Here is a 72089-nt window from a genome sequence, read left to right as displayed (position 1 = left end):
GGAGGATCTCGGAGGGGCCATCATCTCCATGAAGGCCAAGGACCAGAGGGGGAAAGCCATGGAGGATGAAGCACAATGGGGAGAACCTCTCCTCCTCTCTCTTGGTGGCACCGGAGTGCTATCGGGAGGGGAATCATCACCGCGGTGATCATCTTCATCAACATCACCATCATCATCACCATCCTCATCTCTTTTATGCGGTCCACTCTCCCGCACCCCGCTGTAATCCCTACTTGAACATGGTGCTTTATGCTACATATTATGATCCAATGATGTGTTGCCATCTTATGATGTTTTGAGTAGATATCTTTTGTCCTTGAGTTGATTGATGATCTAGATTGGTACGAGTTGTATGTTTTATTTTGGTGCTGTCCTATGGTGCCCTCCGTGTCGCGCAAGCGTGAGGGATTCCCGCTGTAGGGTGTTGCAATACGTTCATGATTCGCTTATAGTGGGTTGCTAGAGTGACAGAAGCTTAAACCCGAGTAAGGGGGTTGTTGCGTATGGGATAAAAGGGGACTTGATGCTTTAATGCTATGGTTGGGTTTTACCTTAATGATTCTTTTAGTATTTGTGGATGCTTGCTAGAGTTTCCAATCATAAGAGCATATGATCCAAGTAGGAAAAGTGTGCTACTTTATGCCTCTCCCTCATATGAAATTGCAATGACGACTATCGATCTTGTTAACAATTGCTTAGTACAATTCCGCACACTGATCCACCATTATTCCACACTCGCTACTTATATTATTTAGTATTATATTCTAACTTTACGATAACAGCACCTACTTTTATATTTTAGCTCTCCGATATCATACAAAGTTATCCTCTTTATACCCACAACATAGTTTTATTTCTTGTTTCTTGTTGGAAGCAAACATTAGGTGCACGTAGAGTCGTATCAGTGGTAGATAGGGCTTGAGAGAATATTGATCTTACCTTTAGCTCCTTGTGGGTTCGACACTCCATTCTTATCACTTCCACCTTTGGGAATTGCTACGATGATTCCCTGCACTTGGGGATTATCAGATATTCACGTGATCTACTTGATGTACATTTTGGTGATCAACTTGCGGGTTCAGTGACTTTGTGAACTTATGCATAGGGATTGGCACACATTTTCGTCTTGACTCTTCGATAGAAACTTTGGGGCACTCTTTGAAGTACCTTGTGTTGGTTGAATAGATGAATCTGAGATTGTGTGATGCATATCGTATAATCATGCCCATGGATACTTGAGGTGACATTGGAGTATCTAGGTGACATTAGGGTTTTGGTTGATTTGTGCCTCAAGGTGTTATTCTAGTACGAACTCTAGGATAGATCGAACTGAAAGAATAACTTCGTGTTAACGGACTCTTGAATAGATCGATGAGAAAGAATAACTTTGAGGTGGTTTCGTATCCTACAATAATCTCTTCGTTTGTTCTTCGCTATTAGTGACTTTGGAGTGACTCTTTGTTGCATGTTGAGGGATTGTTATATGATCTAATTATGTTATCATTGTTGAGAGAACTTGCACTGGTGAAAGTATGAACCTTAGGCCTTGTTTCCTAGCATTGCAATACTGTTTACGCTCACTTTTATCATTAGTTACCTTGCTGTTTTTATAATTTCGGATTACAAAAACCTATATCTACCATCCATATTGCACTTGTATCATCATCTCTTCGTCGAACTAGTGCACCTATACAATTTACCATTGTATTGGGTATGTTGGGGACACAAGAGACTCTTTGTTATTTGGTTGTGGGGTTGTTTGAGAGAGACCATATTCATCCTACCCCTCCCACGGATTTATAAACCTTAGGTCATCCACTTGAGGGAAATTTGCTACTGTCCTACAAACCTCTGCACTTGGAGGCCCAACAACATCTACAAGAAGAAGGTTGTGTGGTAGACATCACCAATTCCTGCAGATTGGAACCCCATTCCAGTTATTCCCAGTTTAAAAGACAATGCTTTCAATGTTGTTAGGGACTACGTGCATATATTCCCATCATGGGAAGATTATAGTGAAGACAAACACCATTTTCACATCTTCCTGTCCCACTTACGTGTAAGTGCTATTATTCATGCTGATTATTTTCCTGTTTTCTACTGATTGAACACATCAATGATTTACATTACATTGTTGTAAGTAGGCGAGTGTCAATCTGGATAGTCATGACAAGCAAAGCTTGCTTGCGCTTTTCAAGGAAGCATTGCAGCAGTATCGGTGTTACCTGAGGAAATCACAGTTTGATGGCAAGTCTATGAACGAATTTCTGGTGAAGTCTCATGTGCTAAATTTAGAATACATTGAATGGAAAAACCTTGTTATGCACTAGTCTCGTTCCCAGGATGAGGTACTGTCTATGATATCGCATGACAATTTGAACTTCTACTTTTCCGCATGTGCCTTATGGATATTTTTTGCAGGAAATCTGTTCGAAGAAGAATTCTGATTTGAAAAGAACGACAGGATATAGCAACTATGATGCCCGCTGCTTTGCTCTTGTTAGTACCTGTTGTCTTGTATCACTGTACTTGCATACATACTTGGTTCATTATGTGACAGAAGTATGCATGATAGCTTGCTTATCAATTGTTCGCTCCAAATTATCTGATCTGTATGAATGGTTACATTAGTGTAGAATATATCCAATGCCAATGAAAATTTTTAGCTCTGCATTGTTCTTGTAAGTACTTGCTGTCCTTTATCAATGTACTTATATTGACAGGTAGTTGTTCATGTACCATCACTCTGCACCTTATTTTCCTTTGCATTCCATTTTCTACACATCAGATCTATATTTACTCTTACCATAAGGTTGGATAACACCGATGGTACTGAAGAAGTTTAGCTCTGCATTGCTCTTGGCTGTACCTTTTGCCTATATCGTTGTACTTACATTTATAGCTACTTGGTTATGTAGCATCACTCTTCATCTTATCTTAAATATTCTCCATTTTTTCTTATATTATCACATCTATATTTACTCTTAACAAAATGTAGAATAAAGGCAATGCTTATGAAGAAGATTCTGTGGTAAACTTCTTGAATTGCCCCCCCCCATCAGCATGGACAAGGGCTTTATAGAGCTTGTCTTCACCAATAATGTAAGTTTGTCCTTCTCAAGCCTTTAAACATTGTTGTGTATATTTGGTTAGGCATGACTGCAACAACTGTTTTTTTGTGTTTGCATAAAATTGCATGTGTAAAGTTTATTATGTGGTTCATAAAAAAAGTTTGTCCTTCTCAATTTATGTTTTCAGCTGTATAACCAAGTTCCTTCTTCATACCATGTAAATTAAACTATACGGAGCAAGTGATCTTCTTTTGCACTGCATGTATGCTTCTATTCTTGATCTGTAATCCAGTGTTGTGGTGAACCTTCCCACTACATCACAATGTCATGTTTTGCAATGTCTTAACTATGAACAATGTCATATCATTCTACTATTATTTAAACCGTCTCTTTATTTGCCACTCTGAAATGGGATAAATTGACAGCACACTAACCATTGATACTTATGAGTTCTTGATCTGTAATCCAGTGGTGTCGTGAAGCTGCCAACTTCTTCACAATGTTATTTCCTGCCATGTCTTGACCTGAACAATACCATATTGTGTTAATGCAATTTTAAACTGTGTCACTTTATTCATCGGTAAGAAATGTGATGAATTGTCAGCACTGATACTTTTATGTGCAAAACCTGTCATCTGTCTTCTTGTTTATCTTTCAAAGTGAGGAGGATGTAAGTGTTAAACAAGCACAGTCTTATCTGCTTGCTTAGCTGCTTGCACTGTAGCTCCCAAGCAGGGCTAACCTTTCTTGAACTCTATTGAAGTGTTGTCGGTTTTGTATATTATTTTGTCGGCGTGTTTATTTGCATTGTTGGAGATCTTTGATGCCCAATGTATGTAATCTGTTGTCTGCTTGTGCTTTATTATCATAGTGGTGAACTTTGATGCCCAATGAATGTAATATGTCGTAATTTATTTATTGTATAGTCTAGGTTTTTTCTTATTCACGATGCTGCAGTTATTTTACTGTATATATATCATGTCTTCGCAGTAAACCGGCCAAACTGTAAAATTATAGTACATGATCAGGCCGTCATGCAATCATGATGTATGATCTGCATCATGGGCCCCGTCATCTTGGTTCATTAATGGGCCTAAATATAAATCGGCCCACTAGTAGATTCGGGCATTTAATAGGCCGAGTAAACCGTCGTCCCTCTTTTTGCAAGAAAACTCAATGGGCTTTTAGGAGGCTGAAAAGTAGGTTGGGCCTGAAACGTGTCGAACAGCTCACGGGTCGGCAGCGACCCAAAATGGACCCCGGCCCATGATTGTACCAATCAAATCACGGGCTTTTAACAGGCCAAAATTGTCTTGGTCCTTGTTTGGCCCAATCAGATTATCAGCTGTGAGGAGGCCGGATGCAAACCGGACCATAGTTAGGCCCAACTATATGATGGGCTTTTAACAGGCTGAAATAAATAAAGTGCTGAAATGTTAAATGGGCCTTTAACAGGCCAAAATTAATATCAGGCCGAATTACTAAATGGGCCTTTAGCAAGTGGGCCCAAAAGCATAGCGTCCAGTTGACGGGCCGAATCTAATATGGGCCATAATTTAGCCCAAAGCCTCTTAAAGGGCCGGACCTGATCTGGGCCGTAATTTGGCCCAGAACGTGGTAGGCTTTTAACGGGCCGGATCTCATATGGGCCTTTGTTAGGCCCGGAACATGGCAGGCTGTTAATGGATCGGATCAAATATGGGCCAGCATTTGGCCCAAAACATGGCAGCCTGTTAATGGGCCAGCCTACTAGTGTCCTCAAAATCTTGTGGGCCTTCAGCTGGGCCGGCCCATTATGGTCGGTGAAATCTCGTGGGCCTTTAGCTTGGTCGGCCCATTATGGTCGGCAAAATCTTGTGGGCCTTTAGCTGGGCCGACCCATTATTGTCCGCAAAATCTCGTGGGCCTTTAGCTGGGCCGGCCCATTAAGGCCCGCAAAATCTCATGGGCCTTTAGCTGGGCCGGTCCATTATGGACCGCAAAATCTTGTGGGCCTTTAGTTGGTCTGACCCATATAAACTTTATGGGCCAATTTTGGGTCGGTCCACGTGTCAACATATCATAGGCGCATCTCGCCCATTGGATGAGTGACACTTGTGCCAACGTGGAGCTGACACGTGTTTCCTCCAGCCAATGATGATTTTACACGTGGAAAATCCCCATTGGTATGGGCTGTTAACGGGTTATCGGATCCAAAATCGGACCCGATAGCTTAACGGTGTTCCGTTACGGTGGATGCCACGTGTCGGTCACCCTTGATGAAAGCACTTCTGTGACGTGCTATTTATCGTCTTGGTAGTGGACACTTCCATGATGATAATTTTGGTAATGTCATGGAACATTTCTACGACAGCACATGTATGACTATCTTGATTCTGTCATAAAATCGTCATGGATGTACATGCATGATAGAAAACGTGACCTGCTGTGACAAACACGTATCATCACGGAAGTGTATTTTTTAGTAGTGTATTGGAAACAGACACAGAGCAAATACAGAGTGGACGTGGAAACAGAAGTGGGCAATAGTGGATATGAAAAACCCCTTGAATCATAGAGGAATGCACACAAAAACAAAAAATAAATGAATTGGTAACATGGCTAAAATATAATATGATTATGTTAGCAACTTAACATAGTATTGCAGTAGTATTGGACAATTGCATATAGGGTCTAGTTGAGTACGGGTGTGGTAGTAGAAGTTGGGATTCAAATGATCCATTATGCTCACTGTGTCATTGTGTGTTGTTTTGGTGGTTGGGCTACAAAGCAGCCATAAGCCTATAGTAAAAACAGAAATTCCATATTCACGGAAACGGAAAGTTCCGTTTCCATGTCTATCCCACTGGAAAACACCATTCCGTTTTTGTTTCCATTTCCGTATAAAATATTACATTTCCACTTCCATTTTGCAAATTTCCATTTTCGTTTTCATATTTCTTCTCTGTTTTCATTTTTCTTCCGGAAAAGAAAAAAGTTTGCACTCCATTTTCATCCGTAATTCCAACTCCCAAAAATCACAAATATTCCAAAATAATTATCCTTGGAGTTGCATCATGTTTGGACTTTATTTGATATGGATTTTCTACGATACAAAAACAGGCAACAAATAGGAATTGGCACTGGCACTGGATAAGTAAGTTAATCCAAATAAATCATATAAAAAGTTGTCAAAAGTATGTAAGAGTTGAATAATGTTGGCATGAAATAATCAAAAATTATAGATACGATGGAGACGTATCAATGACACCTCGGTCAAATTGCCATGGTCGACCAAGAAGGAGGTGGCAAACGGACATCGGAACGACATCACACTCCAAAGTGTCTTCATATGCTCCTATCTTGAAAGAAACTTGCACCGTATGCTCGACTTGGATAGTGCTGGAGTCGCTTAGCCATTGAACCTTGTAGGAATGCGGGTGCTTCATCTTGGCCAATTGGGGCTTGGAGCATAGTTCTTCACTTGCCAAGTTGTGACAACTCCCTCCATCGATGATGGCCTTGACGGACCTTCCATTGATGCCGACCTTGGTGTGCAAGATGTGGCATCTTTGGTCTTCGTCTTGTTAATGTTTAAGAGTCAAGACTTTGGAGACAACGAGAGGGGGGCTCGAATCCTCATCACAAAAGACTTGATCATCTTCATATTCGTTCATGCGCCGGTGCATGGCCACTTGCTCAAGGGCTTCCGTTTCCTCTTCACTCATGGAGTCATAGGTTCCGTCGTCGTTGAGGATCATGGTGCACTTCTCGGTACACTCAAAGGACTTGTGGCCTCAACCACCGCATGTGAAACACTTGATGGAACTTGTCTTGACAGCCTCATCAGTTGGAGTAGATGATGAAGCTCGCAGCTTAAAGTTGCTTGTTGTTGGAGGATGACTTGAGGTTGTCAAAGTTTTCTTGTAACTCGACTTGTCACCGATAATTTGAAGAGACTTGCAAAGATATCAAATCATGCATATAAGAACTCAGAGAAGAACCAAATAATATTCATAGATAATCTTGATCATAAATCCACAATTCATCGGATCTCGGCAAACACACCACAAAAGAATATTACATCGAATAGATCTCCAAGAACATCGACGAGAACTTTGTATTCAGAATCAAAGAGAGAGAAGAAGCCATCTAGCTAATAACTATGGATCCGAAGGTCTATGGTAAACTACTCGTGCTTCATTGGAGAGGTAATGGTGTTGATGTAGAAGCCCTACATGATCGAATCCCCCTTCGCAGATTGCCGGAAAAGGCCCCAAGATGGGATCTCACGGGTACAAAAGGTTGCGGCGGTGGAAAAGTGGTTTCATGGCTCTCCCTGATGTTTTTAGGGTGTAAGAGTATATATAGGCGAAAGAACTAGGTCAATGGACCTACGAGGGGCCCACGAGGGTGGGGGCGCGCCCTCCTACCTCGTGAACGCCTCGTTGCGTCTCCGACTTCATCTCCAAGTCTTCTGGTTTGCTTTCGATCCAAGAAAGATCATCGCGAAGGTTTCATTCCGTTTGGACTCCGTTTGGTATTCCTTTTCTGCAAAACTCTAAAATAGGCAAAAAAAAACCAGAAACTGGCACTGGGCCTTCGATTAATAGGTTAGTCCCAAAAATAATATAAAAGGGCATATTAAAGCTCATTAAACATCCAGAACAGATAATATAATAGCATGGAACAATCAAAAATTATAGATTCATTGGAGAAGTATCAATGACGCCCTTGACGTGGATGATTGTCAACCTCATATTGCTCTTGGCATGGAGGATTTCCGTAGTCATCATGCTCTTGCTGAACTTGATGTTGTGTAGGAGCTTGTCGAGCTTGTGGAGGATCTTGAGGAACTTGACGATGCGCTCTTGCTTGATAGTTACTCTCTTGGATTTCTTTGCAAAGTGCTTCCTCTTGATTACACGTGTCTCGGTTGCGGTTGGCGACGGCTCGACTTGACTCTTGAAGGGCACGTTGCACCTCAAAGTGCTTGAGCTTCATGTTGTTGTTGTTGAAGACGTTGAGCCTCGGCATCTTGTTTGTCTTGGTGTTGGCGCGCTCGCTCTTCCTCTTGGTGATGTTGGCATTGCCTTTTCTTGTGCTTGTGCAAGAGTATCTTGGTTTTGGCGATGACGATGTGCTTGCTCGTCGAATTGCTCTTGTGGATGATTGTTGTGTAGAGGATTGCAAGTTGCTTGACGGTCTTGGTGCGTGGCTCGACATAGAGTGTTGTCGGTGTACTTGAGCCGGAGAGGGTGTCGTCGAAGCGTCGACTTGAGCGGATCCGTCTTGAGTAGGACGGAGTGGTAGTTTACCAACAAGGCGTGAATCTCGTCCATTCTTGCATCATTCTCTTGTTTGTGTGCATCAATCTTGTTGTCGAAGTAGTCTCTTGTTCGTTGCTCGGAGAGTCACAAGTCGGTGGCGAGATTGTCGATGCGGTCGCTCATTGCTTGTTGTTCTTGATGCAAAGCTCTTTGTACACTGAAGAGGTGGCTCTTGGTGACATAGGATGACATGTTATCGTCTTGCTCAATGAAGAGTGGGTTGGTAGAAGAACTTGGCCTATCCATCATTCCAAGCAAATATGTGAGTGGGAGAAAGAGAACTACTTATACCAAATGTACCTTGACCGATGTTGAAGATGGATCAATGATTACTCAAATGTGGAACAAGGAAATAGCACGATTGGTACCAATTCTTGTCGGTTCTCACACCTACACAAGTAAAAGCTTATGGTGGAGCTCGGTTAGGATGGTGGCACAAAATTTGATGCAATTGTTAGTGAGCCTCAATAATGTTGGAAAAGATTCAAAAATTTGCAAATGCAACAAGTAGACCAATTGCAAGATATGGTACATGGAAACACATACGCAAATAGATAAGTGGGGTCGTGCAACCAAGGAATGAGCCAAAATGTGGAATCCACGAAAATGCTCTTGTTACACAACACTAGAGAGACACTAGAACGATTACATAATAGGCGAATACGAAACTTATGCACAACAAGCAATGCATACACTTCTATCCCAAGTATGCTATATGTATGGTATTCCGGTGATATGATCCAAGATGATCGAGTATGACAATCTTAATGTAGTATGATGCTATGGTTCTTTCTTATAAGCTCTTTGCTTATCTTTCCCTCTGGCTTAAAACCTTGTTTGGCTCTTTCTCTTTTGAGCTCTTTTCTCATGCAAAACTTCACGAACCAAGATAGCAATTATGTATATGCGATGACAACATTTGTGACACAAAAGATGATACCAAGATATGCACCACAATGATATGGTATGTATGCTATGGGAAGTATGATCACTAATATGCACAAGTCATGTTGTCGGCAATACTCAAAGGCTAGTCTCGATGGGAAAGCAACGAAAATTGGTCTATGGTGGTTATCAATGCAATGGCAAGGAATAGACAAATATGGTGTCAAGGTTACCGTCGAGGTAGTCATTTGTAAGCCAGGACGGTTGTTGGCGATGACGAGTCCTTGGTGAAGATGAGCGGTGATGATGTTGACGTCGAACCGTACCTATATAGCCGAAACACAATAGGACACCGGAACCACAACTCAAATTCTCAAAGACCAAAATGTGTCAAAATTGATGGAGGTGCTAGCGGGTAAGAAAGGGTGGAGCTTGCGAAAAGCGGTGGCGGTATGCGGAAGTGATGGTGGTATGCAGAAGAAAATTGGGCGACAGTTAGGCGGGAAACGGGGCGGTGGATGGAGTTGTTGCTGTTAGGGGCCGGATGTCTGGGCTTGGGGGCCGGATGTCCGGTGGTCACGGGCCGGATGTCCGGGCTCGGGATCGTGGATGAACTCGATGAACTCCGCGGGGAAAGGTCAAATCCGAGGCAAAATTCGGAAGATTTGGTGGATGGAAATGGGGGAAAAGATGGGGGAAAGCTAGATCTACCTGCTACACACGAAATCCGCAGATCAAATCCAACAAAACTTCACCACACCAACAAATCACAAAAAAATTGGGGCTATTTTTGGTGGGGATTCTCAAAATTGGGGAAGAACACAACAAAATCAAGCTAGAAAAAGAGGGGTAGGGGCTCCAAATACGTGATCAACGTGGCTCATGATACCAATATGATGTAGGGTAGAACCCTAGATGCCCGATCTTTCACGATTGGAGGGAATCCTACGAAGAACACAAAGAACACGAGGGGAAAAATGAGGGAAACATGAGGGGAAACACGAGAGAAATCACTCAACCAACAAGATCCAGTTACACATATGCTAGATCCTCGAAACACAAAGAGTGATACACAATTCAAAGTCAACAAAGGACGATACAAAAGGTCTTCTTCGTGAGGAGGTCTTGAAGGGTCTTCCCGTGATGGGGTCTTGAATCCACTTGGGGGATCTTCTCCGAAGAGGCCATGAGCTCTGAGGAGAAGTAACCAAGTGGATGAGCAAAGCTCTATCTCAAATATGAGCTATCACAATGCTAACCCTAGAAAGAGGGCGGAGGAGGAGTATATATATTCTAGGTGGGCAAAGGGGTACATGGGCCTCGACCCTTACACTGTACGCAGACAGGGGGGCGGACATCCGGGCGTCGGGCCGGATGTCCGGGTGTTCACGAGACGCCGGATGTCCGGGTGTTCACGAGACGCCGGATGTCCGGGCTGTCGGGACGGATGTTCGGGCTGGCCTGGCGTCATATGATGCTCTCTGGATAGGGCTGGTCCGGATGTCCGGGCGATGGGACGGATGTCCGGGACTTCACGAGGGGCCGGATGTCCGGGGTCGTGGCCGGAGGTCCGGGCTGTTGGGGCTAGTTCAGTAGCCTTCGGGATGCCTTGTCCGGATATCCGAGCTGAGAGCCGGATTTCCGGGGCGTCGGGCCGGATGTCCGGGCGGGCCGCCCGATGTCCGGGCCCTGTAGACTTGGCCGCTGGTCCTTTGCTGCAGGCGTCACCTCCAGGGGCCGGATGTCCGGGGTCATGGTCGGATGTCCGGGTCCTGGGAGCTGTTCTTGACTCCTTCCGTTGGTTCTTTTCATCCATGCACTTGGGGACTTGTCCGTCTTCGCGTGAATTCTTGGGAGGGTCCTCTTGGTACCTAATCATGCATAACATTCTGGACTTAGGTAGTAGCCATGTCTCGAGTGGATCATATGTGATACCACTAAGGAAGGAAGTCACCTCGGTCTCGACAGCTCTAGCTCGTGCTCGTGTCATAGGTCCACATGGCACTTGGTGAGACGATGGTAGGTCCATGGGGATGCCCTCGGGATGCTCCGCATCACCCTAGCTTGGGACTTGCTCGTGGAAGGGAAAGCGGAAAATGACCGAGTCAAGTCTGTGTAATAACTAAGAACATCTCTAGCAGATCCTGTAAAAGGCCCAAAATTGTAAAATAATCATTGTTTTGTGGTTTTGGGCGGAAACAAAGTCCATTCTAGATCCCGCTAAGCGCCCGATACTGGAAAAGAAATACAACCCTTCCGAAAAAATCTCATACCCAAGATATCCCGTTTTGGAGGGAATTTTTCAGCCCCCCTATACCAGAAAAACATTGGCGGAGGGAAGTTTCACGTCAACTGCCGCCGCCAGCTCCTGATTTTTGTCGTCCCCGCCGCCACCGACCAGCAGATCGATGCCCCCCGCCCTTCCTCGCCTCATTCCGGACGACCGTCGTGTCCCTCGAGTTCTCGGGTGGCCTTGGTAGCTCCACCATGGATGCGGGCCCGGGGTCACTGAGGGAGTCCTGGATTAAGGGGTCCTCGGACAGCCAGACTATATGCGTGTGCCGGACTGATGGGCTATGAAGATACAAGATAGAAGACTTTGCCCCGTGTCTGGGTGGGACTCTCCTTTGCGTGGAAGGCAAGCTTGGCGATTTGGATATGTAGATTCCCTTCTCTGTAACCGACTCTGTGTAACCCTAGCCCCCTCTGGTGTCTATATAAACTGGAGGGTTTAGTCCATGGACAACAACAATCATAATCATAGGCTAGCTTCTAGGGTTAGCCTCTACGATCTCGTGGTAGACCGACTCTTGTAATACTCATATCATCAAGATCAATCAAGCAGGAAGTAGGGTAGTACCTCCATAGAGAGGGCCCGAACCTAGGTAAACATCGTGTCCCCCGCCTCTTGTTACCATTAGCCTTAGACACACAGTTCGGGACCCCCTACCAGAGATCCGACACTTTTGACACCGACATTGGTGCTTTCATTGAGAGTTCCACTGCGCTGTCATCATAAGGCTTGATGGCTCCTTCAATCATCTACAACAACTCGGTCTAGGGTGAGATCTTTCTCCCTGGGCAGATCTTCATATTCGGCGGCTTTGCACTGCGGGCCAACTCGCTTAGCCATATGGAGCAGATCGACAGCTACACCCCTGGCCATCAGGTCAGGTTTGGAAGTTTGAACTACACCACTGACATCCGCGAATACTTTGTATTCAATGGATTCGAACCCATGACAGCCGCACCCTGTAGCTACGATGAACATGACTTAAATTTGTCATCGAACCATGCACAGGAGAGAGCGCCTGTAACTATCCTGGCCCTAGATCCAGTGCAGATTGTGCCATCCGAGGACGCGAGGATGGACCCCGCCACGGAAGCCGCAGACTCAATGGTGCTAGAGCCGAACACAAATCCGACCTCCAACGAGGCCTGTGTCATCGGAACCTCACACTCATCTCCGACCATAGGCTCCGAACCGCATATATCCGTGCCCATCGAATCTAACTGGGCCTCGATCTTGGAGTCCAGCTCCGCGGACATCTTCCAACACTTGCCCTTGGGCGATGTGTTAAACTCATTGAAATCCCTCTCCCTGACAGGAGGTCCCTGGCCGAACTATGTCCGGCTTGAGTAGGATGCGGATGACAAAGAACTTCGTTACCCACCCACCACCCACTTGATAGCCACTGTCGACGATTTGACTGACACGCTCGATTTGGACTCCGAAGACATCGACGGTATGGACGAGATGCAGGAGAAGAACAGGAACCACCGCCCACAGGGCGCTGGACAGCCACCTCCTCATACGACATATACATAGTGGATACACCCAAAGACAACAATGGCGATGACAAAAAGGATACAGTTGAGGATAAGCCTCCTAAGAAGTAGCCGAAGCACCGACGTTAGCGGCGCCGCTCTAAACCACGCCATGGTAAAAACAGTGATACCGGCATTAGAGAAAATAACACCCCGGATGACACCAAAGACAATGAGGACCCCGCAGACCCAGCCATGAAGAAGGACGGGCAAGGAAACGACGAACATAGTCCGGGGCCGCTGTCCGATCACAATAATGCCGAAGACACCACTTATCAACCTGTCTCCGAAGAGGAGAATAGTATGGATGACGATGCATTCATCGTACCAGAAAAACACTTGGAACAAGAGCACCTCCAACAGAGACTCATCGCCACCGCGAGGATCTTGAAGAAGCAGAAGCAATGGCTTAAAGCTGCACAGGATACACTCAATGACAGATGGAACAAAGTGTTCGACACTGAGGAAAAATTCGGTGGTAATTGCCAAACAAAGAGCTATCCCAAAGGTAAACTGCTACCCGAATTCGACGATGAGGCTATCGCGCCCATACCACCGAAAAACAATATAGCCGACTAGCCAGACCGACCACCTCATGGCCGAGACAGAGCGGCTAATAACGCCGCACACAAACCCGCACTCCCTCCCCATAAAGGAAGGGAGGTCGCAGCCAAGTACCAGAAACACGATTTACGTGAGCACCTAGACAAAAGAGCTGGCATAACCAGGTCCATCTACGGATCTAGGGAACGTGCTCCTACACAGGATCATGGCCATCAAACCGACTATGTCGGTCGCTTACGAGTTCGGAACCAACACCGAACACTACAACTGTCGGACCCACGCCACGACATAGCCAAATACAGGGGCACTGCGCACCCCCTATGCTTCACTGATGAGGTGTTGGATCATGAATTTCTAGAAGGGTTTAAACCCATAAACATCGAGGCATACGATGGAATGACAGACCCTCGGTCTGGATAGAAGACTTTATTCTTCACATCCACATGGCTCGCGGAGATGATCTCCATGCCATCAAATACCTACCCCTCAAGTTGAAAGGACCAGCTCGTCACTGGCTGAAAAGCCTCCCCGAAAACTCCATTGGAAGCTGGGAAGAACTCAAGGACGCTTTCAGGGCCAATTTTCAAGGGACCTATGTCCGACCTCCAGATGCAGACGATCTAAGTCACATAACCCAACAACCCGAAGAGTCAGCCCGTAAGCTTTGGGACAGATTTCTCACCATGAAGAATCAAATCGTCGACTGTCCAGACGTTGAAGCCTTAACAGCTTTCAAACATAGTGTCTGGGACAAATGGCTGGCCAAACACCTCGGCCAGGAAAATCCAAGGACAATGGCAGCCCTAACTACTCTCATGACCCGCTTTTACGCAGGTGAGGACAGCTGGTTGGCCCGTAGCAACACCAGCGATCCCGGCACATCCGAAATTAGGGATGGCCATGGAAAACCACGACGCAATAAAAACAAACATCGAAACAATGAAGATAGCCCAGACAATACAACAGTAAACGCCGGATTCAGGGGCTCTAAACCCGGTCAACGAAAAAAGTCATTTAAAGGCAACAGAGATGGTCCATCCAGCCTAGATAAAATTCTAGACAGGTCTTGCCAGATTCATGGCACCCCCGATAAACCAGCTAATCACACCAACAGAGAATGTTGGGTCTTCAAGCAGGCCGGCAAGCTCAACGCCGAACACAAAGGGAAGGGACCGCAAAGCGAAGACGAGGACGAATCTCACCAGCCGAATACAAGGGGACAAAAGAAATTTCCGCCGGAGGTTAAAACAGTGAACATGATTTATGTCACTCATATCCCAAAGAGGGAGCGCAAACGCGCACTCCGAGACGTATATGCTGTAGAGCCCGCTGCCCCCAAATTTAACCCATGGTCGGCCTGCCCGATCACCTTTGATCGCAGGGATCATCCGACTAGTATCCGTCACAGGGGTTCGGCTGCCTTAGTGCTCGACCTAATAATCAACGGATACCACCTCACCCGAGTCCTCATGGATGGCGGCAGTAGTCTCAATCTGATATATCAGGACACTGTCCGCAAGATGGGGATAGACACGTCAAGAATCAACCAAAGCAACACTACCTTTAAAGGAGTAATACCAGGCGTAGAAGCCCGCTGCACGGGCTCTCTAGCATTGGATGTTGTGTTTGGTTCTCCCGATAACTTTCAAAGTGAAGAACTAATCTTCGACATTGCTCTGTTCCGAAGTGGCTATCATGCACTACTCGGAAGAACGGCCTTCGCCCATTTCAATGCAGTCCCGCATTACGCTTATCTCAAACTAAAGATGCCCGGTCCATGTGGCATTATCACGGTCAGCGGAAACACGGAGTGTTCTCTTCGTACAGAAGAATATGTGGCGGCTCTAGCAGCCGAATCACGAAGCGGCCTTTTCAAGCCGAACAGCTCACCGGTATTCAAGACCGCGGACACAACTAAACATGTTTGACGCATACGTATGTGCAGCAGCTCAGATAAACCTGAGCTCGTCTAGCAGCCATACCCCCATAAGATCAGCCCATAAGAAGATTGTACATGTTTCCCCGTATACATAAATATACACTCGAAATCCCCGGGGTGGCATTGGGGGCTCCCTACACGTAAGAAGTCTATAGTTCGGCTCGACCCTATTTGGACTCAGTAAACTACATTTCACGGTTCATTAAAAACAAACCAACTTTACTCACAGCCACACCAGATTCTTCCGCCTGGTTTTTCTTTTTTTTACAGATGGCCACCATGCTCTACCCTTCAAGGATACTGCACAACGGAGATAAAGGCACAGACGTGCAGCAGGGCCCCGTTTTAAGGTTTCTTTTTAGATTAAGACCCTATGTAAACCTTTTTATTATCTCTTGTTGCTTCATACTTTCATGGCACTTAAAATGACCAAGTTGCAGAAGCAGCCACCAGTGTGTCTTGAGATCTATGCTCTCATCACAGGCGCTCTTTCGTCATGCCGGATTGCCGCACGTGCCTTAAATCCAGGTTTCATTACCAGGGGCTGTATTCAGCCCGGTATATGTTGTAAAGTCTGAATACCTTCAGGAGTGTTCGGCGTTGCGAGTTTGGCCTTATATGCATCAACTCTGAATCATGTCTTTGGTCAAATGTTGGGTTTGCCTGGCTCCCGTGTTTTGCTACCTTACGTTTCCACTCTATCGGCCAAAGTGGTATAGGCAGAACTACTGCGACTGTTCCCTGGTTCATCCGGATGAGCACCTCAGTAGAGAAAGCCAAAAACTAACTGTCATGATAAGGCGAGAGATGGTCAACCACTCGATGACTCAGCAGAATCTTCGCGATTCCTCTGCATTAACGAAGGACCGGTTTCCCAGTCACGTATGTAAATGCACCATATTCGGATAAACACGGACATACCAGGGGCTATATAGTAGCCCCACCATCAAACTCCTATGGCTAAGTGAAAGTGTTAAAGCTCTATATTCTGATTGCCTAGTTCGCCGCACTACCACCTCCTTAACGGACCAAGATGTTGGGTTAAGTGTGACTACGTTCTTTGCCGAACACCCCCGCATTATACGCGAGGGGGCTGAAGTCGGCGACTGCAAACTTTCAGGTTATATACATATATACATAAACGGCCACACAGGAGGCACTAAAATACTTAACGGGCAAAAGTATAAATATGGACTTTATTATCATAAGCATTGTTTTTACAATTCGAATATATGTTACTCAAACATGATATTTTTTGAGCACTGAGCCTCTATTAAGCGGGCACCCTCTAAGACTTCTTTGAAATAGTGCTCTGGCAGGTCCTGACCCCCGGACGGACCCCTTGTTGCAATATCAGTGGCCTTCATCTTCGCCCAGTATGTCTTCACACGGGCAAGGGCCATCCGCGCGAGCGCACCTTCTATGCATGCCGACTGCTTGACAACGTCGATATGCATCACCGCACGAAAAAGTCATTGCACCAAACCGAAATAACTATCCGGACTTGGTTCCTCAGGCCACAGTCAGTCCACGACAGCCTTCATGGCAAGTCTGGATACCCTGTGGAGCTCTGCCCACTCGGCCATCTGTTCGTTTAATAGTAGTGGACGCCTTGGCATGCTAAACTGCGACCAGAACAATCTTCCCGCTTCATGGGCCTCTTAGCCTTGGAAAAACTATGTCGCATCAGCATCACTCCTTGACAAATCCAAATATGGGTCCGGAGAACTCCATATTTAATCAAGCGGGGCATACTTCGGATCGCCGAATTTAATTTGCAACAAAAAGGGCTTCCCACCCGCGATCTCCCCGGCTTGCCAGAGCTCCTCCCGAGCCGCTCTGACCTCAGACCGGATTTCCTTCGCCGCTTGTAAGGCCTTCTCCAGGTCATCCGTTTTCGCTTGGTTCTCTCTCTCGAGAAGCTCATATCGGCCAGCGACATCCTTTAGCTCAAGCACCATGTTGTCTATTCTCTCCTCACTCTGGCGATGAGCAGCCTGTTCGGCTTTTAATTCGCTAGCTACCTTATTGGCAACTGTGTTGCTTATCCTGGCTTGCTCCTTGGCCCGGGCAAGCTCAGCCCGAAGGGTCTCCACAGCGGCAGCACCATCTGCAGTTCAGCATGTTATAAATTCCAGCATCATGCTCCTATTTGTACTTACTGACCGCCCGAGTGACATATGTTGCGCCTCGTCAAGCCGCTTGTTAGCAAGTGTGATGTCATCATCCGCCACATCAAGCTGCCACTTCAGTTCGGCAAACTCAGCAGCCCGGGCAGTTGCCAGGGCTGCAGCCGCCTGTGTACAAAAATTGGCAAAATCATTCCATGAGCTTGTTTATCTTTTTTGATCCTCTGATTGCTCCGTTAGGATGGCAACCAGAGTCTCAGGGGCTACTATCTATACATGGTGCACCTTGTGTTTACGGTACAATTTAAAAAGTTACGTACCTCAAAGCCTCTTAGATGGCTCATGAAAGCTTCATTCAGTCCACTTTTTGCGGACGCAATCCTCTTAATCACCGTACCCATTAAGGTACGATGTTCCTCTGAGACAGGCGCTTGCCGCAGAAGGCCCGTCAGCATATCCGACTATATGACGGATAGTCAGGGGCTTTTGTTTTCGGTCTCTCTAGGAGCCGAACACCCCGGACCTCGGGCAGCCGAAGAACCGCCTTCTGGCCTTGTCCTCCTTTGCAGATTGAGAGAGATCCTCCATGACGACAACTCAGGGCCGTCCGCCTTATAGGGCAGGGAAGTATGAGGAGGCGTTTCGCTCTCCATCATCTCCAGAAGAAGATCCACTGAGGTTTTGACCACCATATCACGCAAGTATCTGCTATTTTTGTTTCGAGCTGCTGCTGCTGCAGATTAAAGCAAGATGTCATCTCAAGATTCGCAGGGAGAAAGCTATGTGGCTGATTTCCTTGCAGACCCTAAGGTCTACGGAGACTTGGACCATAGTGGTTGGACCACAGAAGAAGAAGAAGACTATGAGCCTAAGGAGAAGGAGGAAACAAGCTCAAACGAAGATGAAGTTCCGCTACCTCAACCAGGGGATATGCATGTCGAGTTTAAAAAGTCAAGTCTACCTGATAGATCAAAGAAGCCAAAGATCGAGTTTATCCCTTTTTGTCTCTTGCAGGAAAATAAGCAAGAACTATGCAAAAGAGTATTAAGTCTTGAGCGGGAGATCGAAGACCTAAAAGAACAGAACATTATACTCAAGCGTAAATTGAGGAAGAAGCCATCAACAATACCTCCACCGCCAACAACAAAGAAGGAGAAATAACCACATGGGTATGGGCACTCCCCTTGGCAACTGCCAAGCTTGGGGGAGGTGCCCTGGTATCATATCACCATCACAACTCCTATCTTTACAATTTTTCTTAGTTCAATCCTATTAGTACTATCTTGATTTAGTAGAATAAAGTCATGGCATGATCTAGTTTTGAGTTTTGCTTTATGATCCTTCTTTGTAATCGAGTCTATGAGCTATATAATAAATATTAGTGTTGAGTCAAGGGCTTGATTGTTTTGCCATGATCTTGGGTAAGTAGAAGAAAAGAATAAAAAGAATCAAGGAGCTCATATTGATCTTAGTGAAAGTAATGACTGCACATAGAAATAGTATGATGATTAAAAGTTGTTGGGAGTTGGCAAATATAGCTTTGGTCATCGTTGCAATTAATAGGAAGTAATAAGGAAAGAGAGGTTTCACATATAGATATATTATCATTGACATCTTTTATGATTGGGAGCACTCACTAAAATATGACATGCTAAAGAGTTGAGGTTGGACAACGAAGACAACATAATGAGTTATGTTTTCTTACATTCGAGATAAAGTATGATGTCATGGATCCTCTACCGTGTTGAGCTTGCCTTTCCCCCTCATGCTAGCCAAATTCTTAGCACCAAGTAGAAATACTACTTGTGCTTCCAAATATCCTTAAACCAGTTTTGCCATGAGAGTCCACCATATCTACCTATGGATTGAGTAAGATCCTTCAAGTAAGTTGTCATCGGTGCAAGCAATAAAAATTGCTCTCTAAATATGCATGACTTATTAATGTAGAGAAATAAGCTTTGTACGAACTTGTTGTGAACGCAATAAAAGCGACGGACTGCATAATAAAGGTTCACATGCAAGGGGCAATATAAAGTGACGTTCTTTTGCATTAAGATTTTGTGCATCAAACCTAAACGTGCATGACAACCTCTGCTTCCCTCTGCGAAGGGCTTATCTTTTATTATTATCCTCTACCTTACAAGAGTCATGGAGATCTTCACCTTTCCTTTTTCATTTTATCCTTTGGCAAGCTCAGCATGTTGGAAACAGTATGATATAAATATCTAATTGGATGTGGGGGAGCATGAATTATTATTGTTGACATTACCCTTTAGGTAAAAGGTTATGGGGCAAAACTATAAGCCCCTATCTTTCTCTCTGTCCGATTAAAACTCCGTAACCACAAGTATCGCGTGAGTGCTAGCAATTATGAAGGACTAAATGATAGTTGAGTATGTGGACTTGCTTTTGAGCTCTGACATAGACTCTTTCCGATGTTATGATAAATTGCAATTGCTTCAATGACAGAGATTATAATTGTTAGTGCCCAATAAGTTTTTGATTCATGCTTTGGCTTTGTGAAAAGATCATCACTTGAACATAAGTAATCATATGACAAAATCTAATTATGTTGTTGTTATGAAATAATCATGATGCCTTCATGTCCGTATTTTATTTTTATCGATGCCTCTACCTCTAAACATGAGGACATATTTATTGTTATCGGCTTTTCGCTTGAGGACAAGCGAGGTCTAAGCTTGGGGGAGTTGATACGTCCATTTTGCATCATGGTTTTATGATAATATTAATTGCATTATGGGTTGTTATTTCACGTTATGTCACGATACTTATGGCTATTCTCTCTTATTTTACAAGGTTTACATGAAGAGGGAGAATGCCGGCAGCTGGAATTCTGGGCTGGAAAAGGAGCAAATATTAGAGGCCTATTCTACGCAACTCCAAAAGTCTTGAAACTCCACGGAATACCTTGAAATAAATAAAGAAAAACCATCACCAAAGATGAATGCCAGGGGGCCCACACCTTGCTCACGAGGGTGGGGGGCGCCCCCCCTGGGCGTGCCCCCTACCTCGTGGGCCCCCTGGTGGCTCTCCGACGCCCATCTTCTCCTATATGAAGTCTTTCGATGAGAAAAAATTAGAGAGAACCTTTCGGGACGTGACTCCGCCGCCACGAGGCGAAACCTTGGCGGAACCAAATCTAGGGCTCTGGCAGAGCTGTTCTACCGGGGACACTTCCCTCCGGGAGGGGGAAATCATCATCATCGTCATCACTAACGCTCCTCTCATCGGGAGAGGGCAATCTCCATCAACATCTTCACCAGCACCATCTCATCTCCAAACCCTAGTTCATCTCTTGTATCCAATTCTTGTCTCCAAGTCCGGGATTGGTGCTAGTAGGTTGCTAGTAGTGTTGATTACTCCTTGTAGTTGATGCTAGTTGGTTTATTTGGTGGAAGACCATATGTTCAGATCCTTTATGCATATTATTACCCCTCTGATTATGAACATGAACATGCTTTGTGAGTAATTACGTTTGTTCCTGAGGACAAGGGAGAAGTCTTGCTATTAGTAGTCATGTGAATTTGGTATTCGTTCAATATTTTGATGAGATGTATGTTGTCTAACCTCTAGTGGTGTTATGTGAACGTCGACTACATAGCACTTCACCATTATTTGGGCCTAGAGGAAGGCATTGGGAAGTAATAAGTAGATGATGGGTTGCTAGAGTGATAGAAGCTTAAACCCTAGTTTATGCGTTGCTTCGTAAGGGGCTGATTTGGATCCATATGTTTCATGCTATAGTTAGGTTTACCTTAATACTTTTGTTGTAGTTGCGGATGCTTGCAATAGAGGTTAATCATAAGTGGGATGCTTGTCCAAGTAAGGCCAGTACCCAAGCACCGGTCCACCCACATATCAAGTTATCAAAGTACCGAACGCGAATCATATGAGCGTGATGAAAACTAGCTTGACGATATTCCCATGTGTCCTCGGGAGCGCTTTTCCTATTATAAGAGTTTGTCCAGGCTTTTCCTTTGCTACAAAAAGGATTGGGCCACCTTGCTGCACCTTATTTACTTTTATTACTTGTTGCTCGTTACAATTTATCTTATCACAGAACTATATGTTACCACTTATTTCAGTACTTGCAGAGAATACCTTGCTGAAACCCGCTTATCATTTCCTTCTGCTCCTCGTTGGGTTCGACACTCTTACTTATCAAAAGGACTATGATAGATCCCATATACTTGTGGGTCATCAAGACTCTTTTCTGGCGCCGTTGCCGGGGAGTGAAGTGCCTTTGGTAGGTGGAATTTGGTAAGGAAAAATTTATTTAGTGTGTTGAAATTTTCTGTCACTTGTTACTATGGAAAGTAATTGTCTGAGGGGCTTGTTCGGGATATCTTCACCCCGTCCAGCAGAGCAAAGAGTTGCTCCTCAACCTACTCAACCTACTCAACCTACTGAACCTATTGAAAATGAAACTCCTTTTGAGATTCCTTCGGGTTTGATTAAAAAACTGCTAGCTAACACTTTTACAGGAGATGGAACAAAGCATCCTGATGAACATCTACGTTATGTGGATGATGTTTGTGGACTATTTAAGCTTGCAGGTATACCCGATGATGCTGTTAAGAAGAAGGCTTTCCCTTTATCTTTGAAGGGAGACGCATTGACATGGTACAGGCTATGTGATGATATGAGATCATGGAACTATAAACGATTGAAATTGGAATTTCATCAAAAGTATTACCCTATGCATCTTGTTCATCGTGATCGCAATTATATATATAATTTTTGGCCTCGCGAAGGAGAAAGCATCGCTCAAGCTTGGGGGAGGCTTAAATCAATTTTATATTCATGCCCCAATCATGAGCTCACAAGAGAAGTAATTATGCAAAGTTTTTATGCTCGGCTTTCTGATAACAATCGCTCCATGCTTGATACTTCTTGTGCTGGCTCTTTTATGATGAAGAATATTGAATTCAGATGGAATTTACTGGATAGAATTAAACGCAACTCTGAAGATTGGGACCTCGACGAAGGTAAGGAGTCAGGTATGACACCCAAGTTTGATTGTGTTAAATCTTTTATGGATACCGATATTTTCCGCAAGTTTAGCACTAAATATGGACGTGACTCTAAGATAGTAGCTTCTTTCTGTGAATCTTTTGCTACCTATGTTGATCTTCCAAGGAGAAGTGGTTTAAATATCATCCTCCCATAGAAGTGAAAGTAGTTGCACCTATTAAAGTTGAAGAAAAGATTGTCACTTATAATGATCCTATTGTTCCCACTTCTTATGCTGAGAAACCACCTTTCCCTGTTAGAATGAAGGATCACGCCAAAGCTTCAACTATTGTTCGTAAAAGCAATATTAGAACTTATACACCCTCTGAACAAGTCAGAGTAGAACCTAATATTGCTATTGTCAAAGATCTCTTGTCTGATAATATCGATGGGCATGTTATTCAATTCCAGGGTGAGACTACTAGAATTGCTAAACCTTGTGATAAAGATAAACATAGACATGTGGTGGGCGTGCCTGTTATTTCTGTTAAAATAGGAGATCATTGTTATCATGGCCTATGTGATATGGGTGCTAGTGCTAGTGTTATACCTTATGAATTATATAAAGAAATTAAGCATGAAATTGCACCTGCTGAGTCAGAAGAAATTGATGTCACAATTAAACTCGCCAATAGAGATACTATTTCACCAGTGGGAATTGTTAGAGATGTTGAAGTCTTGTGTGGGAAAACTAAATATCCTGCTGATTTTCTTGTTCTCAGTTCCCCACAAGATAGCTTTTGTCCCATTATATTTGGTAGACCCTTCTTGAGTATTGTTAATGCTAAGATAGACTGTGAAAAGAATGTTGTTACTATTGGCTTGGATAATATGGTTCATGAGTTTAATTTCTCTAAATTTAGTAAACAACATCGTGAAGAAGAATCGCCTAGTAAGGATGAAATTATTGGTCTTGCTTCTATTGTTGTACCTCCTAGTGATCCTTTAGAACAGTATTTGCTAGACCATGAAAATGATATGTTCATGAATGAAAGAAGGGAAATAGATGAAGTTTTCTTTAAACAGGAACCTATTCTGCAACACAATTTGCCTGTTGAAATCCTAGGGGATCCCCCTCCACCCAAGGGTGATCCCGTATTTGAGCTTAAACCGTTGCCTGATAATCTTAAATATGCTTATCTTGATGAAAAGAAAATATATCCTGTCATTATTAGTGCTAACCTTCAGAGCATGAAGAGGAAAGATTATTGAAAACTCTGAAGAAGCACCGTACCACTATTGGATATACACTTGATGATCTTAAGGGCATCAGTCCCACTCTATGCCAACATAAAAAAAATTTGGAAGCTGATGCCAAACCAGTTTGTGATCCTCAATGACGTTTGAATCCTAAAATGAAAGAAGTGGTAAGAAAAGAAATACTTAAGCTTCTGGAGGCAGGTATAATTTATCCCGTTGCTGATAGTCAGTGGGTAAGTCCTATCCATTGTGCCCCTAAGAAGGGAGGTATTATAGTTGTCCCTAATGATAAAGATGAATTGATCCCTCAAAGAATTATCACAGGTTATAGGATGGTAATTGATTTCTGTAAATTAAATAAAGCTACTAAGAAAGATCATTACCCCTTACCTTTTATTGATCAAATGCTAGAAAGATTATGTAAACATACACATTATTGCTTTCTAGATGGTTATTCTGGTTTCTCTCAAATACCTGTGTCAGCTAAGGATCAATCAAAGACTACTTTTACATGCCCTTTTGGTAGTTTTGCTTATAGATGTATGCCTTTTGGTTTATGTAATGCACCTGCTACCTTTCAAAGATGCATGATGGCTATATTCTCTGACTTTTGTGAAAAGATTTATGAGGTTTTCATGGACGACTTTTCCGTCTATGGTTCCTCTTTTGATGATTGCTTAAGCAATCTTGATCGAGTTTTGAAGAGATGTGAAGATACTAATCTTGTCTTGAATTGGGAAAAGTGCCACTTTATGGTTAATGAAGGTAGTGTCTTGGGGCACAAGGTCTTTGAAAGAGGTATTGAAGTTGATCAAGCCAAGGTTGATGCTATTGAAAAGATGCCATATCCCAAGGACATCAAAGGTATAAGAAGTTTCCTTGGTCACGCCGGATTTTATAGGAGGTTCATTAAGGACTTCTCAAAAATCTCTCGGCCTCTGACTAATTTATTACAAAAATATGTACCATTTTTTTTATGATGATTGTGTAGAAGCATTTGAAATACTTAAGAAAGCATTAGTCTCTGCACCTGTTGTTCAGCCACCTGATTGGAATTTACCCTTTGAAATTATGTGTGATGCTAGTGATTATGTTGTAGGTGCTGTTCTAGGGCAGAGAGTTGATAAGAAATTAAATGTTATCCATTATGCCAGTAAGACTCTAGACAGTGCTCAAAGGAATTATGCCACTACCGAAAAGGAACTTTTAGCAATGGTGTTTGCTTGTGATAAGTTTAGACCTTATATTGTTGATTCCAAAGTTACTATTCACACTGATCATGCTGCTATTAAATATCTTATGGAAAAGAAGGATGCAAAACCTAGACTTATTAGATGGGTTCTCCTGCTTCAAGAATTTGATTTGCATATTGTTGATAGAAAAGGAGCTGAGAACCCCGTTGCAGATAACTTGTCTAGGTTAGAGAATGTTCTTAATGACCCACTACCTATTGATGATAGCTTTCCTGATGAACAATTAAATGTCATAAGCGCTTCTCATAGCACTCCTTGGTATGCTGATTATGCTAATTATATTGTTGCTAAATTTATACCACCTAGCTTCACATACCAGCAAAAGAAAAAAGTTTTTCTATGACTTGCGACATTACTTTTGGGATGATCCACATCTTTATAAAGAAGGAGTAGATGGTGTCATTAGACGTTGTGTACCTGAGCATGAACAGGAACAGATCCTATGCAAGTGTCACTCCGAAGCTTATGGAGGACACCATGCTAGAGACAGGACTGCACATAAGGTATTGCAATCCGGTTTTTATTGGCCTACTCTCTTCAAGAATGCTCGTAAGTTTGTTTTGTCTTGTGATGAATGTCAAAGGATTGGTAATATTAGTAGACGCCAAGAAATGCCTATGAATTATTCGCTTGTTATTGAGCCATTTGATGTTTGGAGCTTTGATTATATGGGACCTTTTCCTGCCTCTAATGGATACACACATATTTTAGTTGATGTTGATTAAGTTACTAAGTGGGTGGAAGCTATTCCAACTAGTAGTGCTGATCATAACACATCTATTAAAATGCTTAAGGAAGTTATTTTTCTGAGGTTTGGAGTCCCTAGATATTTAATGACTGATGGTGGTTCACACTTTATTCATGGTGCTTTTTGTAAGATGCTTGCTAAATATGACGTTAATCATAGGATTGCATCTCCTTATCACCCTCAGTCTAGTGGTCAAGTAGAGTTGAGCAATAGGGAGCTCAAATTAATTTTGCAAAAGACTGTTAATAGGTCTAGAAAGAATTGGTCCAAGAAACTTGATGATGCATTATGGGCCTATAGAACTGCTTATAAAAATCCTATGGGTATGTCTCCATACAAAATGGTCTATGGAAAAGCTTGTCACTTACCTCTCGAACTAGAACATAAGGCATATTGGGCTATTAAAGAGCTCAACTATGATTTCAAACTTGCCGGTGAGAAGAGGTTATTTGATATTAGCTCACTTGATGAATGGAGAGCCCAAGCTTATGAAAATGCCAAGTTGTTTAAAGAAAAAGTTAAAAGATGGCATGACAAAAGGATACAAAAGCGTGAGTTTCATGTAGGTGATTATGTATTGCTATACAACTCTCGTTTAAGATTTTTTGCAGGAAAACTTCTCTCTAAATTGGAAGGTCCCTACGTTATCGAAGAGGTCTATCGTTCCGGTGCCATAAAAATCAACAACTTCGCAGGCACAAATCCGAAGGTGGTAAACGGTCAAAGGATCAAACACTATATCTCAGGTAATCCTATAAATGTTGAAACTAATATTATTGAAATCGTGACCCCGGAGGAGTACATAAAGGACACTTTCCAGAACGTTCCAGGCGCCGAAAAGGAATAGTGTGGTACGGTAAGTAAACCGACTCCAAAACAATTTTTAAGGCAATATTTCTTCGTTTTGGAATTTTTAGAAAAATAGAAAAATAAGCAGCAGTCCGGGGAGGACACGAGGCCTCCACGAGGGTGGAGGGCGCGCCCTACCCCCTGGGCGCGACCCCTACCTCGTGAGCACCTCGTGTGCCCTCTGGACTCCGTTTCCTTGCACGATACGTATTTTGGTCGGTAAAAATTCATTATATATACTCCCGAAGGTTTTGACCACCGTATCATGCAAGTATCTTCTGTTTTCGTTTCGAGCTGCTACTGCTGCAGATTAAAGCAAGATGTCATCTCAAGATTCGCAGGGAGAAAGCTATGTGGCTGATTTCCTTGCAGACCCTAAGGTCTACGGAGACTTAGACCATAGTGGTTGGACCACAGAAGAAGAAGAAGACTATGAGCCTAAGGAGAAGGAGGAAACACGCTCAGACGAAGATGAAGTTCCGCTACCTCAACCAGGGGATATGCATGTGGAGTTTAAAAAGTCAAGTCTACCTGATAGAGCAAAGAAGCCAAAGATCGAGTTTATCCCTTTTTGTCTCTTGCAGGAAAATAAGCAAGAACTATGCAAAAGAGTATTAAGTCTTGAGCGGGAGATCGAAGATCTAAAAGAACAGAACATTATACTCAAGCGTAAATTGAGGAAGAAGCCATCAACAATACCTCCACCGCCAACAACAAAGAAGGAGAAATAATCACATCGGTATGGCCACTCCCCTTGGCAACTGCCAAGCTTGGGGGAGGTGCCCTGGTATCGTATCACCATCACAACTCCTATCTTTACAATTTTTCTTAGTTCAATCCTATTAGTAGTATCTTGATTTAGTAGAATAAAGTCATGGCATGATCTAGTTTTGAGTTTTGCTTTATGATCCTTCTTTGTAATCGAGACCGTGAGCTATATAATAAATATTAGTGTTGAGTCAAGGGCTTGATTGTTTCGCCATGATCTTGGGTAAGTAGAAGAAAAGAATAAAAAGAATTAAGGAGCTCATATTGATCTTAGTGAAAGTAATGGTTGCACATAGAAAGAGTATGATGATTAAAAGTTGTTGGGAGTTGGCAAATATAGCTTTGGTCATCGCTGCAATTAATAGGAAGTAATAAGGAAAGAGAGGTTTCACATATAGATATATTATCATTGACATCTTTTATGATTGGGAGCACTCATTAAAATATGACATGCTAAAGAGTTGAGGTTGGACAAGGAAGACAACATAATGAGTTATGTTTTCTTACATTCGAGATAAAGTATGATGTCATGGATCCTCTACCGTGTTGAGCTTGCCTTTCCCCCTCATGCTAGCCAAATTCTTAGCACCAAGTAGAAATACTACTTGTGCTTCCAAATATCCTTAAACTAGTTTTGCCATGAGAGTCCACCATATCTACCTATGGATTGAGTAAGATCCTTCAAGTAAGTTGTCATCGGTGCAAGCAATAAAAATTGCTCTCTAAATATGCATGACTTATTAATGTAGAGAAATAAGCTTTGTACAAACTTGTTGTTAACGCAATAAAAGCGACGGACTGCATAATAAAGGTACACATGCAAGGGGCAATATAAAGTGACGTTCTTTTGCATTAAGATTTTGTGCATCAACCCTAAACGCGCATGACAACCTTTGCTTCCCTCTGCGAAGGGCTTATCTTTTATTATTATCCTCTACCTTACAAGAGTCACGGTGATCTTAACCTTTCCTTTTTCATTTTATCCTTTGGCAAGCTTAGCATGTTGGAAAGAGTATGATATACATATCTAATTGGATGTGGGGAGCATGAATTGTTATTGTTGATATTACCCTTTAGGTAAAAGGTTGTGGGGCAAAACTATAAGCCCCTATCTTTCTCTGTGTCCGAGTAAAACTCCGTAACCACAAGTATCGCGTGAGTGCTAGCAATTATGAAGGACTAAATGATAGTTGAGTATGTGGACTTGCTTTTGAGCTCTGACATAGACTCTTTCCGATGTTATGATAAATTGCAATTGCTTCAATGACTGAGATTATAATTGTTAGTGCCCAATAAGTTTTTGATTCATGCTTTGGCTTTGTGAAAAGATCATCACTTGAACATAAGTAATCATATGACAAAATCTAATTATGTTGCTGTTATGAAATAATCATGATGCCTTCATGTCCGTATTTTATTTTTATCGACGCCTCTACCTCTAAACATGAGGACATATTTATTGTTATCGGCTTTTCTCTTGAGGACAAGCGAGGTCTAAGCTTGGGGGAGTTGATACCTCCATTTTGGATCATGCTTTTATGATAATATTTATTGCATTATGAGCTGTTATTTCACGTTATGTCACGATACTTATGGCTATTCTCTCTTATTTTACAAGGTTTACATGAAGAGGGAGAATGCCGGCAGTTGGAATTCTGGGCTGGAAAAGGAGCAAATATTGGAGGCCTATTCTACGCAACTCCAAAAGTCCTGAAACTCCACGGAATACCTTGAAATAAATAAAGAAAAATCGTCGCCAAAGATGAAGGCCAGGGGGGCCACACCCTGCTCACGAGGGTGGAGGGCGCCCCCCCTGGGCGCCCCCCCCTACCTCGTGGGACCCCTGGTGGCTCTCCGACGCCCATCTTCTCCTATATGAAGTCTTTCAATGAGAAAAAATCAGAGAGAACCTTTCGGGACGAGACTCCGCCGCCACGAGGCGGAACCTTGGCGGAACCAATCTAGGGCTCTGGCATAGCTGTTCTACCGGGGATACTTCCCTCCGGGAGGGGGAAATCATCACAATCGTCATCACCAACGCTCCTCTCATTGGGAAAGGGCAATCTCCATCAACATCTTCACCAGCACCATCTCATCTCCAAACCCTAGTTCATCTCTTGTATCCAATTCTAGTCTCTAAGTCCGGGATTGGTGCTAGTAGGTTGCTAGTAGTGTTGATTACTCCTTGTAGTTGATGCTAGTTGGTTTATTTGGTGGAAGACCATATGTTCAGATCCTTTATACATATTATTACCCCTCTGATTATGAACATGAACATGCTTTGTGAGTAATTACGTTTGTTCCTGAGGACAAGGGAGAAGTCTTGCTATTAGTAGTCATGTGAATTTGGTATTCGTTCGATATTTTGATGAGATGTATATTGTCTAACCTCTAGTGGTGTTATGTGAACGTCGACTACATAGCACTTCACCATTATTTGGTCCTAGAGGAAGGCATTTGGAAGTAATAAGTAGATGATGGGTTGCTAGAGTGATAGAAGCTTAAACCCTAGTTTATGCGTTGCTTCGTAAGGGGCTGATTTGGATCCATATGTTTCATGCTATAGTTAGGTTTACCTTAATACTTTTGTTGTAGTTGCGGATGCTTGCAATAGAGGTTAATCATAAGTGGGATGCTTGTCCAAGTAAGGGCAGTACCCAAGCACCAGTCCACCCACATATCAAATTATCAAAGTACCGAACGCGAATCATATGAGCGTGATGAAAACTAGTTTGACGATATTCCCATGTGTCCTCGGGAGCACTTTTCCTATTATAAGAGTTTGTCCAGGATTTTCCTTTGCTACAAAAAGGATTGGGCCACCTTGCTGCACCTTATTTACTTTTATTACTTGTTGCTTGTTACAATTTATCTTATCACAGAACTATCTGTTACCACTTATTTCAGTACTTGCAGAGAATACCTTGCTGAAAACCGCTTATCATTTCCTTCTGCTCCTCGTTGGGTTCGACACTCTTACTTATCGAAAGGACTACGATAGATCCCCTATACTTGTGGGTCATCACTGGCCGAGGATGGTTTTTCAGAATAATGTTATGATAAACATAACGGTAATATGTTTGGTTGTTGAGTACTTACCAGGGTATCTGGATGGCTGCAATCAAGGCCTGCTTCCTCTGTAGTGTCCGGACATTTTTTTCGTGATTCGAAGAATAGCTTATACATACCTTCGAGCGTCATGCCGAAGAAGTGCTGAACGGTTCGCGGTCCTTCCGGGTTGAACTCCCACATATGGAGAGATCGTCGCTGGCATGGTAGGACCCGACGGACTAGCATTACTTGGATTACTTTGACAAGACTGATGTCCTTCTCGATGAGATCCTGAATGCGGCTTTGCAATGTCCGCACATCATCAAGCGATCCCCAGTCCAGCCCCTTGTTGACCCATGATGCAAGCTGCGGCGAAGGACCAGATCGGAAGGCGGGGGCAGCCGCCCACTTTCTACCTCGCAGCGCTGTAGTATAAAACCACTCCCGTTGCCATAGGTCGGAAACTTTCGGGAAGGACCCTTTGGCCATAAAACATTGGTACATTTGCTTATTATAGCACCTCCGCACTCCGCGTGTCGCCCATTGATTATCTTCGTCTTCACATTGAAGGTCTTAATGAAGGAAATATGCCCTAGAGGCAATAATAAAGTTATTATTTATTTCCTTATTTCATGATAAATGTTTATTATTCATGCTAGAATTGTATTAACCGGAAACATAATACATGTGTGAATACATAGACAAACAAAGTGTCACTAGTATGCCTCTACTTGACTAGCTCGTGAATCAAAGATGGTTAAGTTTCCTAACCATAGACATGAGTTGTCATTTGATTAACGGGATCACATCATTAGGAGAATGATGTGATTGACTTGACCCATTCCGTTAGCTTAGCACTTGATCGTTTAGTATGTTGTTATTGCTTTCTTCATGACTTATACATGTTCCTATGACTATGAGATTATGCAACTCCCGTTCACCGGAGGAACACTTTTTGTGCTACCAAACGTCACAACGTAACCGGGTGATTATAAAGGAGCTCTATAGGTGTCTCCGAAGGTACATGTTGGGTTGGCGTATTTCGAGATTAGGATTTGTCACTCCAATTGTCGGAGAGGTATCTCTGGGCCCACTCGGTAATGCACATCACTATAAGCCTTGCAAGCATTGTAACTAATGAGTTAGTTGCAGGATGATGTATTACGGAATGAGTAAAGAGACTTGCCGGTAACGAGATTGAACTAGGTAATGAGATACCGATGATCGAATCTCGGGCAAGTAACATACCGATGACAAAGGGAACAACGTATGTTGTTATGCGGTCTGACCGATAAAGATCTTCGTAGAATATCTGGGAGCCAATATGAGCATCCAGGTTCCGCTATTGGTTACTGCCCGGAGACGTGTCTCGGTCATGTCTACATTGTTCTCGAACCCGTAGGGTCCGCACGCTTAAGGTTTCGATGACAGTTATATTATGAGTTTATGTGTTTTGATGTACCGAAGGAGTTCGGAGTCCCGGATGAGACCGGGGACATGACGAGGAGTCTCGAAATGGTCAAAACGTAAAGATCGATATATTGGACGACTATATTCGGACTTCGGAAAGGTTCCGAGTTATTCGGGTATTTTTTTTCGGAGTACCGGAGAGTTACGGGAATTCGCCGGGGAGTATATGGGCCTTATTGGGCCATACGGGAATAGAGGAGAGAGGCCGAAAGGAAGGAGGCGCGCAACCCCCCTCTAGTCCGAATTGGACAAGGGGTGCAGCCCCTTTTCCTTCCTCCTCTCCCCCTCTTTCCTTCTCTCCTACTCCAACAAGGAAGGGGGGGAGTCCTACTCCCGGTGGGAGGAGGACTCCTCCTGGCGCTCCCCTCCTGGCCGGCCGACCCCCTCCCCCTGGCTCATTTATATACGTGGGCAGGGGCACCTCTAGGCACAACAACAATTGATCATTGATCTCTTAGCCGTGTGCGGTGCTTAGGCGAAGCCCTGCGAGGGTAGAACATCAAGATCGTCACCACGCCATCGTGCTGACGGGACTCTCCCTCAACACTCGGCTGGATCGGAGTTCGAGGGATGTCATCGAGCTGAACGTGTGCTAGAACTCGGAGGTGCCGTAGTTTCGATGCTTGATCGGTCGGGCCGTGAATACGTACGACTACATCAACCGCGTTGTGCTAACGCTTCCGCTTTGGGTCTACGAGGGTACGTGGACACACTCTCCCCTCTCGTTGCTATGCATCACCATGATCTTGCATGTGCGTAGGATTTTTTTTGAAATTACTACGTTCCCCAATAGTGGCATCTGAGCCTAGGTTTTATGCGTTGATGTTATATGCACGAGTAGAACACAAGTGAGTTGTGGGCGATATAAGTCATACTGCTTACCAGCATGTCATACTTTGGTTCGGCGGTATTGTTGGATGAAGCGGCCCGGACCGACATTACGCGTACGCTTACGCGAGACTGGTTCTACCGACGTGCTTTGCACATAGGTGGCTGGCGGGTGTCAGTTTCTCCAACTTTAGTTGAACCGAGTGTGGCTACACCCGGTCCTTGCGAAGGTTAAAACAACACCAACTTGACAAACTATCATTGTGGTTTTGATGCGTAGGTAAGAACGGTTCTTGCTCAGCCCGTAGCAGCCACATAAAGCTTGCAACTACAAAGTAGAGGACGTCTAACTTGTTTTTGCAGGGCATGTTGTGATGTGATATGGTTAAGACGTGATGAGATATAAGTTGTTGTATGAGATGATCATGTTTTGTTGAAGTTATCGGCAACTGGCAGAAGCCTTATGATTGTCTCTTTATTGCATAAGATTCAAGCGCCAAATAATTGCTTTACTTTATCGCTATGCGATAGCAATAGTTGCAAGAGCAATAGTTGGCGAGACGACCATGTGATGACACATTGATATAGATCAAGATGATAGAGATCATGGTGTCATGCCGGTGACGATGGAAATCATGATGATGCTTTGGAGATGGAGATCAAAGGCGCAAGATGATGATGGCCATATCATGTCACATATTTTTGATTGCATATGATGTTTATCTTTTATACATCTTATTTTGTTTTGATTGATGGTAGCATTATAAGATGAACTCTCACTAAATTTCAAGATAAAAAGTGTTCTCCCTGAGTATTCACTGTTGCCAAAGTTCGTCGTGCCCAGACACCACGTGATGATCGGGTGTGATAAGCTCTACGTCCATCTACAACGGGTGCAAGCCAGTTTTGCACACGCAGAATACTCAGATTAAACTTGACGAGCCTAGCATATGCAGATATGGCCTCGGAACACTGAGACCGAAAGGTCGAGCGCGAATCATATAGTAGATATGATCAACATAGTGATGTTCACCATTGAAAACTACTCCATTTCACGTGATGATCGGTTATGGTTTAGTTGATTTGGATCACGTGATCACTTAGATGATTAGAGGGATGTCTATCTAAGTGGGAGTTCTTAAGTAATATGATTAATTGAACTTTAATTTATCATGAACTTAGTCCTGGTAGTATTTTGCAAATTATGTTGTAGATCAATAGCTCGCGTTGTTGCTTTCATATGTTTATTTTGATATGATTCCTAGAGAAAAACTATGTTGAAAGATGATAGTAGCAATAATGCGGACTTGGTCCGTGATATGAGGTTTATCCTCATTGCTGCACAGAAGAATTATGTCCTTGATGCACCGCTAGGTGACGGACCTATTGCAGGAGCAGATGCAGACGTTATGAACGTTTGGCTAGCTCAATATGATGACTATTTGATAGTTTAGTGCACCATGCTTAACGGCTTAGAATCGGGACTTCAAAGACGTTTTGAACGACATGGACCATATGAGATGTTCCAGGAGTTGAAGTTAATATTTCAAGCAAATACCGGAGTTGAGAGATATGAAGTCTCCAACAAGTTCTATAGCTAAAAGATGGAGGAGAATTGCTCAACTAGTGAGCAAGTACTTAGATTGTCTGAGTACTACAATCGCTTGAATCAAGTGGGAGTTAATCTTCCAGATAAGATAGTGATTGGCAGAGTTCTCTAGTCACCATCACCAAGTTATTGGAACTTCGTGATGAACTATAATGCAAGGGATGACAAAAACGATTCCCAAGCTCTTCGTGATGCTGAAATCAACGAAGGTAGAAATCAAGAAAAGAGCATCAAGTGTTGATGATTGACAAGGCCACTAGTTTCAAGAAAAGGGCAAAGGGAAAGAAAGGGAACTTCAAGCAGAATGGCAAGCAAGTTGTCACTCCCGCGAAGAAGCCCAAAGCTGGACCAAAGCCTGAAACTGAATGATTATACTGCAAAGGAAATGGTCACTAGAAGCGGAAATGCCCTGAATATTTGGTGGATAAGAAGGATGGCAAAGTGAACAAGGGTATATTTGATATACAGGTTATTTATGTGTACCTTACTAGTGTTTATAGTAGCCCCTGAGTATTTGATACTTGTTCGGTTGCTAAATATTAGTAACTCGAAACAGGAGTTACAGAATAAACACAGACTAGTTGAGGGTGAAGTGACGATGTGTGTTGGAAGTAGTTCCAAGATTGATATGATCATCATCACACTCTCCCTACACTTTCGAGATTAGCGTAGAACCTAAATAAATGTTATTTGGCGTTTGCATTCAGCATATATATGATTTGATCATGTTTATTGCAATACGGTTATTCATTTGAAGTCAGAGAATAATTGTTGTTCTATTTACATGAATAAAACCTTCGATGGTCATACACCCAATGAAAATAGTTTATTGGATCTCGATCGTAGTGATGCACATATTCATAATATTGATGCCAAAAAGATGCAAAGTTTATAATGATAGTGCAACTTATTGGTGGCACTGCCGTTTGGGTCATATCGCTATAAAGCGCATGAAGAAACTCCATGCTGATGGGTTTTTGGAATCACTTGATTATGAATCATTTGATGCTTGCAAACCGTGCCTTTTGGGCAAGATGACTAAAACTCCGTTCTTCAGAACAATGGAACGAGATACTGACTTGCTGGAAATAATACATACTGATGTATGCAGACCAATGAGTATTAAGGCTCGTGGCGAGTATCGTTATTTTCTGACCTTCACAGATGATTTGAGCAGATATGGGTATATCTACTTGATGAAACATAAGTCTGAAATAGTTGAAAGGTTCAAAGGATTTCAGAGTGAAGTGGAAAATCATCGTAACAAGAAAATAAAGTTTCTACGATCTGATCGTGGAGATGAATATTTGAGTTACGAGTTTGGCCTTCAGTTAAAATAATGTGGAATAGTTTCACAAACTCATGCCACCTGGAACACCACAGCGTAACGGTGTGTCCGAGCGTCATAACCACACTTTATTGGATATGATGCGATCTATGATGTATCTTACCGATTTACCACTATCGTTTTGGGGTTATGCATTAGAGACAGTTGCATTCACTTTAAATAGGGCACCATCGAAATCCGTTGAGACGACGGCTTATGAATTGTGGTTTGGCAAGAAACCAAAGTTGTCGTTTGTTAAAGTTTGGGGCTGCGATGCTTATGTGAAAAAGTTTCAACCTGATAAGCTCAAACCTAAATCAGAGAAGTGCGTCTTCATAGAATACCCAAAGGAAACTGTTGGGTACACCTTCTATCACAGATCCGAAGGCAAGATATTCGTTGCTAAGATGGATCCTTTCTAGAGAAGGAGTTTCTCTCGAAAGAAGTGACTGGGAGAAAAGTAGAACTTGATAAGGTAATATTACCTTCTCCTGAATTGAAAAATAGTTTATCACTGAAATTAGTTCCAGTGATTCCTACACCAATTAGTGAGGAAGCTAATGATGATGATCATGAAACTTCAGATCAAGTTACTACAGAACCTCATAGGTCTTCCAGAGTACAGTCCGCACCAGTGTGGTACGGTAATCCTGTTCTGGAAGTCATGTTACTAGATCATGATAAACCTACAAACTATGAGGAAGCGATGATGAGCCCAGATTCCGCGAAATGGTTTGAAGCCATGAAATCTAAGATGGGATCCATGCATGAGAACAAAGTGTAGACTTTGGTGGACTTGCCCGAAGACCGGCAAGACATTGAAAATAAATGGATCTTTAAGAGGAAGACGGACACTGATAGTAGTGTTACTATCTACAAAGCTCGACTTGTTGTGAAAGGTTTTCGACAAGTTCAAGGTGTTGAATATGATGAGATTTTCTCACTCGTAACGATGCTTAGGTTTGTCCGAATCATGTTAGCAATTGCCACATTTTATGAAATCTGGCAGATGGATGTCAAAACTGCATTCCTGAATGGATTTCTGGAAGAAGAGTTGTATGTGATGCAACCAGAAGGTTTTGTCGATCCAAAAGGTGCTAACAAAATGTGCAAGCTCCAGCAATCCATCGATGCACTAGTGCAAGCATCTCAGAGTTGGAATATACGCTTTGATGAGTTGATCAAAGCATATGGTTTTATACAGACTTTTGGAAAGGCCTGTATTTACAAGAAAGTGAGTGGGAGCACTACAGCCTTTCTGACAAGTATATGTGAATGACATATTGTTGATCGGAAATGATGTAGAATTTTCTGGAAAGCATAAAGAAGTATTTGAAAGGAGTTTTTCAAAGAAAGACCTCGGTAAAGCTGCTTACACATTGAGCATCAAGATCTATATAGATAGATCAAGACGCTTGATAAGATTTTTCAATGAGTACATACCTTGATAAGATTTTGAAGTAGTTCAAAATGGAACAGTCAAAGAAGGTGTTCTTGCCTGTGTTGCAAGGTGTGAAGTTGAGTAAGACTCAGAACCCGACCATGGCAGAAAATAGAAAAAGAATGAAAAATCATTCCCTATGCCTCAGTCATAGGTTCTATAAAGTATGCTATGCTGTGTACCAGACCTATTGTATACCTTGCTCTAAGTTTGGCAAAGGAATACAATTTTGATCTAAGAGTAGACACTGGACAGCGGTCAAGAATATCCTTAGTGAGGACTAAGGAGATGTTTCTCGATTATGGAGGTGACAAGAGGTTCGTCGTAAAGGGTTACGTCGATGCAAGTTTTGACACTGATCCAGATGACTCTAAGTCTCAATCTGGATACATATTGAAAGTGGGAGCAATTAGCTAGAGTAGCTCCGTGCAGAGCATTAAAGACATAGAATATTTGCAAAATACATATGGCTCTGTATGTGACAGACCCGTTCACTAAACTTCTCTCGCGAGCAAAACATGATCATACCTAGTACTCTTTGGGTGTTAATCACATAGCGATGTGAAACTAGATTATTGACTCTAGTAAACCCTTTAGGTGTTGGTCACATGATGATGTGAGCTATGGGTGTTAATCACATACATATGTGAATATTTGTGTTAAATCACATGATGATGTGAACTAGATTATTGACTCTAGTGTAAGTGGGAGACTGAAGGAAATATGCCCTAGAGGCAATAATAAAGTTATTATTTATTTCCTTATTTCATGATAAATGTTTATTATTCATGCTAGAATTGTATTAACCGGAAACATAATACATGTGTGAATACATAGACAAACAAAGTGTCACTAGTATGCCTCTACTTGACTAGCTCGTGAATCAAAGATGGTTAAGTTTCCTAACCATAGATATGAGTTGTCATTTGATTAATGGGATCACATCATTAGGAGAATGATGTGATTGACTTGACCCATTCCGTTAGCTTAGCACTTGATCATTTAGTATGTTGTTATTGCTTTCTTCATGACTTATACATGTTCCTATGACTATGAGATTATGCAACTCCCGTTCACCGGAGGAACACTTTGTGTGCTACCAAACGTCACAACGTAACTGGGTGATTATAAAGGAGCTCTATAGGTGTCTCCGAAGGTACATGTTGGGTTGGCGTATTTCAAGATTAGGATTTGTCACTCCAATTGTCGGAGAGGTATCTCTGGGCCCACTCGGTAATGCACATCACTATAAGCCTTGCAAGCATTATAACTAATGAGTTAGTTGCAGGATGATGTATTACGGAACGAGTAAAGAGACTTGCCAGTAACGAGATTGAACTAGGTATTGAGATACCGACGATCGAATCTCGGGCAAGTAACATACCGATGACAAAGGGAACAACGTATGTTGTTATGCGGTCTGACCGATAAAGATCTTCGTAGAATATCTGGGAGCCAATATGAGCATCCAGGTTCCTCTATTGGTTACTGACCGGAGACGTGTCTCGGTCATGTCTACATTGTTCTCAAACCCGTAGGGTCCGCACGCTTAAGGTTTTGATGACAGTTATATTATGAGTTTATGTGTTTTGATGTACCGAAGGAGTTCGGAGTCCCGGATGAGATCGGGGACATGACGAGGAGTCTCGAAATGGTCAAGACGTAAAGATCGATATATTGGACGACTATATTCGGACTTCGGAAAGGTTCCGAGTTATTCGGATATTTTTTTGGAGTACCGGAGAGTTACGGGAATTCGCCGGCGAGTATATGGGCCTTATTGGGCCATACGGGAATAGAGGAGAGAGGACGAAAGGAAGGAGGCGCACAACCCCCCTCTAGTCCGAATTGGACAAGGGGTGCAGCCTCCTTTTCCTTCCTCCTCTCCCCCTCTTTCCTTCTCTCCTACTCCAACAAGGATGGGGGGGGGGAGTCCTACTCCCGGTGGGAGGAGGACTCCTCCTGGCGCGCCCCTCCTGGCCGACCGACCCCCTCCCCCTGGCTCCTTTATATACGGGGGGCAGGGGGGCACCTCTAGGCACAACAACAATTGATCATTGATCTTTTAGCCGTGTGCGGTGCTTAGGCGAAGCCCTGCGACGGTAGAACATCAAGATCGTCACCACGCCGTCGTGCTGACGGAACTCTCCCTCGACACTCGGCTGGATCGGAGTTCGAGGGACGTCATCGAGTTGAACGTGTGCTAGAACTCGGAGGTGCCGTAGTTTCGGTGCTTGATCAGTCGGGCCATGAAGACGTACGACTACATCAACCGCGTTGTGCTAACGCTTCCGCTTTCGGTCTACGAGGGTACGTGGACACACTCTCCCCTCTCGTTGCTATGCATCACCATGATCTTGCGTGTGCGTAGGAACTTTTTTGAAATTACTACGTTCCCCAACACTTAAGCCATAGGTTGAAGTGTGGGGTGATGGGAAGGAAGGCCTCACACACGACAATGAACGACGAGATGTGGAGGAAGGAGTCCGGAGCTAGATCATGGAAATCTAGTCCGTAATAGAACATGAGCCCTCTAACAAAGGGATGAAGACCGAGGCCTAGCCCTCGGAGGAAGTGAGAGATAAATACGACACTCTCATTGGATTTCGGAGTAGGGATAACCTGCCCTTGAGCAGGAAGCCTGTGAAGGATTTCCGCTATCAAGTACCTTGCCTCCCTAAGCTTCGTGATGTCCTCCTCTGTGACATAAGAGGCCGTCCACCAGCCTTGAAGGCTGGATCCGGACATGGTCGGAGGGCCGAAGCGCTTGGACAAAACCTTGGGTGTTGGAACTCGAGGTGGGAGAAGGGAAGGATTAAGCGTGGAAAGAAAAGGACAGGTCTTGGCCTCTTTATAAAGAGGATGAATATCAAACGTACTTCGCGTGGCCTTTGAAACCTGCCTAATCCCAAGGAATCATACCAATGAAACGATCGGGTTATCCACGCCCGTATTGATGAGAATCCCGTAATAAGGGGACACGATCTCTGCTTCGAATATGTAGATTCCCTTCTCTGTAACTGACTCTGTGTAACCCTAGCCCCCTCCAGTGTCTATATAAACCGGAGGGTTTAGTCCGTAGGACAACAACAATCATAATCATTAGGCTATCTTCTAGGGTTAACCTCTATGATCCCGTGGTAGATCAACTCTTGTAATACTCATATCATCAAGATCAATCAAGTAGGAAGTAGGGTATTACCTCCATAGAGAGGGCCCGAACCTGGGTAAACATCGTGTCCCCCGCCTCCTGTTACCATTAGCCTTAGACGCACAGTTCGGGACCCCCTACCCGAGATCCGCCGGTTTTGCCACCGACAGTCGCCCCCAGGGCCCAACGGCCATCGAGCGGCGAAAGCGGTCACGGCTGGGGACGACTGCTTTGTGCGGGTGATTTGGGGAAGAAGATGACCATGAAAAAAAGAGAAAGAGAAATAAATAAATAACACCGATGGATGGAATATTCATTTTTACGGTAGAAGTTTGTGGTATCTGCTCTATCACAACCCGCATGGGTGTTAGTTTTAAGATTTTCCTTATAATGGGTTTATGGTACCACCATATAAGAGATTTGCTAGAGATGCTCTAGAATGTGTTTTGGGCTTGCACAGTTCCACAAAACCTTAAAACCGACATAATTTCACAGTACTGTGACCATTTAATGAAAATCAGAGCTCGTATGGTTGCTAGCAAACCTTTTTATAAACTTAAGAAAAAAGGAAAATTCACATATATAATAACCTGCCGGAGAGAATAAACAAAAAGGGTAGCACCAGGAAAGTAACATTCGACCCCGCAAAAAAGTAACCTTCTCAGCCTGAACTCAAATGAGCTCGGATGGGCGGTAAAAATAAACAAATTAAAAAAACCTGATTTTCTTATGACAAACATTGACAAAAGTTTTAGGAGCTTGCAAAATTTCATCACGAAATCTCCTTTTTGGAAGTTGTGGCAAAAAAACAAATTAAGTGCTCCAAGATACTTTCGAAAGTAGCATTACCGTTTTTTTGTCACGACTTCCACAAATTTGCTTAGATGACGAATCTTTGCAAGCTCTTGGAACTTTTGTCGATGTTTGTCATAAAAAATACATTCAGATTTTGCTGAACTTTTTTTTTCGATTTTACTGAGAGACTCCGCGTCCGTAGCACCATACTCGACTGCGGAAATCATGATATATATTCACGACCACATCACACACACACGTACACACACCGGAGCCCCGGTTCGAACTAAAGTACTGCCTCCACGCAGTTCGCCAAGCGCACCACCGGTCCGCCAAGTGCCGATAAAATCATGGTACAACGGCGTATGTGCGTGCCAAAAAAGCCGCCACCGTTGTGTGCCCTGCCACACCGGCTTTGCCAATCCACGCAAAGGGACGCGTAGTCCATCCCATTCTCATCTTCAGGAAATCCTGCAGCTCCAGGCAAATTGCCGCGTCGGGTCGCAGCCTTGAGGCTCAGGTCCCATGTTACATGGACCTTTGCCCCTCGTCTGCATCCGCGCTACATCCCGGCCCACTTGCTGTTAAAAGAAAACCAAAAACGGCAATGCTGCTGGAACCTCCGGTCGCCCCGGCCCTGACTGACATTCCTTACCACCGAAGCAAGTAGTAGGATCTCGCGAGGAAGATGCTTCCGCTCCACGTGCCATGTTCACACCGCGCGGTAAACGACGACGCGAGCCGAGCAGGAAATTCCACGCAGGCTTGGACCGGAAGGTCAAGCGAGTGTCAGAATACTAATGGATGAATTAACGTGCTAATTAACCGGCAGTTATGTGCAGTAGAGTTGATTACCCGGACGGGGCGCAACCTTTCCATGGGTCCAGCTCGCGCTCGCAGCACGTTCCATGTGAGTGAAGGTCGAGAGAGGTCGGGTGCATGGCGCGCCCGGCGATCACCCACCAAATCCTGCGGCATTTCTCTCGTCTCGTCTCACCCGAACCGACCGACCGGACTGCTTCCTTTTTCCTCGAGGGTCAAGGGAGAAAGCTTGGCAGCGCCAACGCGCGTGACTGCGAAATGCCCCGGATGATGATGGGAAGGCAGACACCTAGTACTTACTACATACATGCCGCTGTACAAAAAGAAGTTATGACGGCGACGTGCCAACCAACCCGGGAGCACGGAGAAAATTCGAATGTTTGTACTACTCCCTCCGTTCCAAAATAAATGACTCAACTTTGTACTGAGTGCAGCTAATTGATAAATTTCGAAGTGCGGCTGATGGATATACTAGATAAGAGAGTCTAGAGTGTAGTTTAATTACCAGCAGTTTAAACGAAAATGCAAAATGCCAATTGATGGAGCGGGGCGTGAACGTGATGGTCGCTTTGGCCACATGCTCCCCTGTGGCTCATCACCCCGTCCCCACCACGTCATAGTCGCCTTAAAAAGGGAAACGCCGAAAGCTCGTAGCGTGTCACCGTGTGCCACTCCATCAGTGGCAATTCCTTCACTGCACCGCAGAAATTTCTCCGCAGGAGCGAGGGCAAACCCGTCCGTCCACCCACGACGTATGCTACCAGGAAATTCCCATGCACCCTCGGACCACGCCGTTCGAAAAAGGGGCCCGGCACGCGGGCCCCGCGCTCATGCGCCCCACCCGACCCCACCCATGCGCCGGCCAAAGCACCCGAAACCAAACCAACGCCCCAGATTCCACTGAGTGGGAACGGACGGCGTAGCAGTCCCCTGGTGGAGCGGTGTGGGCGCTGCGCCGCGTTCACACGCGTCCACTCCACTCCACAGCACAGCAGCAGTACACCCGGTCGTCGTCGCGCTCGCCCACTTCCCACCATCAACACCACGTCGTTCGACCGTTACGAGTGAGGGTGATGGAGCCCCTGACTGACGCCGTCAACGCCGGCCGCCGCGGCGCCCGCGCCCTCCCGTTGGGGCTGACGCACGCGCCCATCCCTCCTACTAGAAGAAACGGAAGGCGAGATGATTTCCTCCTCGTTTTTCCCGATAACCCCCTCCATTCCCTCAAAATCACACACCACACCACGTAGGAAGCTGTACGCATTTCCGTTACCGTAGCGGAAAAGATACCCGCGAGAGATCGGAAGGGGAGATACGATACGAGAGATGTGATAATGTGATCCGTTCCAACCCCGGGAAGTAGATGGTTTCCATGTCTGCGCGGATATCATTTTTTTCAATGAAGTTGCGCGGATATAATTCCGTGCGAGGAGATCAGCTGCCTCTATGACTTTCCAAAAACGGGCGCCCGGGCCAGGGGCCTAGCTGCAAACTCCCGCCGCCGTCGTCTCCGTCACGTTATTAATTCGAAATTAAAAACCACTACGGGAGCAGCAGCAGCAGCAGCAGCAGTGGTTTTTTTCTCCCTCGCCACTAAATAAATAAATAAACTCCTCTTTGTCCCTTTGCTTTGCTCCCCCTTCCCCTCCCAGACGGACCTTTCTTTTCTCCCCCACTCGGCGCTGCTTCTCCACGCTCCCATCGCTGTCGCCCTCCTCTCGCACTCGCACTCTCGCTGCTGCGCCGAATTGGAAGCTGTTGCCTCCCAGCGAATTCAAACCCCGGGGCGGGGCAGGTGGGAGGAGCGGCGGCCGCCGCCGAGCCCGCGCCGACCAGTTGGCGTACCGGGTAAGCTGCGGGCGGTTTTCGTTTCGGCTCCCGGATCCGCGTGCTCGAGGCGGCATTTCGGGGAGGTTTTTTCCCCCTCGTTCGCCGCGATTTACGGGCGCGGCATTTGGGTGGGAGTTTTGCTGATTCGGTGTGCGGATTTGTTGGCGGTGCGTGCGGCAGGGCGGCCGGGGATTTGCATGCCGGCGATGATGTTCACGGAGGGGCTGGATCGGGACGCGCTCAAGTGGGTGCGCGAGGTCAGTGCTCTCCTCCTCCTCGCCGCCGCGGCGGTTTTCCTCGGCTGAACTGAACCCTAGCTGGGGTTGAGTGAGTCCGTTGTCGTTCCGGAGCTGCCGGGGCTCCCGTGTCTGACCAGTGCTGCTTGGTTGGTGCGAATGTGGCAGGGCCAGGGCGCGGGCGCGGGGGCGGGGGCGCTGCACAGCCACGGCCGCATGGACGCGCTCCGGGCCGCGCGCGGCGCGGGCGGCCTCGGCCTCGGCATGCCGCCGCCGGAGAAGTACAGGAGCGGGCACCTGCCGCGCGCGTCCGTGCCGCTGCGCCCCACCGACGGGAGCGCCTCCTCGGCCTCCGACATGGACGAGTCCTCCGACGCCGAGGAGGTCGAGGTCTGCAGCGGCGGCAGGTACTCCGTCGACTCCTCGCCCCGTCACCGCGACGACGTCCCCCGCCGCACCGCCGTGCCCCTGTACCGGTACGCCAACGTGCCCGGGCAGCAGAACTACTACTCCAGCGACGGCTACTCGGATCTGAGCTCCTCGAGGGACACGGCGCTGCCGAGGGGGAAGCCGCAGCAGGCGCGGCGGCCACAGGCGCGCGCTGCTGCGTACGTCGAGGAGGAGGAGTACTCGGACTCTGCGGGCAGCTCCGAGTTCTCAAGTCAGGTGTCGGGGCGGAACAATGGTGTGGCCTCCAAGGGTGGGTATGCATCTGAGTACTCGCATACCGGTCCAGTCCGGAGAGAAGCGAACAATGCGGTTCCTAAGGCAGCTCGTACGGCAGCTCAGCCTTCAAATTCGAGGGCTTACCAGCCGGAGCACTATTCCGCTCATGTCCCTGCTCGGGTCGATGCCAAATCTTCTCCTAAAATGGTTAGCTCTCTGTGCTAATTGATGAACTGTTCTCATTTACTTTGTCCTGCTTCATTTTCTGCCATATCAAATGGGCGAATAGCACTATTTCCACTCCTCGGCTGCATATGAAGGTTCTGACATTTTTCTGATTTCACAATCATTCGTACTTGTTATAATAATATGGCCGAATATATAATCTTTGCACTTGCACTAGGCAATGCATTGCAATTGCTCGACATAGCGATATTGCAACAAATATTCTGCTCATTGTACAAACCTTCTCCAGATACTACTGTTAAGAACTTAAGATACACAAGCTGTTTGTTGGTATCTTCTTAAGGCTGACATGCTTCTCCATTTAGTCTACTTGGATAATGATCTGGCCAATCTTTTTTGTTTCTAATCAATTATTGGGAGAAACTCCATTTTGCTTACCATTATGATCTTCTTTGGAAACTACAAGAATAATTCAATTCCGCAACTGCATCATAATTGTATTTGTTACTGGTTCTAACCCATGATGTACCCTAGAACCCAAAGTTGCTGCCCAAAATTGTTTCTTTTTTCTGGGTCATTTGGGCCTATAAGTTGTAAGGGTCATCTGTTGCCATGCTTTCTAAAATACATGCGAAGTTATGATACCGTTCTTACATAATTGACTAGATTTTGCTGATGAATCGAATGGGTTGTGTGCAGGATGGTTTATCTGATGTGCCCAGTGCACCACCAATCCATGATTATAGTCAGGAAACTAAACCAGCTCCTCACAGCGACACCAGAACTTGTGCAAATGCAAGTGCATCGGATGGTTCAACTGTCAAAAAGGAGGACCATGGTGATGGTATTGTGGGAGCTGATTTGGCTGAAAAAACTGATAGGTTAGCTTTCGTAATACTGGATGCTCGATCAAACCATTATTCAGGAATTAATTGTATTTCTTCTGCTGGCATGTCGTTCTGACTATTTGTTCTACCATGTAGGAGCACTTTGAATGGAAGGCACACCAGCAGACCATCTAGTTCAATCCCTCTTCGAGTCCCCACGTTTCATGCCAGGTATGTAGAGCACACATTTAAATAATAATTTCTTTACTGTTCCATATTTCTCTACTAACCTGTTTAATAAAAAAAACAGTTTGCAAGGCCCCTGGTATTCTGTGCTTGCATATGATGCTTGTGTTCGCCTGTGTCTTCATGCATGGGCTAGAGGCTGTATGGAAGCTCCGGTTTTTCTGGAAAATGAATGCACATTATTGAGAGACACATTTAGGTGAGTTATGGTTGAATTATTTCATGCTCGTAACAATCAACTGTAAAGATGTTATGAAATATTCTAGCTGCACTTTTCTTACCGGTTTTAGTTACCATGAGCAATCATGGAAATGTGTATAGTTATGATGCACAATAACTATTTTAGTTAAGGATAAAGTTGAACTGGATACACAAAGCTAGAAGAAGTTTGCTTCATGGGGGCACCTTCTCTTAGCTTCTGTGCCTCTGGGGATCTTGTCTGATCCTAGCATGTCTCATCAGTCTATTGCAGCTATTGTCACCCGTTCTTCTGATGACAATAGATTCAATCTGTTCTGGAAGCAAAATTCATGCTTGAACTTGAGTCAATTTGTTCCATTGAAAGCTCAGTGCCCCTCTGTTGATGCAAATTGTAAATATTAAGAGACATAGAATCAGCCAAAATAGCTTCTTTCTCTGTAAACACCAATCATTCAACCTTTCATTTGTTCTAATCTACTCCCTCCGTTCCTAAATATTTGTCTTTCTAGAGATTTCAAATGGACTACACATACGGATGTATATAGACATATTTTAGAGTATAGATTCACTCATTTTGTTCCGTATGTAGTCACTTGTTGAAATCTCTAGAAAGACAAGTATTTAGGAACGGAGGGAGTAAGATATTGCAAAATTTCCAAGAATAACATATTTCATCAGTGTCTTGTTGCCGAGTAGCATCACGCAAACAAGAACTGTCGCAAACTCACAATGCCATTAAGTAATACACCAGTATCTCCCCCTTGAACACTTCAAAACCTCTCGACTTATTCTAAGGTGGAGTGAAATACTCCCTCGGTATCAAAATATAAGAAGTTTTTTTATAGTGTCAAAACACGTCTTATATTCTGGTACAGAGGGAGTACCTATCTGTATTGTGTAAGCATATCATTCATTTCTTTGAATTAGTGTACATTGCAAGTTACTTGTTCATGCTGGTCAATGTACAATCTTTTTACATGTTACAGTGAAAACTTATGCACCAAATCTGAACATAATCCGTCAATAATTATAATCCTAGGTAAGTTGATATTTTTGCATGTTTCATTCAGCTTGCAAGATGTGCTGCTGCGATCGGAGGAGGAACTCATGACAAAACAGGCATCAGAACGAGTTACGGAAGGAGCTGCATCAAAACCCAAGAAAACAATTGGAAAAATGAAGGTTCAAGGTATACACTTCCCAAATGCATGCCAAATCTTTCCCTTTTTCAACTTGCTGTTTGCGAGGACTTCTAATAGAGCGGCAGATCATTCTAGCTATTAGGAGTTCTCTTTACATGCTCTGCAAACTACTCTCAGAAATTGCCAAGATGTTAAATGGTAACATAATGTGATTTCAATTGCAGTTCGCAAAGTTCGCATGTCTGTAGACATGCCTTCTGGTTGCAATTTTTCATCATTGCCAGTGGTGAAATTTGATTCAGTTCGGCACCGTTTGTCCAACGTACAATCATCAATCACATCTGGGTGGGAGTCAGTTAGGAGAGTTCAAGTAGCAACACATGTGCCTCCTAACAGTTCCTTCTCGAAGCATAGCCTAGCATACATGCAAGCAAGTGCTCAATATATAAAGCAGGTATCTGGTCTGCTAAAAGTTGGTGTGACTACCTTGCGCAGCAGTTCAGCTGATGAAATACAACAAGGTAAATATGCTTTATTTCTTTCATGACATGCAGCCTCTTGAATTGACCTCACCATATTCTTGCCTCAGAGACATACTCATGCAAACTGAGGCTTAAAAGTTCACCTGAAGACGACGTGGTACCAATGCAGCCAGGATCTGGTGAAACACATGTCTTGTACGTAAAGAGAAATTTCTATATAGCATGTTATTTAATAACATATATGCCACTGTTAACTCTTTGTATCTGATGATGTAGCGACCCAATCAGTGTTATATATATATATATTTTTTTTTTTGTGAGGACATAGTATATAATATATTATGAAATTGGTGTCAAGCTGAATATTTCTGTTTACATTTCAGCTTTCCAGATAGCCTTGGAGATGATTTAATCATTGATGTATCTGATACCAAAGGAAAACCCTGTGGGCGTGTTGTTGCTCAAGTTGCTACAATGGCAGAGGAACCTGTAAGATTTTCCTTACCATGTTGTTACTTGCTTGAAAGTTCTTTAAAGAAAAAGGTTTTTATAGTTTTCCATAGCTTGGTGTTCCTTGATATACCATGTACCAATTGTGTGCCTTTTAGTGCAATTGATGATGTTCCCCAGAAAACTTCTGAATTTTCTTGTGTAGGCTGACAAACTTCGTTGGTGGTCAATATACCGGGAGCCAGAGCATGAACTCGTGGGCCGCATACATCTATATGTTCAATATACAACCGCTGCAGATGAAAACAACACAAAGGTACTGATGCATGGCTATAGTGCTGCTGCCTTTTTTTTGTTAGTTATAGCACTAGTTTTAGTTTTAGCGCATTAAGATTAAGATTATCTTTTCTCAGCGAAGTAAAAGGTTCTCTGGAATGTCCTTGTACTGAGGAATACTATCGATTTCAATACAAGTAACCAGGGAATCCTATTTGTTAGGATGTCAACCAGTAAAGAACTATTGGATGTGTATGTTTCTTGATGATAGAGTGAATGGATGCGTCATGCTTTTGACATGCTGACCAATTTCTTAACATACCTTTCTTTGTTCTTGTAGTATGGCTCTGTCGCAGAGACTGTGGCATACGATATTGTTTTGGAAGTTGCAATGAAGGCACAACACATTCAGCAACAGAATCTTGTCTTGCAAGGTTCTTGGAAATGGTTGCTGACAGAATTTGCGTCATACTATGGGGTTTCAGATGCGTACACTAAGTTGAGGTACTTGGCTACAGTAGTCCCAGCTCTTTCTTGTAGTATTCGGTATTCACTGTTTCAGTCCTTTTGCATGATTTTTCTGTTCTGTGTGATTTAGCTTACCTTAAATACTCATGTCTGTCTGCTACATCATGATAGATAGTTGATTGCAGCCCCTATATTTGGTGTTGCGACTTTGAGTGTGCTAGAAAAGATGCTTTTGTGATACTTGCTTATGATTGTTTGGGTTTGCATCGAATGTTTGTCTCTTCTTTCAAATTAGGGTTTGCATCGAATGTTTGTCTCTTCTTTCAAATTACTTTTGCCCCTCCTCAGTGAGCTGCTATTTATCATTCTTCCTAAAGGTACCTCTCGTATATTGTGGATGTTGCAACCCCTACTGCTGATTGGCTGAATCTGGTTCACGAGCTCTTGCTCCCAGTACTAATGAAGAGCCATGGTACTGCCACATTGAGCCATCAAGAGGTGCTTGCTCCTTTTCCATGAAAAGATGTTTTTTTTGGCTTGAACGGTATTTTTATCTCACAAGATAGGTAACAAATTTCTTAAATTTGGAGTAAATATTCTATTGTTTCTCCAATGTTACAAGAAAATTAATCTAGTTAGCTGAAATCAATAAAATCCATCCCGCTCTTTAGCCTCTTCATTACCTGCTCCTGACATCTCAACATGAACATGTGACTGATTGCTTCATTAGAATCGAATACTGGGGGAAGTGGAGGAGCAAATCGAGCAAACTTTAGCAATGGTATTTGAGAATTACAAGTGTCTTGATGAGTCACTAGTCTCTGGACTGGCGGAAGACTTCAGGCCTCCAACTGGATTGGCCGCGTCAGCCCTGGAGCCGGCTATAAAGCTGTACAGTCTTCTCCATGATGTGCTATCTCCAGAGGCCCAACTGAGACTCTGTGGTTACTTCCAGGTCATTCTTCAACTGTTCTGTATATGTATGTTAACCTTATCTCTAGATGCTGATGCTTATTAAATTTTAATTTATATCCAGACTGCTGCCAGGAAGCGCTCGCGGAGGCACATGCTCGAAACTGATGAATTTGTGGCAGGAAATTCTGAAGGCATAAAGATGGACATTGTGACCTTCACAACTGCTTACCAGAAGATGAAATCATTGTGCCATAATATACGCAATGAAATTTTTACAGACATTGAAATTCATAACCATCACATACTTCCCAGGTACTTTGTTGTTTCCGGGCCTGCTGTTCATCTTTTAGAAACTGTTCATTGTGTATGATCTATGAGAAGCATTCACTACAAAATGATTCTGTTACCTTGCTTTAATCTCTGTTTATTCTTCTGTTTCCACAGTTTTGTCGACCTCCCGAATTTGACAGCCGCCATCTATAGTGTGGAGCTCTCAAATAGACTACGCTCATTCCTTGTTGCGTGCCCTCCTACTGGCCCTTCTTCTCCGGTTGCAGATTTGGTGATCGCCACTGCAGATTTTCAGAAGGATCTTGCCAGCTGGAACATTTGGTAAGTATCCTTGTTAACTGGGCTCTGTTCTTGCACTTGTGTCTTGTATATGCAAGACTAATGTACTTCTTAATCCTCAGTTCTATTAAAGCTGGTGTTGATGCAAAAGAGCTGTTCCATTTGTACATTGTATTATGGATTGAAGATAAACGAAGAGCACTGCTGGAAAATTGCAGACTGGATAAGGTAAATGTTTCTCTTGTGTTTGCTTTTGGTTAAATCATATGATAAATGGTTGGCACATATTTCTATATGATAAATGGTTAATAAGTGATTAATGTCCAATATTATGTTGGTGGTGGCCAACTGTGAGTCCTCCATTTCTTTCTCTTCTATTTCCATTTGTTGGGTCTTAAATGACACTGGCTTGGTTGTTAGTGGAACCACTAAGAATTAATAACTAAAGTAACTCGAGCAATCAGATGAAGGTTATGGGCGTGGACATCTCTCCAGTAGTGAACTGATTCAATACCTAAAACCACTTATAGATGATAACTAGTGATATTGAAAGTTTCGTTAGTACCCATGCACGCACATGCACAAATGCGGGCCTTGTTTGAAGATGAACGCACTTGCCAGGCAGTTAGTTTCGGAGTTTGTAATTTTGACGTCTCATTTAACTTGAGTGACATAATAACTGAGACAGATCTGTTTTCACTTTTTAAATTCTGAAAAATTATTATTTGCTGCACTAATTACTGTACAACAGATCTGTTTTCACTCTTTATATTCTTCAAATTTATTATTTGCTGCACTAATTACTGCACAATATCTATATATGGGTGCACCAGCTTTTCAGTATTTGATATTTTGGGGTCTCATCCTGCAATACCTTTTCCGATTATCAGGTTAAATGGTCAGGAGTTAGGACTCAGCATATGACGACACCTTTTGTGGATGAGATGTATGATTTACTGAAGAACACATTGACGGAGTATGAGGTTATCATTTGCCGATGGCCAGAATACATATTTGTTCTTGAGAATGTATGTGTGGATTCACTTGCAGACCCTTTAATTGACCTGTTTGCATCAGAATGGAAATCTGACTTACCTTGTGCTATTGTGAATTTTTGTCGAAAAAGGCTATTGCAGATATCGAGAAAGCGGTAATCGACTCCCTCGAAAAGCAGTATGTGGATATTTTGGCCCCACTTAAAGATTGTATTGCCCCAAAAAAATTTGGCCTCAAATATGTACAAAAGCTAGCAAAGCGCAATTCAATGTGCCCTTATGTTGTACCTGAAGATGTAAGTTTTCTTGTGCATTCACATTTGTTAGAATTTCAGATTTTGATGTCTGACCCCTATGTGCTCACAGCTAGGGATCCTCTTGAACACAATGAAAAGACTATTGGATGTTCTGCGGCCGCGGATCGAGAGCCATCTGAGGTCCTGGAGTTCCTGTATACCTCATGGAGGAAATTCAGCTGCCATCGGCGAAAGACTTAGTGAGGTTACAGTAACATTGAGGGCGAAATTCAGAAACTACATGCAAGCAGTTGTCGAGAAGTTGTCTGAGAATGTGAGTGTTTTTGCAAAACTTGAAACCATGCTTCCATTATTTACAACTTGATGTTATCATCATGTACTGCAAACGTTAATTGGCATGTCATGCTGGGTTGCTATGTAGATTTGGCAATTGCATTGAGGAATACTTTTGGTGAATTAGGCTTTGATAATAGCAAGTTCCGGTAGCCTTTTTACACTGTTTGCAACTGCAGCAATTTGGTTATATCTATTCCTAGATTCAGCTTTACTGTCAGTTGTTTTGCGGGAACTTTTGCTGTCACTATACTTGGATAATGTGTGGGCCATTTTGGTTACAATATGTTGTTATTTTTATGTGCAGACCCGCATGCAGAACACCACAAAGCTCAAGAAGATCATCCAAGACTCAAAAGGATTGGTCCTGGAGTCAGATATCCGCGGCAGGATGCAGGAGTTGAATGATCAGCTAATCGGGGCAATAAATCATGTGCACAAAGTCTCAGAAGTTCATGTGTTTGTAGCCATATGCCGAGGCTTTTGGGACCGTATGGGGCAGGTAAATGAAAGATCAATAGAACCATTGTTTCTCCTCTTGTCATATGAGTTGCTAACTAACCTTGGTTTAGGATGTCTTGAGTTTCCTGGAAAACCGCAAAGAGAACAAGGCCTGGTACAAAGGCGCGAGAGTTGCAGTGTCGGTAAGTTCATTTTCTTATTTTTTTTCGAAAAGGGGAAGTTCATTTTCTTATAGTTCCTGTTGGTGGTTGCTCCTCTTTGCTGCTATGGTCATATAATAAACTTGTAATACTGCAGGTGCTCGATGATACATTTGCATCCCAGATGCAGCAGTTGCTTGGCAACACACTCCAGCAAAAGGAGCTGGAGCCGCCTAGGTCCATCATGGAAGTGAGGTCAATTCTCTGCAAAGACGCTCCCCGACAGAAGAATTCGGGCTTCTACTATTGATCATTTTGTTCTGTACATATCAATGCGCATTAGAATGTGCAGCTTAGAAATGGTGAAATGGCCGGAGCGATGATGTGGAGATCTTTGTAAAGAAGACAAGACAATGGAATAGTAAGAAATAGAAAATAGGGCTACTGGTGAAATACATGAGCTGAGAAGCCGCAAAATAGCGCTTTGCTGGTTAACCGGGTTAAAATATGTTCCCATTGCCTGTGGGATGGGGCTGAATGCGGAGACTGGTTGTACTTCATAGGGAGTAGTGTAAGTTTCACTGGTAGCACCTAGCTAGCTGAGATTTCACAATTACTAATATTGATTTTTGAACATGTTGACTGGATTATATTGATTTCGTATCTTGCTAAGAGCCTAAGATGCTAAGGGGCAACCTTTTGATGGTCATCGGTTCATCAATGTGTTTGGAGAGGTAAATGAAACATGGTGTGAAGTTCATGTCTTCTACTGTTGAATCTCTTGTTGAAGAGAGAAAGTTACTTATGATAACCCGTGCCTTGTACTGTTCTAGAAATTGCAGCAGCATTTCGGTGTAGAAGGGTAGATAAATCAAATCTCTAAATTGATACTCCCTCCGTTACTAAATATAGATCTTTCTAGAGATTTCAACAAGTGACTACATACGAAGCAAAATGAGTGAATCTACACTCTAAACATGTCCATATATATCCGTATGTGGTAGTTCATTTAAAATCTCTAAAAAGACTTGTATTTAGGAATGGAGGGAGTAGATTTCATGGCTGTCAAATCACTACACTAGCATCATCAAATTATGCAAATGGAAACAGATCATTCATTATATCAGTTGGTACACCGTTGGCACATCAACCAGACGCACTGAACCTCGCTTGACTAAACCTAGAGGCAATTGTGCCCGCGGTGCAACTTGTGTGTGGGTGCATGTACAAACTTCAAAAATAGAGTGCGCACCTGCGTTGATTCTGACCTCCTTGTGTTTGGCTCTCTGGCTGTTTGTTCGGCTGTGACAGAAAGCTCGGGCAAGCGCCTCTCGAACGCATGGCGCAGCACACGCGATACGATGACAATGCCCCACAGGTGAGGTATTGTAATTCAAGTGATGAAGATGATCAGTGTTATGATAAAGTTAATGGTCTTCTTTACGGTAAGGGGGTGGCTAAATATCTTAGAGAGGAAATTGCCTTAGATGATACTATTCGAAATGATGGTACACTTGATGAGAATAGTGCTTTTTGATGACGCTATGTGTATTGGAACTGTTGGTTATGATTTTTTTTTAATGTCTGCTTCTTATTTTGATGATCATGAAAGGCCAAGTCAAAGCTAGGCGTGCGCGATAAAGATCGGCAACTCAGAAGGCTGAGACCTAACTGATTTTTCGGTTGCATTAGACCCATATGTTAGCGGACTCGGCGAAAAGGAACGCGCCTCGATGGACCTGGGTTGGCATTTATGGTCTTTGTTATTTCACGCTGCTTCCCCTCGCCACCGAAACCTACATTAATGCTTGGTCACTCCGGCATCGAGGTCATGCGTAAGGGCCTGTTTGTTTTGAAAGTAAGTTTGTCTAAGGTTGCCTCTCCTAAGGTTAGGCAAGATTGGAAAGTTTAGGTGGGTGTTTGGTTCAAGCCACATTTTCCCATTCTTATTAAATTATAAGCTTAGACAAGTTTGGCAAAAAAAAGAAGTGGCAAATTGTGGCATTGATATGCCTAGAACCAATCAACCCCCTAAGTAAGGTTAGTACGAACGATCTGTTAGCTGTCCATCGTTTCTTAGTGTTCGTTCCTATATTTTGTTTTCATTCATGCTAATGCCCTTTGGATATTATATATTTATTAAACGAATATCTATTAGATATTATATATTTATTAAACGAACAAATGTCTATTAGATCTATTTATCGGCTGAAATGAGAATGCGATGCAATAAGGATATGACCACGACGACCCGATTCCGCGGTGTTGATAGGGGGTAAGACTAAAGATGCATATGCGTCCATCAACGACCACTTTCTCATCCTCAGTGTGTCGTCTCATCGACCGGCGGCCGAGGTCAACATGCTTTTGAACGATGTTGTCCAATGTTACCCTGTGCGGCTGAAGAAGGCCAACATCCTAGCATCGTCCTCTAGCACATTGTGGTCCTTGTGGACGACTTGCTCATAGACATGGGTGAGTAGATCGATGGTGCCTTGCTGGGCGGGGCACCGTGTGGCTAGCACGACCCCGAGATTGAAATTCTCTGGCGTGACGTTGGGCAGTCGCGAGGCCACCAGTGCGTGGAAGTGGTTATCACCATGGAGGTCAGTTGTGTGTGTTGGGGGGGGGGGGAGCGTGGAACCTGGACGCGTGGGCTCGAGCCGCATGGCGAGGTTGTCCGCGAGCTTCACAAGGATGCTAAACTTCTCGAGGAAGGTGACGATGACCTCATTGAACCAGGAAATGAAGATGGCATCTAAGAGGTCTTTTATCCTGGCAGCCGCTAGCACCATCTGGAGGTGTTCCTGTGCGGGGCCACAAGCAGGTATCGTGGTCCAACCGCCGTAGATGCCTACTGCTCGCAAGCATCGCTTTCATTTTTCTTGAGCAAAAGAGAGGCGTCACCCTCTCCGATTTCATATAAAGAAACCATGGTCTAGCAGTAGCAAGATTCAGGTCAGACCCACATCTAGCAGGGGTTCGAATTACATTCCAGCCGAAACGGTAAAATAACGCGAGGTCTACTAACAGCCCAGAAGGACACACCCACCAGAACTGCGCATAAGGCAAAACACATTAAAGCTGAAAAAAAGACATCTAGCAGTTGGCCAGCGAGTCTTCCATCCTCAACCAAGTTTTCGCCATCAGTTCTCCAGTCTTGGGACCCCTAAACACCACCCTTGCAAAGACCGGAAGATCTCACTTGCCACCTGCTCGACCACTTTTGCTCCCAGCTGCAAGATTCTTCTCTCTGGGTCCTTGATCTGCAAGATAGACCAATCCAAGATCCAATTGCATATTAGATTTATCACACCCATAGGGTCATTAATTTTTTTCTTTCAAAAATTGCATCATTTTGACATTTCCAAATCGTCCACAGAACATCGGACACACCAAAACCAACATCACTTTCCTACCTGACTGGGCAAAGGATCTGAAAGGATTGATATAGTTGACTAGAGGGGGGGGGGAGGTGAATAGACAACTAACAATTTTTAGCTTTTCTTTACCAAATTAAACTTTGCATCAAAGTAGGTTGTCTAGATATGCAACTAGGTGAGCAACCTATATGATGCAACAACAATAAGCACACAAGCAAGCAAAGGATAAAACACAATATATCTTGCACAAGTAAAGGTAAGAGATAACCAAGAGTGGAACGGATGAAGACGAGGGTGTGTTACCAAAGTTCCTTCCTTTGAGGGGAAGTACGTCTCCGTTGGAGCGGCGTGGAGGCACAATGCTCCCCAAGAAGCCACTAGGGCCACCGTATTCTCCTCACGCCCTCACACAATGCGAGATGTCGTGATTCCACTATTGGTGCCCTTGAAGGCGGCGTCTGAACCTTTACAAACAAGGTTGGGGCAATCTCCACAACTTAATTGGAGGCTCCCAATGACACCACGAAGCTTCACCACAATGGACTATGGCTCCGCAGTGACCTCAACCGTCTAGGGTGCTCAAACACCCAAGAGTAACAAGATCCGCAAGGGATTAGTGGGGGAATCAAATTTCTCTTGGTGGAAGTATAGATCGGCGACTTCTCAACCAATCCCTAGAAAATCAACAAGTTTGATTGGCTAGGGAGAGAGATCGGGCGAAAATGGAGCTTGGAGCAACAATGGAGCTTGGGGATGGAAGAGGTAGTCAACTAGAGGAAGAAGACACCCCTTTTATAGTCACGGGACAATTCCAATCGTTACCCACCAACTCAGCCTGCGACCCGCGGTACTACCGCACAACAGGAGCGGAACTACCACGTGGACCTGTGGTACTACCGCGGAGGTCCGCGATACTACCGTGGGCCTGGACTCATCCTGATGAGCACCGACAGGGGGCGGTAGAACCGCTGATGCGGTACTACCGCGACCCCATGCTGTACTACCGCAAGGCAGGCACCGTCCAGGCACGGTAGGCACGGATATAAAATTACATCCGTGACTACATTCGTAGAGTTTTATCTATGCAAAAGTCCGACATGGTACTGCCGCAAACCAGGTGCGGTACTACTGTGTAGGACGCGGATGTAAAAAAATTACATCCGCCCCTACTTCCGCTCATGCCGCTGTGCCTAGCCAGGCTTCACGGTACTACCGCACCGAGGCCCGATACTACCGCATAGGACGCGGATGTAAAAAATTACATCCGCCCTACTACCGCTCGTGCAGCAGCGCCTGGCCAGAGCTCACGGTACTACCGCTAAGGAGGAGCGGTACTACCGTGGGCGCCTGCGGTACTACCGTGCCGGGGCCCGGTACTACCGCTGGTGCCTGCGGTAGTACCGCTCTGGGGAGCAGTACTACCGCCAGCCTTTGAACAACAACACTAGGAGTCCTTCATTCAGCAGAGACACGGTGAGATAGAGGAAGCTCCAAAGAGCCAAAGGAAAGGAGGTGCGAAAGGAACATGTGTACGTGAGATTCCACCCAAACCTTTCCAATGCGGACCCCCTCTTAATAGTATGGCTTTCCCACGACTCAAATCCACCGAAAAGAAACATAGAGAAACGCCATCTTCAATAGTCTTCGAGGGGCATCAAATCATCTTGTGTTCAGACATGATATATCTGAAAAGCTCAATGCACAAGATTAGTCCGCAAAAGCATTGTCATCAATCACCAAAACTGCTAAGGGATAAATATGCCCTTACAATCTCCCCCTTTTTGGTGGATTGATGACAATACGGGATTTGCACATAGGGATATAAAGTGAGGCAACGACAAACCCACAATCTATAAAATATAGATGGGCTCCCCCTAGATGTGTGCACTCTAGAGATATGCTTTGGAATGCACGGCACACATACTAGGATCAACACTCCCCCTAATTTTATAGACAAGGCATCTCTTGCAACAGTATAATCAACACTAAGCAAGTAGGCAAGATGATGGATATAACTAAGTAACAAAGACGGAAAGATAAGCAGGAGTGCATATGTCTTACACCATATGATAGATAACTTGGTCTTACGAGCACAAACCAAACAAACTAAACCAAAGCAAACGAGGTTCAACAGATGGAAAGCAAAGCAACAAAGCTAAAACACACGACATACGACACACAAATCCTACACTCTCCCCCCCTTTGGCATCGAGACACCAAAAAGGCAGAGAGGACACCTACGACATAGGTGGTAGCTCAGGATGAAAATGACTCCTCATCCGACTCAGCAGCGGGAATGGTCTCCTCCTCAGAATCAGTCCACTTGTAGCCCTGCTTAGCCATCCAAACAGCCTCGGGGGTGATGTGCTTCTTGGATCCGCTAGACACCTCCTCGCCACACGCCCTCAAGATCCTCTTGTCGCGACGGCGACTCTCCTTCTGAGTAACATGGGCCCTATGCTGACCCTAGGTCTGCATGCAGAACAACTTCTTCATCTTCGTCTTCAGCTTCTTCGCCCAAGAGGGCTCAACAGAGGAAGGAGTGTAAGCAGCAGAACGATCCTTAGCAACGTCCTCCTCCTCGATCTCCTCCTAATCCACAACCATCTTGGTAGCCTCGGCCGCAGTGGTGGTGTTAGCCCATTGGCTCTTGATGCAGAGTTTGATAGGCTCATGACGAATCCAGCCAGGGGCAACAAACTCATCATTGGGATAGAGCTTCTCCCAAGTCTTGGAGATCAAGTGAAATAGGTAAGGCCCATAGATGGGGACCTTACGGTTGAACACCGCAAACTGAAGCTCGCACCACATGATATGTGAGACATCAAGTGGTTGAGTCTGAGCCTGACGCGCATCCTCACAAATGAGCATCATATCCACAAGATAGGCATGCACCTGGCCCTTGTCACCAATGCGCGGGAAGATGGTGGTGCGTAAGAGCCTATGCATGATGTCAAGGAAGGAGTTCAACACCCACACCTTCTTCGTGCTAGGAAGTGTCTTCTCAACAAGGAAGGCCAGGAGCTTGTTCTTGTTGGCAGACTCAGAGTTGGCATGAGGGCAAACTCCAATGGGCGTGTCGAGCCCCGCATCTGGAACGTGAAGCAAATCCATGAAATCCTTCCACTTAGCAGTCATCCGTTGACCATTGGTCATCCATGTCATGGTCCTTGCTTCATCAAAATCAAAGTGGACCGAAGCAAAGAACTGAGGCACAATGTCTGGGTCAAAGTCCAGGTGAAAGGTAAGCATGTGCTCAATGCCGAACTGCTCCACCAGATCCAAAGCCTCTCCAAAATAGCAATGGTGCTTGTCCTGCCTCATGTGATGCATGTCAATCTAGTGAACTTCTACTTAAATGTTCTGCTTGGCCTTGATCACATCCAGATAGATAAGGTTCTACTGCTTGGTCCAGAGTTAGCACGGGGATTCACATAAGGGTTGATCTTCCTACGAACAATGAACTCGGCCAGAGGCATCTCATCCATGCCCATGAGGGGCTCCCTCTGCTTGGTGGTGGTGTGCTTGTTTCTATGTTGGGAGGCATTGGAGCCCCCTGGAGCTTCATCTTGGTTGCGCAGCCGCTTTGACCCTGTATCACGGCTGGGATTCGAGCGACAAACATGGGAACCGGAGCCACCACCTAGACACAAAACACAAGAACACGCACGAAAACACGAAGGATCAATGCAATACCAAGGCCAAAGCCAAAAGAAACAAGTAAGCAAGAGATTTGGACAGATAAAATAGCTAAATTTGCATCTACGGTAGTACCGGGACGGCGTACGGATGTAAAAAGTTACATCCGCACCAGCCGCGGTAGTACCGTGCTGGGGTGGCATGGTAGTACCACGCCTGGAGAGGAAGTAATTTTTTACTTCCGCGCTCTGAGCGGTAGTACCGCACCAAGGAGCGGTAGTACCGCGTGAAGCAGGCTACGAGCGTGGATGCGGTAGTACCGTTCCAGGAGGAGCGGTAGTACCGCACGTATCAAAGACGCTACAGTAACCACGGATCTGGATCTAGAACATCCGCAAAACTAGATCGGTACTACCGTTGATCAAACTGAACTATTGTGTCAATCCAAAAAGCATGCCTACTGCACTACCACTCTCCTACAAATCCCTCTTGCACAGATTTAGCCAAAAATCTCATGAACAACACAAGCATCTCCCCAAGACCTAGAAGCACAAGAACGGGAAAAAAAGAAGAGTAACTTGGGGAAAAACCTTGGTCCATGGCAAAGGGGTGAGGTAGGGAACAATCCCATCGGTCGGAATCCGAGGAGAGCAGCCGAAGACGGAGATCCGGCGAGGGCCTTCGACGCCATTCTTGGGCAGGAGAGAGAGAGAGAGAGGGGGGGAGAGAGAGAGACGAGGTGGGGAAAAGAGATGAATGCATATGGGGGAGTTAGAACTCCCCCTGCCCCGCTCTTAACCCCCACCCGCTCACGTGGGCACGGTAGTACCGCGGGTCATCGCGGTAGTCCGCCCGGGCGGAAGTACCGCTATTCCAGCGGCAGTAAAAAATTACCACCGTGATGGAAGCAGTAGTACCGTGCCCCTGGGATGCAACTGTGCACGCGCAGAGCAAACAACCCCTATGGTAGTACCGTGGCTTGCCATAGTAGTACCGTACCCCCAAGAAAATGCAAGTTTCGCACAAGAGGGAAACGACATTTGTAAATCAACCTTCAAGACGCCGAACAACCAAGAGGCAAGCACCAACGATGACACAAACACGGCACAGAGAAAAGGCAAAAGACAATGAAGACCAAAGCACTAACCGCAACTCTCAGGAAGAGAGGGCGGTGGCCGGAGACACCTATGTATGAGTCACTTGGTATGGCACCGCGAAGAAGTATCCTTGGTCCCATGACCAAGACTCGTCTTTGAAGCACAAGTACCATAAAAAATGGCTAATGTGAAAGAGTTGATCAATTTATGCATAATGGGGGGAGGGAAAGTTCATTGAGAGAACAACACTCCCCCTATGTCCATGCCTACACCTAGACAAGATAGCATGATGAGTATGGTGGGGTGTGCAAGGGTTCAAACCACATTGCTCGAATCAATGATATTTAGCTCATGCCTTAACTCGCGAAATCTTGCTTCATCCAAGGGCTTCGTGAAAATATCTGTAAGGTTATCATGAGTGTTGACATGCTTGACCTTGATCTCCCCTCGCCTAATGTGATCCCGGATGAAGTGATACCGAATCTCAATATGCTTCATCTGAGTCTGTATAGCCCAAAAGATCAAAGTTGGCTCCTCTTGGGTACCATAAGCCAAAGTTTGGGGTATGAGCCAAATATTGAAAGATTCGCTTGACCGCCACAAAGTGACTTTCCTTAGGTGCAACTTGAAACCGTGCACAAATTCCCACACTCAACAGAATATCCGGTCTAGATGCACAAAGGTAAAGCAAGGATCCAATCATGGAGCGATATACCTTTTGATCCACCGCTTTACCATTGGGATCAATTTCAAGTTGGCATTTGACGGGCATTGGAGTGGAGGCCGGCTTGACATCACTTAGCTTGAATCTCTTGAGCATGTCTTGAGTGTATTTGGCTTGGTTGATGAAGGTTCCTTCTCTTCTTTGCTTGATTTCAAACCCGAGAAAGAACTTCAACTCTCCCATCATAGACATCTTGAACTTTGAGGTCATGAGAGTGGCAAATTCTTCATTGAAAGCTTTGTTAGGGGAACCAAAGATAATATCATCAACATATAGTTGGCACATAAACAACTCCCCTTTGACCTTCTTAGTAAAAAGAGTGGGGTCGATTTTCCCAATTTCGAACCCACGATCTTGTAACAACTCAGTAAGATGCTCATACCACGCACGTGGGGCTTGTTTAAGGCCATAGAGCGCATTGTTGAGTTGGTACACATGATCGGGGAAATAGGGATCCTCGAACCCCGGGGGTTGTTTGAAATACACCAACTCATTAATGGGACCATTAAGAAAAGCACTCTTCACATCCATTTGTTGCAACTTGAAATTATGATGAGAAGCATAAGCAATCAACAAACGAATAGATTCAAGGCGAGCAACGGGAGCAAAGGTTTCACCGTAGTCGATACCCTCGACTTGGGAGTAGCCTTGTGCCACCAAACGAGCCTTGTTGCAAACAATGATCCCATGAGCATCTTGCTTGTTCTTGAATATCCACTTGGTTCCAATGACATTATGATTCCCGGTTGGCTTTGGCACTAATTTCCACACTTGGTTGTGCTTGAAGTTGTTGAGTTCTTCATGCATGGCATTGAGCCAATCCGGATCCTCGAGCGCCTCATAGACCTTTTGGGGTTCAACACAAGAAACAAACACGTGATGTTCACAATAGTTTGCTAATTGTCTACGAGTGCTTACCCCTTTCTTAGGCTTCCAACCACATTCTCCATGAGATGACTTTTGGTAGTGAGCTTGGAAGTGATCTTCGCGGCATGACGCTCTAATTCCTCCTCGGATGTCAAAAGAGGAGGGGTAGATCATATTGAGCGCCGTCTTGAGCTTGTTCTTGATCTTGAACATGATCGAAAGGGAGAACTTGACCATGGGCATCACCTGGTGGTTCACCACCAACTTGAGGTTGATCTTGCCCTTGATCTTGTTCACGAGGTTGAGGGCCTTCACTTTGTTCTTCGGAAGCATGTGGGTCTTGGGTTGGTGATGGCTCCACTTGAGTGGAGCATTGTCCTTCTCCTTCGGCCACAAGGGGTTCCTCAATGGGTAGGATATGACCAACACCCATTCTTCTTATGGCTTGGGGAGGAATTTCATCACCTACATCACAAGTACCACTTTGCTCCACTTGGGAGCCGTTATTCTCGTCAAACTCCATGTTACACGTCTCCTCAATGAGTCTGGTGGACTTGTTGAGGACACCGTAAGCATGAGAGTTTGTAGCATAACCAACAAACATGCCCTCATGAGCTCTAGCCTCAAATTTAGACAAATGAACACCTTTCTCGAGAATGAAACACTTACACCCGAACACCCGGAAGTACTTGAGGTTGGGCTTGTTACCAGTGAGTATTTCATAAGAAGTCTTGTTCAAGCCTTTGCAGAGATAGAGCCGATTGGATGCATGACATGCTGTGTTGATGTCTTCGGCCCAAAAGTTACAAGGAGACTTGAACTCCGCCATCATGGTCCTTGCTGCATCCATCAACGTCCGGTTCTTCCTCTCCACGACACCATTTTGTTGAGGGGTGTATGGTGCAGGATATTGATGCTTGATCCCCTCATCACTAAGAAACTCATCCAAGGTGTAGTTCTTGAACTCGGTGCCGTTGTCACTCCTTATTGTCAAGATCTTTGCATCATGTTGACATTGAGCTTCATTTGCAAAGTCGATGACGGTTTGTTGAGTCTCACTCTTCCTCTTGAAGAAATAGACCCAAGTGTATCTTGAATAATAATCCACAATCACCAAGCAATACTTTCTACCCCCAAGACTATCAAAGGATGGGGGCCCAGAGAGATCCATGTGAAGAAGCTCCAAAGGTCTCTTCGAGTAGATGATAGTCGTGGGAGGTTGAGCCTTCTCATGTAGCTTTCCTTCTATACAAGCACTGCAAGCACGATCTTTGGCAAAACTAACATTTGTTAGTCCACGGACATGGTCCCCCTTGAGAAGACTTTGCAAAGATCTCATATTGACGTGGGCTAAATGGCGATGCCAAAGCCATCCCACATCAACTTTGGCCATTAGGCATGTCGCGGTCTTAGTGGGTCGCTCCGAAAAGTTAATCACATAAAGACCGTTCTCGACATGCCCAACAAAGGCTACTTTAAGAGTCTTGCTCCACAAGAGGGCCACGGTATCAATATCAAAGAATGTGGCAAAGCCCATGAGTGCAAGTTGACGAACGGAAAGTAGATTGTAAGCAAGGGACTCAACAAGCATGACTTTCTTGATCGCGAGTTCATTAGAAATGACAACCTTGCGAAGACCCAGTACCTTAGAAGTCGAGGCATCACCCACTCGATGTTTGTGGGCATAGAAGGGATCTTGTGCACGTCTACCACCAAGTCCTTGCTTCACGTCATATGATTTGTGGCTCCACTATCGAGCAACCATGATCCCCCATAGGAAGCAAACACCTACAAGAGATCAATGCTTGGTTTTAGGTACCCATTTTGTAATGGGTCCTTTGATGTTAGTAACAAGGGTCTTAGGAACCCCAATAGACCATTCAATGTAATCATCGGGAGAACCAACAAATTTAGCATAAACATGCCCATCACTAGCACGGCACAACGCATAAGAAGGGTTAAAGTCGCCGGCTTTGTTGGAAGGGGTGGCATTGCCCTTTTTGACAGCACCACCCTTCACATTGTTCTTCTTCTCCTTAGGAGAACCCTCTCCCTCCTTCACAAAAGTTTGCTTGAGAGGGGGAGGTCGTTTGGTCTTGTCGTTCTTCTTCTTGTTCTTGGACTTGGGTGCGAACCCAACTCCCTCCTTGGCCACAACTTCCTTTTGATTGCTCAAAAGGTCATTGAGGTTCTTCTCACCTTGTATACACGTCACAAGGCCTTTCTCAAGTTGCTCCTTCAACTTGGCATTCTCCTCCACAAGATGCACATGCTCACAACACAGGTTAGTAGCATTTGCATTATCAATTAATACCATATGAGGAAAGGTGGCTTTCTCCTTGGTTAGCTTCACTTGGAGTTGATCATGAGACTCCTTGAGGCTAGCATGAGCACCCTTCAAGACCTTGTGGGCCTTTTCGAGTATATCAAAATCCTCCTTGAGTCTAGCATGGTCAACCCCAAGTTTATCCTTCTCGGAATTTAGCACATGAGATACAACAAGAGCATGATCAAGATCTTTCTTTAATTTAGCATGGTCATCATTGTGTGACTCCTCAAGAGCCAAACGATTTCCACGCTCTTCCTCAAGAGCATTACAGAGATCCAATATCTCATCGGCATAGTCACAACTATGACCTTCCATCTTAGAGATGGTTTCTTCATGAGCCTCGATCATGTCATTGGCTTCACCAAGTTGTTCCAAGAGAGCAACGAAGTGCTTCTTGGATTTTCCCTTGAGCTTACTCATAAAAGACTCAAATTCATTTAATTCCTCATTATACCCCTCACTTTCATCAATGCAATCCATCAAGGAGGGATTAGTAATGATGGTGGTTTTGATGTTGGGAGTTACCTTGTTGGTGGCTTTAGCCATGAGGCACTTGGCAGTGATGTTCTCGTTGGGTGAGTCGAAGAGGGACACCTGTGGAGTTGTGGCAATTGCAACGGAGGCCATGACCATGGCTTCAATATCTTCATCATCATCATCATCCTCATGGTATTCTTCTTGAACCACCAACCCTCTAGTTGGTGTCTTCTTGGTGAAGTTGTTCTTGTTGGGGAAAGACTTGGCTTTGTCTTTTCGGATGAGCTTGCCACCATTGTCTTCCTCTTCTCGTAAGGGCACTCCGCAACAAAATGGCTCACATTGCCACAATTGTAACATGTTCTCACACGTTGCTTGCCCTTGAAGCTACTTGAGTTATTCTTGTTGAAGTTTGGCCTTGTGTTCTTCTTGCTCCAAAATTGCCTTGAAGCAAGAGCCATGTGCTCATTATAATCATACTTAGTATCTTCGGGGTTGCTCTCCTCTTCTTCTTCATCATCCTCTTATTCCACACAAACCTTGGCCTTCAAGGCAAGGTTGGGCTTCTTTGCTCTTTGAGACTGCAACACCGCATTGTCGGCGGTCTTGTCCAAGATCCTCATTGCCACAAACTCATCCAACACTTCACTTGAGGACAAAGTGTGGAAGTCCGGCCTTTGACGGATGACGGAGGACATGGCTTTGTGGTAGGGCATCATGGCCTTAAGGAACTTGCGCTTGATCCAATTGTCATCTGTATCCTTGCTCCCATGGTCTCGGAGTGAGACCGCGGGAGTGGTTAGTCTCCGGTAAAGCTCTCGAGGTTCTTCATCTTCATTCATTGCAAACTCATCAGCTTCATCTTGCACCACTTCATAGTTTGAGTGTTGAATGCTTGCGCTTCCCTTGTAGAGGGAAACAACATGGTGCCATGATTCCTTGGCCACGGTGAATGGTCGAAGATGAGCAATATCTTCGGGTGGAATAGCATCTTGGAGGATGAAGAGAGCATTCTCATTGAATTGATTATCCGAGGCTTCTCTTGGGGTGAAGTTGCTTCGGTCGTGTGGATAGAAACCTTCTTCAATGATTCTCCAAAGATTAGTGTTAACATGATTTAAATGATGCTTAAAGCGATAAACCCAAGCGTCAAAGTCCTCATTCTTCACAATCTTGGGAGGAGACCCCGCATGATTTAGATGCGTGGAGGGAACTGGTCCTCCATAAGTGAGAGGTGGTTCAACATGAGAATAGATGCCATTACCACTTTTACCACTAGGCAAAGGAACCTTTTCACTAGAAGCTTCCCCCTTATCGGAGTTGGCATCCGGCACCTTGTTAGTGGGAGCAACCACTTCCAAAGGTGCGGTGGATAATTTAAGACCCTCAAGAAACTCTTTGAACATGCCTTTGACCTCGGTCGTCATGGATGTTTTCAATGTGTCCAAAGCCACATTGAATTCCTCACGTGAGACCAGGGATGCCCTATCGGCCGTAGACGAGGACGGAATCACACCGGGGTGCTCCTCCTTGCCGTCTATGGTGTCAACCATACTCTTCGGACGGCAAAGTCCTTAATAAAGAGATGAGGCTCTGATACCAATTGAAAGGATCGATATAGTTGACTAGAGGGCGGGGGGGTGAATAGGCAACTAACAATTTTAGCTTTTCTTTACCAAATTAAACTTTGCATCAAAGTAGGTTGTCTAGATATGAAACTAGGTGAGCAACCTATATGATATAACAATGATAAGCACACAAGCAAGCAAAGGATAGAACACAATATATCTTGCACAAGTAAAGGTAAGAGATAACCAAGAGTGGAACGGATGAAGACGAGGATGTGTTACCGAAGTTCCTTCCCTTTGAGGGGAAGTACGTCTCCGTTGGAGCGGTGTGGAGGCACAATGCTCCCCAAGAAGCCACTAGGGCCATCTTATTCTCCTCACGCCCTCACACAATGCGAGATGCCATGGTTCCACTATTGGTGCCCTTGAAGGCGGCGATCGAACCTTCACAAACAAGGTTGGGGCAATCTCCACAACTTAATTGGAGACTCCTAACGACACCACGAAGCTTCACCACAATGGACTATGGCTCCGCGGTGACCTCAACCGTCTAGGGTGCTCAAACAACCAAGAGTAACAAGATCCACAAGGGATTAGTGGGGGAAATCAAATTTCTCTTGGTGGAAGTGTAGATCGGGGCCTTCTCAACCAATTCCTAGAAAATCAACAAGTTTGATTGGCTAGGGAGAGAGATCGGGTGAAAATGGATCTTGGAGCAACAATGGAGCTTGGGGATGGAAGAGGTAGTCAACTAGAGGAAGAAGACACCCCTTTTATAGTTACGGGACAATTCCAACCGTTACCCACCAACTCAGCCCGCGACCCGCGGCACTACCGCACAACACAAGCAGAACTACTGTGTGGACCTGCGGTACTACCGCGGATGTCTGGGGTACTACCGTGGGTGCGGCATGGCCTGGACTCGTCCTGATGAGCACCGACAGGGGCGGTAGAACCACTGACACGGTACTACCGCAACCCCATCTGGTACTACCGCAAGGCAGGCACCGTCCAGGCACGGTAGGTACGGATATAAAAAATTACATCCGTGACTACATCCGTAGAGTTTTATCTATGCAAAAGTCTGACATGGTACTACCGCAAACCAGGTGCGGTACTACCGTGAAGGGTGCAGATGTAAAAAATTATATCCGCTCATGCCGTTGTTCTTGGCCAGGCTTCACGGTACTACCGCGCCGAGGCCCGGTACTACCGCATAGGGCGTGGATGTAAAAAATTACATCCGCCCCTACTACCGCTCGCGCAGCAGCACCTGGCCAGAGCTCATGGTACTACCACTCAGGAGGAGCGGTAATACCGTGGGCGCCTGCGGTACTACCATGCCAGGGCCCGGCACTACCGCTGGTGCCTGCGGTAGTACCGCTCTGGGGAGAAGTACTACCGCCAGCCTTTGAATAGAAACACTAGGAGTCCTTCATTCTTCAGAGACACGGTGAGACGGAGGAAGCTCCAAAGAGCCAAAGGAAAGGAGGTGCAAAAGGAACATGTGTACATGAGATTCCACCCAAACCTTTCCAACATGGACCCCCTCTTAATAGTACGGCTTTCCTACAACTCAAATCCACCAAAAAGAAACATAGAGAAACACCGTCTTCAATAGTCCTCGAGGGGCATCAAATCGTATTGTGTTCAGGCATGATATATCTGAAAAGCTCAATGCACACGATTAGTCCGCAAACGCATTGTCATCAATCACCAAAACTACTAAGGCATAAATATGCCCTTACAGGATCGAACCCATCTACCAAAACAGTCATCAAGGATGACATGTATCGAATGTAAACCCAAGGAACATCTAAGTAAATTTCAAATAAGTCTAGCGACCAAGCAGGAAAAGAAAAGATGATCTATTGTCTCCTCATTTCCGCAGTATATACATTTTTTCTCTCCTTTCCAGCCTCTTTTTATGAGATTATTTCTAGTCAGGACACTTTTTTTGTTCAGCAGCCAAAGAAAGAATTTGATTTTTTGGCAGGTACTTTAATTTTCCAAAGAAATTTTTGAGGAAAGCCAATCTCATCTTTGATCAATGTAAGGTACAATGATATAACAGAGAATTCCTTGTTGGCAGTAAGCATCCAACTTTTGGGCCAAACGAATTTTTTTCCTGTCATACTTATGACACTTCTATGACGATAATTGTGACAAAACCCGGTATCATCATAGATGTGGTGGGCTCCTACTTCTATGACAAAAAATCATGACAGAAAATGGGCTTTTCGTCCTGGGCGGGCTAGAAACACAGCTGCATGACATTCTTTGGGCCGTCCATGACGGAAAAAACCGTGGTAGAAGCAAGGGCGAGGAAACTATCAGGGTGCTCCTGATTACGGTGGGTGGTCAGGGGCCGAGCGATGCGCGTTTCTCTCGTACCATACGAGCGTGGATGCGAGGAGTTGGGCTCTAACTGAACCCGAGCGAGGCGTTCACCTAGTGAACCCGCTACGCATTAGTGAACCCGAGCGATCGATCGATGGCTGTTAACTGAACCCGATCGAGCGATTCCTTCGCTACTGCTGCTAACTGAAGCCGATCAATGTTGCCTTAGGATGAATAGTGAGCGTTGTTGGGGGGGGGGATGAACAGTTCCCGGTGGGGGGTTGGATGAACAGGACCCCGTGGTAGTAGAGGCCGTTGCCACTGGATGAATAGGACCCCGATCGATCGAGCCGGTTAGGGCTGGATGAACAGGACCCCGTGGAGGGATGGATGAACAGAACCCCATGGAGGGAAGGTTGAACAGTAGCCGGTGGAGGGCTGGTTGAACAGTAGCCGGTGGAGGGCTGGTTGAACAGTAGCCGGTGGAGGGCTGGATGAACAGTAGCCCATGGAGGGGTGGTTGAACAGGAGCCCGTGGAGAGTGTTGGTTGCACAGCAGCCGGTGGAGTAGCGCGCGCTGGAGGCTGGATGAACAGGAGCCCGTGTATGAACAGTCGCAGGTCGAGGCTGGAGGAGGTCGACGGTGGATGAACAGTATCCCATGGAGTCCCATTTTGCGGTACGTCACACCCCTCCCGATGAACAGGACCCCCGTTTCGATCGTAGCGCTCAAACACAAGTCCGTTTCCTCTGTTTTGTGGTACACCACACCCCTCCCGATCAACAGGACCCCATTTCGACCGTAGGAGGTTCCACAGAAGTCCGTTTCCTCCATTTTATGGTACGCCAGACCCCTCCGATGAACAGGATCCCGTTTCGACCGTGGCTGGTCGAACACAAGGTTGTTTCCTTCGTTCTACGATACGCCAGGCCTCGTTTCCATCGGCTGTTCCGTCCAAGCCGGTTGGCTCCCACTCGTTCAATTGCCTCCCAATGAACACGACGCATTCCGTTGCCTCCCCATGAACACGACGACGACGTAGTTTCTCCGTTTTGACCCAGCCATGTACACGAGCCCTGGCCATACGTATGCGCGAGTAGGCGTTTGAGACCCCGCCCATATGTACGTACGTGGCCATATTTTTTCTTGCACCCTAGCCGCTGTACGTACGTGTACATGCTACGTGCGCACCTATACTACGACACGTGTGCGCCTCTACATCGACTAGTATGTATGTACACATTCGCGACCAGAATGACAATGCTACATACGCTTCGACCAAGTGGGTCCCGACTGTCACGCACTTCCTTGCATGCGAAGATGTAGCTGGTGGGTCCTAACAGTCAGGGGGCGAATCATTTTTTTGCCCGTAATATGGACGCACTTCCTTGCGTGCGAAGATGTAGCTGGTGGGTCCCAGCAGTCAGGGAGGAATTTTTTTTCATGAAATACAGTGGCCCGTCTGGTGGGTCCCTGCTGTCAGGTGGAGGAATCATTATTTTTCGCGTAATAAGGAGGCACTTCCTTGCTGCGGCCGTGGACCCAACTGTCAGCCTCTCCACATACAGTTCTCTTCCGATGGAAGTCGTTCCTTGACCACGTTGACCACGCCACGCCGAGAGCACTAGGGCAGTGGATGACGATGAAGCCTAGGAAGGGGACGACGAGGAGCCAGGGAAGACGCGGCAGTGGATGCCCACGCGTAGAGGAGTACGAGGGTTCACTGGTTCGGCTTCAGTGTGAGGCTGCCGTCGCTGCAGAATAACAGGGGGTGTGGGTGAGTGGAGGGATGGCCTGGCCAGTGGTGGGAGTAGTAGGGGGTAGTGAGGCCTCCGCGGCATCACAGCCGGCCACGGGAGGCAGGAGCACGCGGCACGACCGATGCTGGTTTGGGCGGCTGGAGCAAGAAGACTAGAGGTTGAAGAAGCACTACGACCGTTGGATGGACATCGTACGGTCACTTGATCTAGAAGCATTCATATATTGACTAAGTTGACAAAGCCCTCTGTCCCCGTCAACTTAGTAGGCCCACAAGTCAGCCTCCCACTATGGTGGGTCCCAGCTGGCAAGGGGGAATTCATTTTTTTTGTGCGCAATAAGGAGGCACTTCCTTGCGTGAGAAGATATAGCTGGTGGGTCTGACCTGTCAGCGAAGGGAACATTTTTTTTGCGAAATACAGATGCCCTTTCGGTGGGTCCTAGATGTCAGGTGGAGGAATCATTATTTTGCACGTAATAAGGAGGCATTTCCTTAAGATGCCCTTCCGGTGGGTCCTAGATGTCAGCCTCTCCATGTACAGTCCACTTCCGATGGATGTCGTTCGTTGACCACGTTGACCACGCCGCACCGAGAGCACCAGGGCGGTGGACAATGGCGAGGCTTATGAAGGGAACGCCACGGAGCGGGGGAAGACACGGCAGTGGCTGCTCACACGGTGGAGAGTATGAGGGTTGACTGGTTCAGGTGCCGTCGCTGGAAAATAACAGGAGGTGTGGGTAAGTAGAGGGATAGATAGGCCAGGGATGCAAGTATGGTGGGGCCGTGAGGCCTGCCCGATAGCACAACCGACCACGGGAGGGGAGCAGGCGGTTCCGCCGGCGCTGGTTTGGGCGGCTGGAGCAGGAAGATCAGAGACTGAAGAAGCACGATTGCCGTTAGATTAACATCTAACGGTCTGACGCTGGTAGAGTCGACTGTTGACTAAGTTTCTTTTTTGATAAACTTTGTGTACGCATGAACTTAGTAGGCCCACAAGTCAGCCTTCAAATCTGTGGCAGACAACATAGAGCCCACTTGCTATTTTTTTAGTAATTTGCATCCCATTTGCTAATTCTTAAGTAATTTATTACAACCCATTTTCTGCCCAGGACCACGGTAAAAAAGTTCAACCTTATTTTGCATATTTTTGTG

General features: G+C 45.0%; 1 protein-coding gene across 1 annotated transcript; it reads left to right on the top strand.

Annotated features, from left to right (window-relative positions):
- Positions 1-43704: 43704 nt before the first annotated feature.
- Positions 43705-53470, top strand: LOC119321835. The gene is made up of 23 exons (XM_037595360.1): positions 43705-43919; positions 44082-44158; positions 44306-45010; positions 45689-45870; positions 45973-46047; positions 46127-46261; positions 47334-47452; positions 47630-47926; positions 47995-48082; positions 48271-48376; positions 48543-48653; positions 48954-49117; positions 49459-49579; positions 49812-50036; positions 50118-50308; positions 50441-50608; positions 50689-50794; positions 51457-51594; positions 51693-51857; positions 51928-52131; positions 52459-52653; positions 52724-52795; positions 52911-53470. The coding sequence occupies exons 2-23, from the start codon at positions 44099-44101 to the stop codon at positions 53061-53063; spliced, it is 3780 nt and encodes a 1259-aa protein (XP_037451257.1). The 5' UTR covers positions 43705-43919; positions 44082-44098; the 3' UTR covers positions 53064-53470.
- The last annotated feature ends 18619 nt before the right edge of the window (positions 53471-72089 follow it).

The sequence above is a fragment of the Triticum dicoccoides genome, chromosome 6B (assembly GCF_002162155.2).
Source record: "Triticum dicoccoides isolate Atlit2015 ecotype Zavitan chromosome 6B, WEW_v2.0, whole genome shotgun sequence".
In the NCBI taxonomy this organism is placed as follows: Eukaryota; Viridiplantae; Streptophyta; class Magnoliopsida; order Poales; family Poaceae; genus Triticum; species Triticum dicoccoides.
The sequence above is the reverse complement of the archived record's forward strand: the minus strand, read 5'-3'. Positions and strand labels throughout refer to the sequence as shown.

Bases quoted from the DNA above. Each gene is read 5' to 3' on its own strand.
- LOC119321835 (XM_037595360.1), top strand. From the start codon at position 44,099: ATGCCGGCGATGATGTTCACGGAGGGGCTGGATCGGGACGCGCTCAAG. The intron at 45,871-45,972 runs GTTAGCTTTCGT...TCTACCATGTAG, and splicing joins TTGGCTGAAAAAACTGATAG to GAGCACTTTGAATGGAAGGC. The intron at 50,309-50,440 runs GTACTTTGTTGT...CTGTTTCCACAG, and splicing joins AACCATCACATACTTCCCAG to TTTTGTCGACCTCCCGAATT.